Here is a 72,089-nt window from a genome sequence, read left to right on the forward strand (position 1 = left end):
TGCTTTAAACTATCTAAAGCAGACTATAATGTTTATTTGCTATCAAACTTGTTGATTAGGTTACATAAATCTATATGACGGGAAAACACAAATATCAGCTTAATCCAAAACTCATGTGACCCCGGTAAGTTTTTAATAGTAAGAGTTCAATCCGCACTGTTTTCTTTTGTGTGATCCACATAAGATTTGGATCTACCTCATTTTAAGGTACAAAGTGGATGGACCACATGTATAAAGCACATGCATTATGGTGGGGCCCACAAAGCTTTGACACTAGCTAGCTAGCTGGTGTTGAGGCCACAAGCCAAACTGCATCCCTGACAAGGCCCTAGCCACAGTTCAACTCTCTCTAAAAACTAACGAGGATTACTCTTTTAAAATCAACAAAGATTACAAGATAAGACGACCAAGGTTGCCACTTAAAAATGAGACCATCTCATTATAGTTAACCTAATTTGGGTCCTAGATATAATATTTTATATAAATTGTTGGTTATATTTGTAACATTGACCATACTTTTTTTAAAAAAAAACACCTATAAAATATCATTACAATTAAATAAAATGAGATGAACAAATTTTTAAGCGGCAACCAAACATGCCAGAGAAATCACTAAAATCCAAATATCTGTTCAGGCGCATCTGGCTGCAATAAATATTAATTAAATTAACTATTCATAAATATCTATGATAATTGATGCAACCATAGGTGCTACTGGTGGCACGGCATTTTTGTGCCTCCAGATCATGTATCACACGCAGCACATGTTTCCAAATTTTCTTTCATCATACTATTTTAATCATTTAAAATAAGTTTTTTCTCTCTTCTTTCATCATACTATTTTAATCATTTAAAATAAGTTTTTTCTCTCTTCTTTTATATATATATATATATATATATATATATATATATATATATATATATATATATATATATATATATATATGTATCAGATGGAAATATCCCTTTGTGCTTCCAACAATGGTTAGGCAATGTTCTTTTTAGTGAGTCCTAATCCTTTTAGTAATATATATATATTACTAAAAGGATTAGGACTCACTAAAAAGAACATTGCCTGACCATTGTTGGAAGCACAAAGGGATATTTCCATCTGATACATGGATGCTACGGTTTTAGTAGAGCACACTTTGATGTATGTGATGTACATCTATCTATACATCCACGTGGCCAGCTCTTTTTAAGGTATTGAAGCAAAAACTGAAGTAGATCGAAATCTCAGTGGACCACACCACAGGTAAAACGGTGGTAATTGAAAAGTTACAGATCAAGCTGAGTTTTCCCTTCATTCATATGGAAAATAAACATTAAGGTCTACACGGGGAAGTTTTTAACTGTGGACGTTCAATCACCATTGTTTCCTATGATGCGGTCCATCTGACATTTAGATCTGCTTCATTTTTTGTTCAGAAACTAAAATTAGCTGGAAAAACGGATTAACGGCACAGATATAAAACAAATGCATCAAGATGGCCCCGAATGGTCCTGGCCCGACCGAACGGAGGGGTAACGCTACCCTGACGTGACCGAATCCTATTGACATAGTCTGCATCTTATTTTGATCTGACCTGGACTTAACCTGAATATCGACGAGACGGGTCTACGGTTGAAATTCAGGCATATCCCATACTGGTTCCAGAGACGGACGATCCTGTATCCTGTGGTGTGGTCCACCTGAGATTCGGACCTGGCCTCGTTTTTGGGTTCAAGACTAAAATAAGATGGTAAAATGTATGGACGGCGTGGATAAAACACATACATCATGGGCCTATATAGCTTTGACACCAGCTAACTAACTGGTGCTCGGGTCACTAGCCAACCGCCTCGAAATCGGATTGCGTACTGAGTTACTCAGTACGCTCTTATCGTACTGAGTAAACTCATTTGGGCCCACATTAAATGTATGTGGTCTATCCATGCCGTCCATCCGTTTTTCCATCTAATTTAAGGGGTTGAACCCAAAATTTAAGCATATCCAAAGATCAAGTGGATCATTCCACTAGAAACAGTGGAGATAATGATTTCCACCGTTAAACATTTCTAGGCCTCGCAGTGATGTTTATTTGTCATCCAACATGTTCATAAGATCATACAGACATGGATGAAGGGAAAACACAAATATAATCTTGATCCAAAACTTCCGTGGCCCCTAGGAAGTTTTCAACGGTAGAAGTTCAATTAAACTGTTTCCTGTGGTGTGGTCCATATGAACATTATTTATGCGTAATTTTTCGGCTCAAATATTAAAATTATCTGCTAAAATGGATGGACGGAGAGGATAAAAATACATAAATCATAGTGGACCTCACAGAGTTTACTCAGTACACTAAGCGTAGTGAGTTACTCACTACGCAATCCGCTTCCAACCGCCTCCAGACAAGAACCCACGGTTCTTTGATCGAAACCGTTGATCTTGTCGGACCTGCTCTGCACAGTGGATGCTCCGAGAGCTTACCAGATCAGGATATTCTAACATTTTGATGACTGGACTGTTTTGCAGATCATCTCAACGGTTTGGATGAAGGAACCGCTGCCACATGTACGGAATCCCGAGTAGCACCAGAAGATTCTTACGGAAGAGTCCCAAACGCAGTATCTTCAATTCTCCGTACACCGCAGGACTACTGTTCGTCCGTTCCTCCCATCGCGAATATAGGAAAAATTCCTCAACCAGTCAAAATAAAGCGCCAACACGCGTGTACAAGACAGTTCAGGTACAGCTCACCGTATACGCTCGGGAAACGGATTGGCTACTCCCCCTGCCACCAGCCCCGTGGCTGATGGTCGGTGCTCCGTGGGGCCCACAATGATGTATGTACTTCATCCATTCCGTTCATCCATTTTTAAAGATCATTTTATGGATTGATTACAAATATTAGAGGGATATATTTCTCAAGTGGACCACACCACAGGAAAACAATAAAGATTAGATATCTACCATTCAAATCCTCCTAAGGCCCACTGTACTGTTTATTTGACATCCAATCTGTTGATTAGGTCATACAGACCTATATGAAGGGAAAAAAAAAGATCAGCTTGATCCAAAACTTTTATGGCCCCCAAAATTTTGTAATGGTCAACTCTCATTCAACACTGTTTCCTGTAATGTGGTCCAATTGAGATTGGGATATATCTAATTTTTGGTTCCATACCCTAAAATGATCTATAAAAATAGATGGACGGCATGGATGAAACACATATATCATGGTGGGGCCCACATAGCACCGACCATCAGCGATTGGCTGGTGGCAGGGGGAGTAGCCAATCCGTTTCCATACGCTCGCATGTTATCATTGTCCCTGGATCAGATCAGTCCACTTGCAAAGTGGGCCATGTTTCTGGCATCGTAGTCCGCCTTATCATCGAACCGGCCTGATTTTGAAGCGAAAAAGTCCACGAGATCGGATTCGCCTGACGGACGGCTTGGATGTTGTACTCGTTTGCCACGCTAACCCATGCGGATTGCGTACTACCCTCGCCCGTCCCTAGCTCCGAACGGGCAGGTCTGTGGGCGGGCCCACCGTGATGTATCTGTACATCTAAACCGTCTATCCCTTTTCTCATATTATTTTAAGGCATCAAAACAAAAATGAGGCAGATCCAATGATCAAATGGACCACATAAAAGATGACTCTTGCATTTAATGCAACTGACATTTAATGCTTCGTGCATTTTAATGCAACCAAGCTTATCATTTGGTGTGGTCCGCCTCAATTTTGTTTTGATGCCTTAAAATAATACGAGAGAAGGGATTTACAATTTGGATGTACAGATACATCACGGTGGGCCCGCCCCAGATCTGCCCGTTCGGAGCTCGGGACGGGCGGGGGTAGTACGCAATCCGCGTCCCCAACAAATCTCCGAATAAGTAGGACCAGAATCCTCTAAAATGCCTGTTGTACGCAGTGGGTAAAACACTCAAGGTCAGTGGGGCCGAACATGTGATGCATGTGACATCCGCTCCGTTCATTAGGTGAAACTTCTCTTGTTAACCGTAAATCCCAAAAAATTGGCTCTCTGAAGAGTTTATGTGGATCATATCACTGGGAAGAACTTAATATAATTCCTAAAACCACTAAGATCACACATTCCCTAGTGTTTATCAGAATACTTTTGGAAAGCAACTGAAACGGACCTGATGAATGGTCCAGATTGAATATAAAACCATGGTAGGCGCCATACATAAACCTCTGGTTGGCGTAAACTCTCCATTTTTCCATGTGGCGTGGCCCACCTGAGCTGTGGATCACTCTAAATTTTGGATCGAGAGGCTAACGTCGAAGGATGCACCTGATGCATGGAGTGAATTTCACAAAAACAACAGGGTGTGTCCACAGAGCTTGGCTGCTGTTTGTCTGCTTGAAACACGTGTGTATAGGATCCTGGAACGTAAAAAATACATCCTCCGAAGCGGGAGCGGATTCGGTGCAGCTTTTACATTGGCGCAATGTTGACGTATGTATTCTATATCCCCGCTGTCCATCGATTGAACGTCCACCGTTACAACTTTCTAGAACCTACTAATATTTTCGTACCGTTTATTTGCCATCCAACCTGTTGATAAGGTCGCACAAATCTGAAAAGTCAGATGGACGGCGTTGAATATATAATACATACATCAAGGTGGGCCCCACGGTAAGGGCCGCACGGTCTTGTGTGAAGCCCACAGGCGTCCTATCTGTCACCAGATAAGCCTTAACTAATCCGACGGTCAAGGACGGCCGGGCAACTCGTGGATCACACCCCACCTAATCGCTGTGACCCTATTTCTATGGCAAAGGTAAATTTAAGCAAATCACTACGAGGAGCGAAGATTCGTTTAAGTATCCACGTGACTACCGAAATAATAATTGTTTTTTTTTTTTTTTCTGGGAAAATGACCACTGTAGACAAAACCTTTTATCCAGCGGTTTTTATGAAAGAATACAATCTTGTTACCAACTTAGACTAGCACGTGCGGACAATAAATTTGAGGACGAAACTACCCCTCCTTTTCACTTTCTGCGTCGTTTCCTATCCCTCCCTACCCTTGCTCTATTTTCGGAAAAAAAAAAAAAAAAAAAGGACAAAAACTCCACCGCTACATCTGTTGCTTAGATCGCACTACGCTCTAGCTAGATCCCACCTTCTCTATTTGTTAGCATTACGGTGTTTTTCTAAAAATGATCCCTCCATGGAAGAAAGTATGCACTACAGGCATAATGTAGTACATTTACCTAAATGGTGTAAATTTTTTGTAGGCCATTGAAATGCTGGATGAAGCTCGCATTTTGGTTTTCAGTTCATCCATGCAAAAATTATCCTATGGACATGATGGATTACAAGTAAAACAGCATTGTGGGGGGCATAATAAGGTTTCTACAGTGGAACTACTATTTCCTGTGGTGTGATCCGCTTGATATTTCGATATGCCACCATTTTGGGCTGAAACCCTTACTTTAGATACCAAGACCCCAAGTGTTGACGCGAGGTATTACCACTCAGTCTGCGAATTGAGCTATGGATCAAGGTGTGCCCAACACAGTTAAATCAGCACTATAAGTGTGTACTGAGCAAACTATAAATTCAAATTGCGAGAGATATTGGTCCATTTGACCTACTTCTCAGTTCATGATTGGTGAAATTTCCTAAGTAATTCATAAATTTGACAGAGATATCATAAAAATATAATGGGGAACTTCTACGGATTCATGTAATGTAACAGAAAAATTTATCAACTGCTCAGTCAATTTCATTAATTACTCGGTCAAATTCACCGAAGAGAATTTCATGTAAATCTCGGTCAATTTCATTAACTGCTCGGTCAGATTCACCAAAGAGCAAATTGTTAGGATAGGTCAATTACATTTAAAGTTCATTCCAATTCATGTTAGCCTTACCCAATTTCAAGCTTGCCTCGCTCAAATTCATGTTTCCCTTGCTCAACTTCTCGGTTGCCTTGTTGAATTTTTACGTTGCCTTGCTCAATTCCTAGGTTCCCTCACTCAATTTCTAGCTTCCATCGCTCAATTGATAGGTTGTCTCACTTGATTTCTAGGTTCCCTCGCTCAATTTATAAGTTTCTTCGCTTAATATCTAGATTCCCTCGCTCAATTTCTAAGTTGCCTCTCTCAATTTCTAGCTTCCCTTGCTCAAATCTTAGGTTGCCTCACTCAATTGCTAGCTTCCCTCGCTCAAATTCTAGGTTGTCTCGCTCAATTTCTAGATTGTCTCGTTCAAATCTTAAGTTGCCTTGCTCAATTTCTAGGTTCCCTCGCATAATTTGTAGCTTCCCTCACCTCGCTCAAATCCTAGGTTGCCTCACTGAATTTCTAGGTTCCCTCGCTCAATTTCTAACTTCCTTCGCTCAATTCTTAGGATTCTTCGTTGAATTTCTACGTTGCCTTGCTCAATTTCTAGCTTCCCTCGCTCAATCCGTATGTTATCTCTCTCAATTTCTAGGTTGCCTCGCTCAAATTCTAAGTTCTCTCGCTCAATTTTTAGTTTCCCTCCCTTAATTCCTAAGATTTCTTGCTAAATTTCTACGTTGCCTTGCTTAATTCATAGGTTCCCTCGCTCAATCCTTATGTTGCCTCGCTCAATTTCTAGGTTGCCTCGTTTAAATCATAGGTTGGCTTGCTGAATTTCTAGGTTCTCTCGCTCAATTCTAGGTGCCCTTGCTCAATTTCTAGCTTTCTTCGCTAAAATCCTAGGTCACCTCGATGAATTCCTACATTGCCCCCCTCAATTCCTAGGTTGCTTCACTTAATCTATAGGTTCTCTCGCTCAATTTCTAACTTTCCTCGCTAAAATCCTAGGTTGCCTCGCTTAATTTCTACCTTCCTTTGCTCAATTCCTAGGTTGCCTCGCTCAATTCCTACGTTGCCTCGCTCAATTTCTAGCTTTCCTCACTCAAATCCTAGGTTGCCTCGCTCAATTTATACCTACCCTCGCTTAATTCCTAGGTTGCCTCGCTCAATTCCTAGGTTGCCTTGCTCAATTTCTAGGTTCTCTCGCTCAATTTATAGCTTTCTTCGTTCAAATCCTAGGTTGCCTCGCTCAATTTCTACCTTGCTTCGCTTAAATCCTATGTTCCTTTGCTCAATTTCTAACTTCTCTTACTCAATTTTTAAGTTGTCTTGCTCAATTTATAGGTTACCCCGCTCAATTCTTAGTTCCCTTGCTCAATTTTTAGCTTGCTTCCTTGAATTTCTAGCTTCCCTTGCTCAATTTTTAAATTGCCTCGCTCATATTTTTTTTTTCTACCTTCTTCATCCAGCCTTTGTGACCTTATGAATAGATTGAATGGAAAATAAATGTTATGGTGGGCTCTACAAAATTTTTAACGGTGAAAATTGGTTTTCCCGCTACTCTCTGTGGAGTGGTTCAGTTAATCTTTGAATATGATTTTTTTTTTTTTGGATAATGCTCTGAAATGATCTCGAAATATGGATGAACGTTGTGGATATAATAAATACATAGCTGTGGGGCATGTAACTTTGATCTCTCATGAGCCGTTAGTACAACTCTCGGTTAGAGGAGCGTCAGCGCCCGTCTTCGAAAGGAAGGGAGGGGTATTTTCGCCCTCCGCGCGTGCTAGTCTAAGTCTAAGTTGGTAACTTAAGTTTGTATTCTTTCATAAAAACCGCTGGATAAAAGGTTCTGTCTACAGTGGTCATTTTCTCACCCCGCATTCTGTAACCGGAACCGTTCATCTAGTGCACTATCTTGGCGAACCAATATGATGTTACAGAACTGAACAAAGCATCCCAACCACTCATAAATCGAATTTCTCTAAAGAAAATTTGGATGGAAGAAATTTCATTTGCGACAAAAGATCTACTTACCAAAGAATCCTTTCAGGGGTAATTTCTCCTACCCAAGTTTGAATGGTGACCGTCGTGGAATGAACGGTCCCGTCAAGGAAATAAGGTCTGTACACAGTCGAGGATGCCGAGGACTATAGAATAAAATTGTTACGCGGAATTGTTTTACAGTGGGTTAGCGACGAATGGAATTACACGATCCCCGACCCGATATGATTTTCTCTGTACACTCGAGTCCTCTTTTCTGATAGTGGGGCAAATGTTTCAGCAATCGAGACCACTGATCACCTGGGCCAGTTCGTTAACAGCCTATATCCTAAAATTCTACTCGACGTAACAAATCCCATTCTTTCGATTTAAGAAGTTAAAATAAACAACCGTCCACATTCAACTGAAATAACGCCCATTTTTTTGTCATGGGATCTAGCGCTTCATGAGAATATTCCATCAAATATCGTAAAGTAGCCCGTGATCACCTAAAACTGGGCCCTACTTCTCAGGACTAAAAAACCGAGTACAGAATCCAAGTCCTCGGTCGAGGGCCGTATAAATTCATCGGGAAGGAAAGGCTGCTGGTTTAGAAGTCAAGAAAAGTTGAAATCAGCAGCGGCTCCGCGGGTCTATATATTTACCAGTTCCGTCGCTTACCAAAAGCCTTTGAAAAAAGAAAAATAAAAAAACGGATTTCATGCCGTTTCCTTCAGATCTCGAATTTCCGCAATTCATATAATATAAAAAAACGCAGGAAAATTTTCCTCCTTTCGAGCCCTAGAAATCGCAGAGAAGGGAAAAGGGAAGAGCTGTCGGAGCAATGACGGAGAAGAAATTCATCATCGAGATGGAGAAGGCGAAGGACGCGACGGAAGGGAGGCCGTCCGTCGGGCCGGTTTACCGAAGCGTCTTCGCTAAGGACGGATTTCCTCCGCATGTGGAAGGAATGGAGAGCTGCTGGGACGTTTTCCGGTCAGTTCTTCTCTTTTTGGAATTTTGTTCCTCGCGTCTGTTGGGTCGTATTTGTCGATTCTGTACTGGTTTCCATGCATGCATGCGATAGTATCTGTTTTTTTTTTTCCTTCGCTTTTCGGATGGATTTTGGAAGAGAATGTATTGGTGGATTCTAACTTGCGCGTTGGTGCGTAGTGAGCGCTGCATGCCTGCTTTTTGTTTTTCTTTTCAGAACATGCTTTTCGAACGCTTTATCGACTGCGTAGAAGCAGCTGGATTGGGTAGCTTACTACGCATCATGCGTATTTTAGGCCGACTCCAGCAGAATTATAGGGTGCTGTTGCTTTCTACTCGGTACGTGTGGGTTCCATGTCTCGATTTTCCAGAGTGTTGATCTGATGGGCCCTACTGTTGATGGGGGACGATCTTAAAGATCTTCCGGATTGCAAGATCCTAGCCTTCCTGACATTCTATCTAGGTTAGTGCTGTGTCTTTGTATTAAGCACCTTGAAGGTCAACGGCCAGGATCTTCCAACTAACACGAGCCCCATCAGGCATCAGACCAACTGTCTGGATCAGTGAATGATACGGATACAGTTCCTGAACTGAAGGAGCGTCAGCAGACTATGTGTCTGAGGGTCCGCTCATCAGATCAACGGTCTGGATCATCAAAGAGTTGCTCCCATGTGCACTGAGCTGTGGAAACATAGGCCCCGTCAGCAGACTGCATGTTTCCAAAGCTTGGTCCATCAGATCAATGGCCTAGATCACCAAACAACAGTCACCACATGTGCTGACTATTCGGAGCATCAGCAAACTGTATATTTCTGCAGTTTGACCCATCAAATCAAAAGTCTGGATGACTGAAAAATAGGCCCCTCTATACTAAAACCGTTTTGCCATCATCAAACTCTCTGTTTCCCAAAAGACTTGGCCCATCGGATCAGCTGATGTGGTGAACTGTGGGAGCATCAGCAAACTTTATGTTTCCAAGGAGAGGCATATCAGATCAAAGGTCTGGATCACCAAATTCTAGGCCTTTCAGGTACAGAACTGTGGGAGCGCATCAGCAAACTGTTGACTTGGCCCATCAGATCATCGGTCTGGATTACCAAACAAGAGGCCTGACATGTAATGAACTGTGGTAACATATCTGAACTGTGTGCTTATGACTCAGTACCTTCACCAATCACATCAAACCTCCCCAAGGCTTCGTCCATCAAATTGATGTTCTGTGTCATCACACAATGGGCCACATGTACCAAATTAGGAAGAATCAGGAACTTTTTGTTTCTGAGTCTCAAGATCAAATAATTCCTTCCAATTACAATCAGATGTTGACAAAAATTCCATACACGATGATGATCCATCCTGTGATGGTTAAAGCCGTGCTGAGGCCCACAATCTGCTCCATTGACAAAATGACAAACAGAATGGAAGCATGTATGTGTTGTGCTAGCTGACATGTTACATGCATAAGTCAAGGTAATTGGCATGTTGAACCATACACAACTAATCTGTCTGGCTTTTTTCTTGTTCTGTTGTTTTCTTTCCAGGATTTAATTGTAGCATTGTGGTTAGTTAAAGAGTTGTTTCCTATTTAGGTTAGACACAGGGTTTTAAGCATCTATATGTGGTTGGTGTGTTTGGTGTATCTTCAATTTGGGGTGTCTGCAAAGTTGGTGAACCATAGAAACTCATCTCTTTTGGATTTTTGATCCAATTCCCCAACAAGATGATTTAAGGTCGGATTTGTTTCTGTATCATCTGTGAATTCAACTCATCTCTTTTGGATTTGTCCAATTTGACAATGAGATGATTTAAGGTCAGATTTGTTTCTGTATTGCCTGTGAATTCAGAGCTGCGAATGGTAAAAGTGTCCAAGCATGGCCTCTACCCTGAAGCAAGAATATGCTATGGTCTTTTTCCAAAATTTCTGGATGCTCAAGGTCAAGGCTGGTCTCTTGACTATTCTCATTACTTTCAAATTTAAAGGTGCAGGGGCTGTACTTAACAGTATATAAGCTTTGATGGAGTTGGAGAATGTGGTGCAGCTGGCTGATAGGAAAGATCTGCCCAAATGTAGGCACCTTTAAGTTAAGCTCAACATAAGAATTACAACTAAAATACAGAATAAAATCCAGAATTCCTTTTTTTTTTTTTTTTATAATAATTTGGAAGTGCCTTGAGAATACTCATGTGAGACCCTTAAATAGACTTTGTAGACGTACAACGAGGGAAAGTTTTAAAAGTTTTTCTATTTTTGGCATGGGATTTTCTTCCTTTCATGTCATTGACAACTAAGGATTTATTCCAAAAATAGAAGGCCTAATAAGAAAAAGATGCTAAATAGATAAAAAGATCAATGGGATTTTATTACATCATTGGTCGATTGGATTATGACTCCCAATTAGGAGGCTGGGGCCTACTTGCTGATTGGCCAACTGTGGAGCCTAGGCTTGGGCTTAATGGATTCAGGCCTAGTCTTGGGCCCAGTTGATGTAGTTCAGCTAGCATTAATTCTCCCTGGCTTGAAAGGACTCGACTCCAGCGAGTTAATGGCCTAATATTACTCATAAATGTTAGAATTCAAACATTGGAAGTTTGGCATCGGAGAAAGGTTGTCTTTGCCAATGGACAACAAACTTTTGGTAGCCATCTTGGTGCACGAAAATGATTTGGTCGTTAAGAACGTAAAAAATTGTGTTTGTAGGTGGCAAAATTAGTTGGAAGCATGATAGCTTGCTCCTCGATACTATCATCAGTATAGTGCCCATGATAGATGGAAAGATCTTCCACATTGAAAGCAGAATTAATAGGTAAATCTGGTGGGAGATCTAGAAAATAAGCATTCGCATTAATCTTCTTTATGATTTTGAACAGTATGCACTTGTTGCAAATGGCAGATGAAATCTTTAGCTTTTGTGCTTGGTCTTGACTCTATGAGCAGAGGAACCAAATCGACTAGAAGAGTCACTACTTCAAAAGATAACATTACTGTGGACCTGTTTACTGAGTTATTATAGGCAAATTCAGCCTTGGGTATTACAAAGTCCCACATAGCTATACGATCCTGGAAAAGACACCGTAATAAGTTGCCAAGTTGTGTTTGACTTCTTCCATTTGACCATCGGTCTAAGGGTGGTAGGCATTGGGGAATTGAAACTTGGTCCTCATTGCTTTTCAAAGAGTCTTTAAAACAGAGCTCATGAATTTGCTATCATGATCCAACACAATTGTCTTTAGAAGCCCAAGAAGACGAATAATCTCTCCAAATAATTGAGCAATCTTAAAATGAGCCATCTTTGAAAATCGATCAACTTCTACAAATATTGAGTCAACTTTCTAGTTAGTCTTTGGCAAACCTAGAATGAAGTCCTGTCCATGTTGAGGTATTCCAACGTAGTATGTAAGATTGGTAGTAGCTGATACAATCTATTGTTTTTCTTTTGACCCTTAACGAGTTGGCAAACCCTACATAACTCATAGATCTTTTCAAAATCTGATTTTAGACAAGGCCAAATGCATATATCTGTAATGAGGGCAATGGTCTTATCACAACCTAAGTGACCACTACATCCACTGATATGTAATTCTCTTACAACATGCTCACGGATGGATGTGATTGGTAGGCAAAGTTGTATCACTCAGAACAAGTAGCCATCATGAATGCTGAAATGTGGATGTTTCACATGCTTTCGACTAAGAATGTATGTATAAAAATGCTCGAAATCCTTGTCTTCCGCATACTCACGTCATATCTTTTCAAATTTCAGAACAATGATAGACATTGATTACAGTAAATGTGAATGATGGCTTAAGACATCAACAATATAATTGTCCTTGCCAGTCTTGTAATGGATGACAAAAGAGAGCTCTTGTAGGTAAGCTCTCCACTTGACACAACAAGCACTCATCTTCTACTGAGAGTTTAGATAATTGAGTGCTTCATGCTTATAGTACAAGACAAACTCCTTGCCAACCAAATAGTTACGCCAGTGCCATAGAGTCTGAACAATGGCATAGAACTTCTAAGTCATAGGTGGAGTATCGTTGCTTCACATCGGAGAGCTTCTCGCTAAAGAATGCTATCAAATGACCCTTCTAATTGAGAATCCCATTAATGGCGATATTGGAAGTGTCACAGCTCACCTCAAACACCTTCTCGAAGTCTGAGGGTGCAAAACTGGAGCTTTCGTCGTTTTCTATTCGATCCTATCGAAAGCTCTTGTTGCTGCATTTGACCATTGAAACTCTCTTTATTTTATGCAATTAGCGACCAGAGCCATGATACTGCTGAAGTTTCGCATAAAGCATTCACAAAATGTGACGAGGCCATGGAAACTACAAACTTTAGAGATAGTTGTTGGTGTCAGCCAATCAACGATAGCTTTTACCTTGGTAGGGTCCACTTCTACACCTTGTGATGAGACAACGTAATCTGAGAAGATCACGGATGTACTCATGAAGGTGCAACTTTTTAAGATTGATGTAGAATTGCTCGCGATGGACTCTAAAGACAACTTATTACAAAAGTAAAAGTTACATAACAAGTCCACACAACTCACTACAAAAGTACAAGTTACAATACAACCCCAAATTACTTTGAAGTCTAAAATCTAAATGATGATCATCAAATGGACTGCACGAGAGGGAAGGATGGGACGTCCACCATTAAAAACTTTCAGATTGCATCTGGGGCCCACTGCAATGGGTGGAGGACATCCAATCCGTCTAGTACGTGCATGCTTTGATCCTCTCCTAGGGCCCCAAAAATCAAGTCGTTTTTATGTGATTTGCATATTTTGTTGGGATTTACTGCCCCAAGCTCTATGTGGTGTGAATACCTACTTTATACATTGTAAACACTTTACAAGTTAGCCAAACACATAATATGTTTACCTGTAAATGAATTACCACTTAAAAGACTAGCAAAATAGCTTGTAAACAGTTTACACCTGAAACTCTTTTTAGGTGTAAAGTGTTTACAACTTTAAACAGGCATCCAAACGACCCCTAAGGAAAACTAATCATCCTTCCTATACTAGGACTCAAGATAAACCATGGTACTGTAGTGTCATTGTTGCACATTACTATAGCATCACCATAACGAGTGTAAGGAATCTTTCTTTACGAGATTTAGTTATATGTTGGCCGATGGAAAAGGAAAGGAAGAGAAGAAAGAAGAAAGAGAAGTGAGAATAGAGGAATAGAGAAAGAAAGGAAAATGTATGGGACCTAATTCGAAGAAAGAAGAAAGAGAAGTGAGAATAGAGGAATAGAGAAAGAAAGGAAAATGTAAGGGACCTAATTCGACTCTAATTCCATGTCAAGGGTTTTCATAGAGAGAGAGAGAGAGAGAGAGAGAGAGAGAGAGAGAGAGAGAGGGAGGGAGGGAGGGAGGGAGGGAGGGAGAGAGAGAGAGAGAGAGAGAGAGAGAGAGCCACACCACTGAAATACACCCACGCACGCGCATGCACGCACGCACACTTATTCACTAGTTTCTCTGCAAAACTATTTGGATTTCTTTGCACATACATGAACTATGTTTAAGCATGCTTATTTAAGAAGCCCCCATGTGTTCACACCTTTCAGCCTTTCTGTTGAGAAGTATCCGAGAAACAAGATGCTTGGCCACCGTCAGATTGTGAATGGGAAGGTGAATCTTCATTGCAAATTGCTAATTCCTTCTTATTTGATGATTTTCTACACTTTAGTAACTCTTAAAGAGTCATTTATTCTTATGCTCCTCACTGCATTCTTTTCAGCCAGGTGAATATGTGTGGCTAACTTACAAAGAAGTGTATGACATAGTAATAAAAGTTGGACATTCTATCCGTAGTTGTGGTGTTGAGCCGGTAATCTTTTTCTCCAATTTAATTAATTAAAATTACATTATAATTTGATGGTCACATGTGAGGACCAAGAGCTTGTGAATCTTTATCAACTGTTTGATCATAGCCAATATATGAATGTGCAAATTTTAATATATGGGTGCTCTGTTTTACTCATAAATTGATCTTTTGAAATTTTTATTTCCAGGGAGGCCGGTGTGGTATCTATGGTGCCAATTGTCCTGAATGGGTTATGAGTATGGAGGTACTGGTTTTCTTCTGAATGAAGTTGATTACTATTACTGAGAAACAATAGCTAGTATCCTTTGCTTTATTTCTGTCAGTTTGTTATTCTGTTTCTCTTCATTTCTAGTATCTGCACCTCTTTTTGGGCTTGTTACTGTTTCTTATTGATGTTGCAAAACTTCCCCAGGCTTGCAATGCTCATGGCATTTATTGTGTCCCTTTATATGATACACTCGGTATGTGTTTCACGACTTTCTGTGAATTTGAGCTTGTATGCAGTGATTTCTAATAATCATAATGAAGATAATTCTACAAATGCAGGAATGGTAATGGATTTATTGCTTTCTTTCTTTATAAATAGTGAAATATGCTCAATACTTGAAACCATGTCCATTATCATGATTCTGCTCATAAACATGGTGTCCACAAAATTTCCTATTTTCTTTCTCTCCCACTTATTTTACTATTTGATTGATAAGATTGCTTCTTTGTTATGATCACAGGTGCTGGTGCAGTGGAATTTATTATATGCCATGCGGAGGTTTCAATTGTTTTTGTGGAAGAAAAAAAGATCACTGAGGTATACAATATTTTGTGTTTGTGTTTGGAGGGAATATTTCTTGCTCTGGTGAATCAGGTTGAGAAATTTACAATGACGTCTCTAAACTTGGAATAGGACTCCAGAACATTTGAGTTATGGAGACAGGAAATTAGAACAAAGATGAAAATCATTTGGTCCAGATGCAAAATGCCTTAAAATGTTCTTTCTTTTACCTTTAGAAATTGACGAATGTACTGCAAAATAACAAGCCCGATGCCATCGTTGCATTTATTTTATATTTGATCTCCATTGTATTGATCTGTAACACGAGTACACACTTTTCGAAAAAAGAAAAAAAATAAAATCTGAAACACTAGTACACAATCTAAATGTGGATTTCCATTGTTGAGTTTTATTCAGAAGTTGTTTCTAGATTTTAGATGTTAAATCTGTATGAAGGAAAGCATCATACAGCTTGCAGACAGTAGTTCAATGTGTTTATACCACCAATCGTTGATACCCAGATACTTGAAAAAATAGGCATTTCATACCCAGATACTTAAAATAGGCAATGTGTCTCGAGCATACCTGTGTCCAAAATGTCAGTATTAAGTGTAGGCCATTTCTGTGGCGTATTCATGCAGATCTGGGTATAATATCCAGAAATCATACAAACAAAGGCTCATATTGCTTCTTATTAGTTACTTCAACAGGAATTACACAGGAAGTTGGTAGGTCTCAATTGTTTATCCATAAATTGCCCACATGTCTAGCACAGGAATTTGGTAGGTCCTATCTATAGGTTCAAATTACTACCATCATTATCACCATAGCCCTGTCCCAGCTATTAGTGGTCAGTTATATGAAACAAAGTCACCTGTGGAAATTGATTTCCATTTCCACGGGTTTCCTTGAAAAAAGGCGGTTAAAAAAAAAAAGGAAATGGAGATTTCCATGTTTTTCAAGATACTGTTCTCACTTTATGATGATTGGCTTGTCCACATTTCCATGGAAATCACATGTGCTAAGACAAAGCAGTTTAGTTGGATTCTTTTCCACAAATTTCCTCGGTATGTAAAGTTTTCGTTTTCAAATCTACCATTTGGATTCCGCTAATCCAAACAGGCCCACTTTCTTAAGCATCTTATGGAATCAAGAGCTTGCATGGACAGCTAATCACTGTGTATTTCCTGGTTTGTTCCTTTCCATAACAGTGGCATATATTAATTGGTCTGTGAGATGAATGACTAAAGTATGAGTCCGCTGAGAACATTGTGTATAGTCTGTGGATACGATTGAGATTCTGTTCTTAATTTTCATAAGCCTCCCAAATATTGAATCTACGACCTTTGACTTGATCTCGGATCCAGCTGATTCTCCAAACTACAACAAGACATTGAACCCACATCCAAATTTTCAATGTAGCAAGTGCAAGTAGAATGATGAGCAATTTATGGAGAGTTACATGGCTCTGGCCCATTTTTCACCATGTTATGTATGCATAAATTCTGCACGTAAGCAACACCTCATAAGACCAAAAAGAGGAAAGTTGGTATCAGGTCACTGCCCAAGTTATCTTGATAGCCAACTCCAAATAGCTGGGACAAGGTTATGATGAAGGTGACATATACATGTATGTATTTATTAATTATAAGCCATGTCTTCTTGGGCCTAGTTGGGTGTTGCAATTCTAATGAACGAGAGTTTAGGGATCTTTGGATTGGAGAGAGCTTATGCACATCCATTTGGGGGCGGAATCATTTAGGGAGATTCATCCAATGTGATCCGCTGGGCCTGCATCCATGGTGGATTTCCTCGGAGATCAGTGAATTGGGTAGAAGAAACTTGACAGCTTTACCAAGGTCAATCCTTCATCGTTTACCATTCAGGGAAGGAATTGTGAGGCTGATTCCTCAGCTCAGGAGGAAGTTCTTAGGCTGGCTTCAAAGTGGGGTGATGAATTTCCCTCTCATGCAAATGTCTCTTTTTACTTGATACAGCTGAAGAAATGCAGATTAGTCACTGTTAATATTTTCTTTGGTGAAAGCAATTTATTTATTTTTTTAGTTTGAGGTCCTGGATGATTTTAGGTGGTTCATAAAAGGACGGTCAATGGGCAAATCATAAGTACGATGCCTTGGTCCAATAACTTTGTAATATTTGCAGACCATTTTTTAAAAAAACTTTGTCAACTTCTGATGTAGGAGGAGGAGCAAGCACGTGCCCATCACAAATGGACCGGAAGAAGTCTAGAAAGAAATCAACAAAGTTTCAGTATAGTTCGATCGATCGAAGTCAATCGATTGATCGATCGAAATTCATATTTAAATGAAAAGCTTGCTGGACAATTTTTTGCTAGTTCTTCGATCAATCGACCGATTGGGTCAATCAATTGCCACAAATTCAATTTTATGGGTTTTAGTCTCTGAACGTTTTGCGCCATTCCAATCAATCGACAGAATGTGGAAATTTGCGCGTTTTTCAGTTTTTGTTTCCTTATTTGTTTAATTTTTTTCTAATTTTGTCTTAGGGTTTTAAGCATGCAAACTCGTTTATTTGGATAGCTTTTAATAATTTTTCTTAAATTTTCTCTTATTTCTCTCGTGGATTCGGAAAACTTCTCTTGTGGATTCAAGAGAGCCTTGTGGATTCAAGGTGTTTATCCTTCGAGGAAGATAGTGATCATCCTCATCACACCCTTCCCTACGTCAGTTTGATATCAGAGCGAGGCTTTTCCTAGGGACGATGGCATTTAATGAAGGTGTGAGCAACAATCCCATGAGCGGTGCTCCAGGGAATGATCTTGTAACAACGACATCGTTTGAGGCTTTTCGGCGGGAGAATATGCAAGCCATGCAAGGGCTGAAGGCGGCAATCGACTATTTGATGGAAGTCTTAGGACATGTCCATGTTTGTAATAATAAACAATATGAGATCGGCTATGAAGCTTGCGGTTATCATGTTCGTGGTGCGACAGTGGTAATAAATCTTAGGCCCCCACCCGATAATGGTGAATCGCAGGCCACCACATTGATCGTGAGGAAGCCGTTGTATATACCAAAGGTAGAGATAGATTTATAGCGGTACAAAATCTTTCGAACGAGGTGTATTATAAACCAAAAAGTCTATAATGTGATCATCGATGTCAAGAGCAGCGAGAATCTCGTGTTGAAAACAATTGTGGAAAAGCTGCAACTGAAAACAAAAAAGCACCTCTTCGTACAAAATTGGATGGATCAATGAGATCAACAAAACAAATGTAGCTAAACGATGTAATATATCCTAGGATGCAGTAATGTGTAACGTATTTGACATGGAAGCTTGTCACATGTTTACTTGGTCGACCATGGTAATATAATGTTGATACTACGCATAGAGGCCGGAATAACATATTTATATTTATTAAAGCTGGTAGAAAGTTATCCTCGCCCTTATGGGAATGGAAAACTAACCCAAAACTTCTAAAGTGGAAGGACGGTCTCTCGTAACTGAACAGGATTTCGTCAAACAATTTTAGGAAACGGGAGATGTAGAAACATTAGTTGAAAAAGAAAAAGATATAGAGCCCGTGAACATCGTAGAGGATTTGAAACCAATGTTATAAGAGTTCAAGGCAATTGTGCTCGATGAACTTCCTAAGAAGTTACCTCTTATGCGAGATATACAAAACGACATTGATCTTATCCCAGGAACAAGTCTACCCAAAATATCACAAAGAGCGTGAGATCTTGCAAGCACAAGCAAAGGAACTAATCCATATGGGTCAAGTCAAGGGAGAGCATGAGTACATGTTTTGTGTCAGCTCGAGAGCCTATTGCAAAGTATAAGGAAATGGCTGATAAACATCGATGCTAGAAATTGTTTGAGTATCATGATCCAAGTCCCTTGAGTAACTCGATGACGAGTTTTTTCCAAGTGGAGGGGTTTGATGTAGGACGTGGCACAGATACATTCCTAGCATGGTTGGACCAAAAGAAGGTGAAGTGTAAATTGGCCATAACTTTTGATCCGGGTATCGTTATGGGGTGCACAAGCTATCAATCTTTACGGTAACGGGCCATCCAGGGTGAACAGACCCACAAGGTGGGTCGCATCTGTTTGTTTTGCCACAACGCGTGCTTTTAGTTCAGAAACGAAATTTTAGGAAAGATACTATTTTTAGTAATTCTGATTTTTGTTAGTATTTCCTTATTTTTTAGAGTTTTAGATTTTTTTCTTTTTTAGAAATAACTTGTAATCGTGCCAGGACTTTTCTAACAAAAGTTTATTTGGAATTTTTATTTTTCGAAATTAGGCTTGAGAAGAGTTTTGTTAGAATTAGGACTTTGATTAGGGTTGGAATTTTGCTATTTTTGGTAATTACGAATTTTAGTTTATTTTTTCTTTATTAATGGTGTAATTGAGACATACACATTGAGGAAGACGATGATTTTTCTCATTATCCCTTCACGCTCTTCCTTGCGTCAATTGGTATCAATGTGGGCGACAACATTACGGTTCACCTGCGCAAGGAGAGATTTTCGACCGGGACGTATAACAAGCCGAAGAATAAGAAGATCGGACCAGTGCCTATACTCCGTAAGATCAATGACAACGCCTACATTATTGATCTTCCTGAAGACATGGAGATCTCAACTACGTTCAATGTGGTGGACCTGTACGAGTATCATGAACCAGAGTCGGAGGATTACTCGAAGACGAGATTTTTCCAAGTAGAGGGGATCTGATGTAGGACATGAAGCAAGCAATTGCCCATCACAAATGGAACAGAAGAAGTCTAGAAAGAAATCAACAAAGTTTTAGCATAGTTCGATCGATCGAGGTCGATGAGCAGACTGATCAAGTCAATCGATCGATCGTTGATTGACTGATCGAAATTTAGATTTAGATGAAAAGCTTGTTGGATAATTTTTACTCAATTCGATCAATCGATCAATCGGGTCAATCGATTTAAACAAATGCAATTTTATGGGTTTTAGTTTGGACGTTTTGCGCCATTCCGATCGATCAATCGATGGAATGTGGAAATTTGCATGTTTTTCAGTTTTTGTTTCTTTATTTGTTATTTTTTTTTCTAATTGCATCTTAGGGTTTGTTTAAGGGTATTTAAGCATGCAAACTCATTTATTTGGATAGCTTTTAATAAAATTTCTCAAAACTTACCTTATTTCTCTCGTGGATTTGAGAAATTTCTCGTGGATCCAAGAAAGCCTTGTGGATTCAAGGTGTTTATCGTTCGAGGAAGACGGTGATCGCCCCCATCATGCCCTTCCCTGTGTCAATTTCTGTCTAATAAATTTGTTTTCTTTCTTTGTTCTATTAATGAAGTTATTGCTTACAAGAAAGATACCTATTGATCTGCTGTGGATTTTCTTTCTTTTCAGGTGTTTAAAACATTTCATAATACAACCAAATTCTTGAAAAGTAAGGGGCATTTTTCTTTTTCTTTATTCACTTGGTTATGGCTAATGTGATAATTGAAGTCTTTATTTTGTTGCAGCAATTGTGAGTTTTGGCAAGGTTACAACTGAACAAAGAGAACAAACTGAAAAGTTTGGTTTGACAATATATTCTTGGGATGAATTTTTGCTACTGGTAAGCCATCTGCTTCAAATCTTCTCATGTGTTACTTCTGGATGATTGTGATTAGTTTAGATGGGAAGGATACTTTGCTCTTTATACTAGGAATTTTCACTCTGGAAATCACCAAACAGAGAAAATCATGTCGGTGTTTACTAAATTTCACTGGTTATTATATTTGCATCCATTTTTGGCTGGTGGGGCTGGTGGGTTGTCTGCTAGTCCCTCTCATTCAAAGCATAATCTTATGCGTACTGTTCGATGGGCAAAGGGATGGAGAAATGAAGAGGTTGATGTCTCTTCCTGTATCTGATTTTAAACAGCAGTTTAAACTTTGAAAGTATCCCATATTTCGATTCAGAAGTGTCACAATGGGTATTCACTCAATTGCATTGCATGGAATAAGGCTGCTTTCCTTACAGGAACTAAAAATATGCTAAGCATTCATTTTACAACATAAGAGTACTTGTCATATACTATATTTGTGTTATAAACTCCGACAAAATAAATTGGTGAACCTGTCTAACAGGTTTGAGGACCTAGGCTTTGCCCAATTTTCATTAAACTATCCTTGTTAAATCATTGAGTTAATGAAACTTGCAATAAAATATGGAAAAATATGTTCTCTTGCTTCATTGAGAGGAGAAAAAGGTGTGCATACAAGGTACAATTATCATAATGTCTAAAGTGCCTTTAAATACAACAATTGACTAAACTACCCTTAACACACAAATAACTAACTACCCTTATAGACAACAGTAACAATTCAAAAGTCAAACTTGCCACGGTAGATAAGTGCGGATTTTTGTATGGTTTGACCAGTAGATGTTTCACCTGCCATGAACCCATCCATTATTCAATGAAGAATGAGTCAGCCAAGTCATGGTCTGGTCAAGGAGGTAATGAATTTGCTTGTGGATCCTCCTTACATGGGACAGTAGAAACAGTATATGCTTAGTGAGATTTTCTCACCTGTTCATTTGTTGTCTTCGTAAGAAACACGAAGATGTAATCACTGAAAATTTATGAAATTTGTAGGCTTAATCAGCTGCATGAGGGTCAACTTTTCTGGGAGCTTCTAAAAGTATAATGTCTTTACCTAGGCCGTGTTTGTTAACGCTGAAGTTTTGCACTTAACGCGGAATGGGGAAAATTTTCCGTGTTTAGTAGTGTTTGTTAATGCGTTGTTAACGCGGAAGACGGAAAGCGCTAAGTGGTTTTTCACTGAATTCTTTCCGTGATAGGAGTCTGGCTTAATGCTGAACGCAGAATGCGCTCCGTGATTTTTCATTAAACAAATATTTTTTGCTTCCAAAAGTACCCCTTTTCAAGTTACTATGGAAATTTTTTTGTTTGCGCAATACAAAATCAACCTTTAACCTGTGAAACTTCTTTATGCCCCCACCATGATTTATGTGTTTGATTCACACCGTCCATCAACTTTTTCAGATAATTTAAGGTGTGATCCAATAAAAGAAGTAGGTCCAATGATTAATTGGACCATAAGGTGGGGATTGAACGTCCACCTAAATACTTCCTGAGAGCTGGAGAAGTTTCAGATCAAGCTGATATTTGTGTTTTCACTTCATCCACGTCTACATGACCTAATGAATGTGTTGGATGGTAAAAAAACATCACAATGGCCCATGTAACTTTGATCTCTTTGAACCGTTTGTACAACGGACGCAGATTGTGTGCTACCCCCTCCCGTCCCTAGCTCCAAACGGGCAGTTCTGTGGGTGGGCCCACCGTGATGTATCTGTACATCTAAACCCTCTATCCCTTTTCTCATATTATTTTAAGGCATCAAAACAAAAATGAGGCAGATCCAACGATCAAATGGACCACATCACAGATGACTCTTGCATTTAATGCAACTGGTGCATTTTAATGCAACCAAGATTATTATTTGGTGTGGTCCACTTGAGCATTGGATCTGCTCATTTTTGTGTTCATATCTTAAAATAATCTGAGAAAAGGGATTGACGGTTTGGATGTACATATACATTACGGTGGGCCCGCCTACAGAACTGCCCGTTTGGTGCCCCCAGATTAGGTGCGACCTCGGCCTCACCTAGGAAACGGATTGGCTACTCCCACTGCCACCGGCCAGTGGCTGGTGGTCGGTGCTCTGTGGGCCCTACCATGATGTATGTGTTTCATCCATGCCATCCATCTATTTTTTAAGATCATTTCATGTTATAGGAAAAAAATTAGGTATATCAAATTCTCAATTGGGCCACATTACAGGAAACAATGTTGAATGAGCGTCGACCATTAAAAACCTTTTGGGGGCCATAAAAGTTTTGAATCAATTGATCTTTGTTTTTTCCCTTCATCTGGGCCTGCCTGTATGACCTAATAAAAAGATTGGATGTCAAATAAACAGTATAGTGGGCCTTAGTAGGATTTTAATGATGCATATCCAATCATTATTGTTTTCCTATGGTGTGGTCCACTTGAGATTTATATCCCTCTAATTTTTGGGTTGAAGCACTAGAATGATCTGTAAAAATGGATGAACGGAATGGATGAAACACATACATCTTGGAGGGGCTAGCAGAGCACCGACCACGGTGGCTAGGGGGAGTAGTCAATCCGTTTCCGTCTTGGACTGGATGCGGATCCCTGCAAAAGCCTTTCGCGGGAAGTTCTTGTGCTGGGAACGCAGGTGGGGCCACTGGGATGTTTGTGAGAAATCCTCACCGTCCATCCGTTTTGTGAGTTCATTTTAGGACATGAGGCTAAAGATGAACCGTATCCAATGCACAGGTGGGCCGAAAACGTGATAACTAAACGTCCACAGTTGAAATATTCGTGGGGCCGCTGAAGTTTTGAATCATGCTAATATTTGTGTTTTAGTTCATTCCAGTAGGAATGACGTTATGAACTGTATGGATAGCATGTGAACATCACTGTCGAATCAGGGAGGTTTCAATGGTAAGAATTTCCCTAAATACCTTTTCCTTTAATAAAGCCCACTTGAGTCTAGGATCCTCTTCAATTTTGGTCTAATCTCCTAAAATTAGCTCACAAAACGGATGAACGGAGTGGATTCCTGACAAACATTACGGTGGGTCCCACCTAAGTTCCCTGCGAAAGGCTTTAGCAGGAAATCCGCGTCCACTCCTCTTCGCATGAAGTTCTTACGTTGGAAAGCCTATATGGGGCTCATCGAGCTCAAGTTGTACGAACGGTTTTAAGGAGATCAAAGTTGGTGGGAAATCTATTAAGTACTTTATAGTTTATTTGAATTAAATACAATTATTTTATTTTCATTTAATAAAAAATAATTTCTTTATAATGTAAAGCATTTCCAAATAGGAGATAGATAGGGGCAAATGTGTCAAATTAGCATATTTCAGACATTTCAGATATTTGTTAACAAACAGATTGTTTCAAATTCAGTACTTAATTTTCAGACTTCAGCCATAGTTACCAAACAAGTTTTTTGACTTCAGATTTCAGATTCAGGCTTTAGATTTCAGATTCAGCTACAGATTTCAGATCCAGGCTTTAGACTTTAGATTTAACAAATGGGGCCCTAGTGAAGGAAAATATCTAAATTCACAGGTTTTCAGTATGTTTACTAGGATTTCTTGAACTTTAGTGTTAAGCGGTGGTAGCATCATTACTGGATCTTACACAATAATCCATTGGAATCACTATAATTTTGAATGAGATTGAGAGGTGAAATGGAGCATTCTTTTGTCATGTAAGGTGAATTTGTTTATCGTGCCGATGAATTTCTAGGTTACATTTGATTTCTTCCTCTTATATCTTTCTCTAGCATGTTTTCTGCAGTAAGTGTAAAAATCTTTTTTACCTCATCACATGCTAATCTGGTAGTGTGCATCTCTTTTGCCTTGTATGGACAATGACATGGTCTTAATTCTTCTACTTGTTTTATCTTGCAGGGGGATAATCAGCACTTTGATCTTCCAGTAACAACTAAGACCGAGATCTGTACAATAATGTATACTAGTGGAACAACAGGTGACCCTAAGGGAGTTCTGATTTCCAATGATAGCATTATTACTCTAATTGCCGGCGTGAAGCGGCTGCTTCAGTCCGCGAATGAACAGGTGATTCATAGTCATATTAAGTTACTCTCATGTCTTTTGAATGGATGCATACATTCATACACACACACACACACATGTATGTATGTATGAATGTATGTATAAAGGCCTTTTGACGCTCAATTTTACATTTATGAGTGACAATCCGCCAGCGTAAAGATATATGTGTGGCTTATTCACTATTTTGGTCTTGATTGTGTTTCTTATATTTTTGTTCTTGGAATGTGTTACAGTTGAACGAGGAGGATGTTTATTTATCTTATCTCCCTCTGGCACATATCTTTGATCGGGTGATTGAGGAGTTGTTTATTTCTCATGGTGCCTCAATAGGATTTTGGCGTGGGGTGAGTTATTTCGTCCACGTGATATCCTTTTTCCAAATAAGAGTCCAATTTATAATTTCCATTAAGCAAGTGTCAAGAGAAATGAATTCCTTGGCCATCTTAGCTAAGGATTCACTAGGCCTTTGCTTTTTGTTGGGATCCATATCCATTGCCTTAATGGATATTTTGTATTCATATCTTTTTTCAATTAATTGATTCGTTGCAATAAAAAAATAAATAAATCTATATTTCATGTTCAGGATGCAAAACTATTAATTGAAGACATTGGGGAGCTAAAACCAACTATTTTCTGTGCTGTTCCACGTGTGCTGGATCGGATCTATACAGGTAATGTTCAACAAGTCATTGTCACCAAGAGATGCTATGCCTAGCATGCTAACACATGTCAATGTCTGCATCCTTTGGTACAAATATGTAATATATGCATGCGAATAAATCTATACATGCATGTACACTGTACATGCATTGTTTCAATACATGTCTTTTTGTTGCATATGGAAGTACCGAAGCATTATATTCTGTCATTTTTAATCTTTCAATACATGAACACAAAAATACATGTGTTGTGTGTGTGCGTGGGCCATCACTATATTCAATTTTAGCCTTCCTCCCAGCTATTTGGGCTCAGATTTTAAATGTTAAATTGGCAAGGGTTTTATTATTGGCTGCTCACTGGACATTAACCTTCTTTAACCTGGGCTCCAGAACCAGCCATGGTAGAGATTCACCTTGACAACACGCTGATGCCAGCACGGTCTCACCCAATACTAACCCCCAGCCCGACTAAAACACGCACAACCCAAGGGCAAGCAAGCATTCAGAACACTGAGATTGTTTGATTTGTATTTTCAAAGCACAAATCAATAGGAACTGTGATCTCAGATTAGAAGTGCTGATCTGTTCACGGCTCCAAGAGCTGGGTTGACTCTGTTACTTTTACTTTTGAAGTGTCCCATCATTGAGGAAGATTTGTAAGCTACTGTCTCTCTTGCATGCTTCAAGTTTGTTAATCTCTATGGTCTATACTCTATCTTGCACTAGTTGTTTACGATAAAAAGAGAAGAATGGAACTTTTGATCTTACTTCTTCCTATGGATGTGTTCTTAAGCCATTGTTATTCTTTTTCCAGGTCTGACAGAGAAGATTTCTTCAGGAGGTTTCTTGAAGCGTACATTGTTTAACATTGCATACGAGTAGTAAGTTCTGCAACTTGTATTCCTAATAGAAAGAACATGATTGATTTGTTCCTCAAAGAATATCTTGATAGGAAGCGTAGTCCCACATTCCTATTTGGAATAATCTGCCTAGGGTCCTCGACATCACTCTATTCATTTTTCTTTATCTTTTTTTTTTTTCTTTCCATACCTTTTTGTTGTCTGCTCATTGCATTGTGCCCTCCTTTTCCTTTCTGTTACTATTCTGTTTCTTGATTTCACCCAACTCCGAGTTGTTTTCATCTATAATTTGGAAATGCTTCAGCAAACAACATAACATGCGGAAGGGATCTAAACATGTAGAGGCAGCACCACTTTTTGACAAAGTAGTTTTCAGCAAGGTAGCCATTGTCCATCAGCAGATAATTTTGTTATTGCTCATAATAGCGGCTCTGAATAAAAACCATTGTCTGCTTCCCTAACCGTTATTTCCATGCTTTCTTTAGGTAAAGCAAGGATTAGGCGGAAAAGTACGACTTATTTTATCTGGAGCTGCTCCACTTGCAACACATGTGGAAGCTTTTCTACGGGTGGTGGCATGTGCTCATGTTCTACAAGGCTATGGTTTGCATCCTTTTAGACTGTATTACGTGTTTTAATTCATTCCTATGTCTCTACCGAGTAAAGGTCTGATGCAATTTAGGTCGATTAGATGAAAGATATTTCACATCTTCTGAGAACAACTTAATCTAATGAGGTTTAATGAATCAGGAATCTTAGATAACTGATGGCATGCTGATGTTCAATGCAGGTCTGACGGAAACTTGTGCGGGGACATTTGTCTCACTACCAAATGAACTATCAATGCTTGGTACAGTGGGCCCTCCTGTGCCAAATGTAGATGTGTGCCTGGAGTCTGTTCCTGAAATGGGATATGATGCCAATTCAAGCACACCACGTGGAGAGATTTGTGTAAGGGGAAATACCCTGTTCTCAGGATACTTTAAACGAGAAGACCTCACGAAAGAAGTCATGGTTGATGGATGGTTCCACACAGGTAAGTCCGTCTCAGCATCTATCTGCCTCTGGGCAATTAGATCCCCATATGCTGTCCAACCATCATTTGCATGTGGTTTAGATTTTTCATACTTGCATTCTCTGTAACTATGCTTACAATGGTTGCTTGACACAGGGGATATCGGCGAGTGGCAGTCAAATGGGAGTATGAAAATCATTGACAGGAAAAAGAACATTTTCAAGCTTTCACAAGGAGAATATGTTGCGGTTGAAAATCTGGAGAACATCTATGGTGAAGTTTCTGAAATTGACTCGGTATGTCTTAACTTGACAACTTTTGAAGTGATTGGGTGTGTTTACTTTTCTCAAGTTTTCCTCTAAGATATTTATTGTAGTTTTCTCTAATGTATTTGTTTACTTTTTGAAGAATTGGTGTTGTCATCTTTTTCTACCCTCCCAAATTTTTGTGAATGCCATATGGTCTCTTAGTCTTGTTTTCCAACTAACCTTGGACCATCAGTGCGCATTGTGGCTGCCTCCCACTACTTGTATGAGGCCCCCAAGCATTAAAAATTTAAGTATTTCCCATTTTGTACTTTTCAATGTATTGTCAAACTGCCAAGCTTCTTGTCTTATGAACGAAGGCATACACCATAAAGAACCACATAGATGTGTTTTTCTTGTGTTGAATTTGTTCTTTCTTTCATTTCTCCTTTGCCACTGGGATTTTCAACAGACTTTTAGAAAATACTATTGTCTTGAGTTGACGTTATGGAATTTTCACATGGGGGTTATTCTGTACTAGTGTACTTGCTTCACCCTTGGCAGTGCTCTTCTTAGGCAAAAGTTATGTTCAAAAACTCGGTGCTCACATGCATAGTTCTGCCAAAAACTGATTACCAGGTTTGTTGGAATGTGTCTTTGAACAAAGATTACAGCATATAATGAATCAGTGGAAATGTCATAATTTAGGAATCAGCAAGACGGATTCTAAGGAGCAAACAGAAGATCCATCGTTCATTTTTATGTGGGCTAAAGGTTTTTTGAGTTTCTTTATCAAACTGTCAGTCTACAATCTTTTTCTTTCTTTCTTTCTTCTTCTTGTTTTTTTTTTTTTAATCTTTACTTTGTTATAAAAGTTACTTTGTTCTGTTATTGTTTATTATTTTACCTTTTCTTTATTTTTTCTTGTTCTTTGAATAATTTGGAAAAAAAATAAAAAATAAAATTTAACTCACTGATTTTCTGGATCTATCAGCGTGGTCTAAGTCTTTTGCCCTGCTGCACATATTCCAAAGTCATGGCAAAGCTATTGAACTTTATGCAAAAGGCATTGCTTCCTTTCATATGCAGTCTTTAACTAGCAAATATGATAGTAAGAGTCTCCAATTGTAGAATCACAAGTTTATTCCCATATATGGAAGTCACTTCCTAGAGAGATCCTAGCAATTGATTTTTTGTGCATACTACGAATTCTTCCCACATTGAATGTTGTAAGTTGAGGTAGATGTGTTTTTCTTTGAGGCATAAAAAGAAAAGAAGAAGAACAACAACAACAAGAAGAAAAAAGAAAGAAAGAAAGAAAGAAGGTGAATCCTCCTTGGATCTGAACCATAAAGTGTAACTTATGGTGAATGGCTTTGTATTTTATTAGAACTTCCTCTGTAGTAGTTGGGTTTCTCAATTTGCATTTATATTAACTGATTCATTGCTTATATGTTTTGGAACTTTGGTTCTTTAAACTTGAAATTCATCTTCAATATATCAACACTTTTCTTTCTTTCTTTTTGGATTTGTATAACCCCACTTTTATTTGAATTTATTAGATCTAGTTCACATGACATTTACTTTTTATAATCATATCTTTTTCTACTACTTGAAAATATTTTCTTTAAATGGCTCACTTCTGCTGAAGTTATCAATCTTCATTTCCCTTTGGATCAGTTGGTCTCATTTGTGTTCTTTTTTATTTTTTAAATTTGCTCTCTGAAGATTTTCTTCTGAATTTGGTATCCTTATGCAATGTATTTCCTTCTTTTCCTAGATATGGATATATGGAAACAGCTTCGAGTCTTTCCTCATCGCCATTGTCAATCCCAACAAGCAAGCACTTGACTTGTGGGCTGAGGAGAATGGCCAAAGTGGGGATTTTGCTGCTCTCTGTGAGAATCCCAAGGCAAAAGAATACATTCTTGGGGAACTTACAAAGCATGCCAAAGCAAAGAAGGTAATTAGTAGCTAAACAGTCTGAAGGGATATTTGCTCATTCTCAGGTTTTCAATACCATTTGTCACGTTTTTACTTGTTTGGAAGCTGAAAGGTTTTTTAACTATCCTGAAGTCCGCTCAAAGTTGAATCATAACTTATTCATGCTTGGCAGTTAAAAGGTTTTGAAATCCCGAAAGCTGTCCATCTTGACCCAGTACCATTTGACATGGAGCGAGACCTTCTCACCCCAACCTACAAGAAAAAGCGGCAACAGTTGCTCAAATATTACCAGGTTAGCCCCTTCTTCACCCTTCCTGGGAGGTACCTTTGAGCAACAGCTAGGATCTCTTCACGCAGTAGCATTACATGCTCTACTTGAAGTATCAATTGACGATAGCTTTAAAATAATTTGCTGAAAATCATGCATTATTTCCTGCAAGCATTTGTGGACATAAAAGGAGTGTTGTAGTTTAAAGTATAGAAAAGGGAGAGTGCCAATATCTAGAAAATGGTCTGGTTTAGGTTTCGGAAGAAATCTCCACTGTCCATTCTGGTGTGGTGGTGATTGGAACTTTTCAAGCGTTGGGTGGGCACACCGGATGGGCCATGGGCCAAAGACTGCACTGAAAGATCCCGTCTGATTGAATGATTAGGACGGCCAGTGTGTTTTTCTTTACCTGTAACCAGCCCATCAACAGCAGGGGCACACCTCCTGAACAGTCAAATGACTGCAAGCTAGCCAGCATTCAGTGGACTAAGAGACCAAATTTAAGTGCCTGCAATATTTAGACATTTTCCAAAGCAATGAGATTATTTTCCGCTGGAACAAATCATAAAAAGCCATCTGTTTTTGTTTCATTTTGTTGTAATTCCAGTTTGTAGCTTCGAAAGAGGTTTCTTTTACATCTTTTACTTAAAAAACTGTTGTTACTTTATCTAATGGCATAAGAACTAGTTCTTTTATTTCAACCAGAACAAATCATAAAAAAGCCATCTGTTTTCGTTTCATTTTGTTGTAATTCCAGGTGTAGCTTTGAAAGAGGTTTCTTTTACGTCTTTTTCTTTAAAAAATGTTGTTACTTTGGCTAATGGCATAAGAACTAATTCTTTTATTTCAGCCAGAACAAATCATAAAAAGCCATCTGTTTTTGTTTCATTTTGTTATAATTCCAGGTGTAGCTTCAAAAGAGGTCCTTTTCTTTTAAAAACTGTTGTCACTTTGCTTAATGGCATAAGAACTAATTCCGTGCATTTATTCTTGAAAAAGCCTGTGCACAGTTCAAGACTGAGCTGTCTGATTTGTAGTTCCTTTCTCACCAGAAATATTATATTTTCACATATGCTTATTCCAAGTTTATAGCTATTAAATGACTTGACTGAAGAATCTCTACTTTTCAATTCTCAGAGCGTCATTGATGACATGTACAAGAATGCAGCCAAGTGAGCAAAATATCCCCAGTTGGAAGATGCGAATACTGGCCATGTACATGGGGAACCATATCCCATTTCATGTGATTTGAACATTTACTATGCCTTTTTATTTATTTCTATTATTTTGACTGTACATATTGATACGTTTCAATGCACTGCCATAGCTGCTGTGTAGAGTGAAAAATGTGTGTGCGTCCTAATGAGAATCAGTTAAAATGTCCAGGAAGAATAAAATCATATTTATGCTTACCCTTTGCCAAATTCTCAACCCAGATATTGGGTTAAGTCTGCTTTTGCCTTTTCTTGTGGGCAGGAATTTGAATATTCAATCAAAATCCAGCTACTGCTATTGCCCCCGTTTTGAATGTGGGGGGCCAGATTTTAAACTGAAATCATGTTTTTTTTACATCCAAGTATCAGCGGATGATGGGCATGGGTAGAAACAGGTGGTCCGCTAGGTTTGTTTGGCTAGGCATCAAAACAGGTGACCACCAGGAGATGTTAAGTGTGCGTTTGGATCTTAAGTTACTTGAGATAAACTCATCTTGGTTTGTACTTATTAAGTTGAAGTAATTACTTAAAATTGGATCTTAAACCAACCAATCATACTTATCTCAAACAAGTTAAAACTTATTTGGTGGTATCCAAATGGACCCTAAAAGAGCACCACCAACTTAATACTTTCCTAGTAGGGTTGAAGAAAGAATGGTTGCTGCTTGCGCACATTCATGCACCAAACCCCGGTATAGCCAAGTTGCAAAATACCCCAGAGACAAATGAGGCAAGCGCTTGCTGTTCAGTTAACCCCAAGACGTTGGTCTCTCGCTAGAAAAGTCAATGCATCGGGCTTGAGAAGCTTCTGGGCCAGTGGGCCCATCAAACTCACTGGTATAAGCAGTATTATTGAAGTTCATAGCTGAGAATCTCAGCAAGCAGCTGTAAACAGGCAGTTGGAGTGGTAAAGCAAGCCACGTCCAGGAATCGACATGCAGAGTAGCGAGGTCCTTTTAATTCGGCAAGTACGAGGGGATTCTTCTTTTTTTTCATAGATAGGGAAAAAAGAAAGAAAAACTTTTTGTGCTTGTTATGGCAAGGCAGTAGAAAATTAGATTCACATGGCAAATGGGGGCAGTCCAGATTCTTGGGCAAAGGCACATTCACCATGGTGATGAAAGTCCTAGAACCTGCACACGCTACAGCGGCATCATCAGGAGCCCTTGCATTTGACATATGCACAGTTGCGCCACAGCAAGCATTTCTTTTTTACGTGGTCAAACATTCCAATTAAATTCTTACTCATCCATTAAGGGGGTGTACTTGTGCCTCAAGTAACTTATCTTGGTTTCTACTTATTAAGTTGAAGTGATTGAGTAACTTTAGGTATACTAATAATTGATCATAAACCAAACTTACTTGCCTACTGCTGAAGGTCAAAAACGTAACTTATCTGGTGGTATCCAAACAGGCCCTTAATGAAAAAGGACCATTTGGGAAGTTCATCACACCCCAAAATTGATAGATTAGTCACCTCTGCTGGTTTAAGTGGCACATGCATGTTGATCAGATCATAGATTCTCACGTGTAGCAACAACAGTAGCCTGCAAATATACACTTTCAAGCCAGGTACTGTTGTTGACCCGGTAAGAAAAGAAAGAAATGGGCAAACCGTGCACATTCAACTGAAAGAGGGTCCACAATTTGGCCATCTGATCAGGATGCATTCTGGCGCACTAAGCCCACATGTATGGTGGAGAATGGCAGGCATCAAGGATATAATCACATCAGCAACTAAACGGGAGTAATCATCACACAGTCAAATATTCCCCCCATGGAGGAGTTTCCATTTATACCCATTACAATAAAATATCCAAACGATCGGATTAGCTACAAATTGGAGACAAGCCTTCCTACAACTGACGAAGAATTACTGATCATTCAATGCACTCAGCTCTCTCTTTGCAAAAGATGGCAAAGCAAAGGCAGCCGCATGGATCTGTCAAAACAAAAAAGCAAGGAGCATCCCTTCAATCAGTCAGTTTCACCCCCATAAACAATGGGGGAGGAGAGTTCCAAGTCATTAACTACAGGAAGCAATGAACCTTAGATATTGGAAGTGCACTTTTATGGTTCTCGCCTCTTGCTTAGCATGTTTACAAAACAAGTGAAACTCATCAGGTGAGACCCGCCATATAGACGCCCTGGATTAGAAATGGTGCCAGTCATCTGGTCTGGTTTGGCGACATGCATGTTGAAGGGTAACCTTTGTCAATTTCTGCTAATTGACCATTTCTTTTGGACACATGTTGCCCCCCACCTGATTAGGCAACTTGATTGTTTGGGCCAAAGGTACCAACAGAGTGGGGCCTGCATGACGAGCAGCTTGGATCTTATAAAGACAATACACTGCCATGTATGAGCAGCAAGTTTCAAAAAAAAAAAAAAAAACCTGAACTCGTGGGAGTGCACTTGGCAAGGCTCTACTAGCTAACGTGTCATGCTTTCTCATTATATAGTAGCCTAGAAGGCGCTCTTCACCTAATAAAACACCAGCAAATGCCATATCTTCTCCAGATGGTTGGTAGGTAAGTTGGGCAAGAATAAGAATGAAACCTCTAGAAGACTGTAAACCGTAGGAATCTCTTTGACCAGGGTAACCTTTACTATCGACACTAACTAGCAAACAAGCAGATAGTTTCACTCCCTTGCAGCTAAGCCTATGCATATGGAAGCATAGACCATCAGATAAACCAAACGAAGAAACTGAACTTAAATCGAATTGAATCCGTACATACCATAAAACAAGTGGAATTTCCTTTCAAGAACCATATGGAACATGCAAAGTCAGTTCATCATACTCAGTTGTCCTAAAACCTTCAAAGTAACCACATTCACTGGAATGAGCTGGGGGCTGAGTTACATGTATCTAAGACTGATGGGCTCACAGTGATGTAACTGCCTTAAATCCACACCATCTAACCATTTTCAAATTTCATTTTAGGGCATGATCCCAAAAATGAAGCATGCCCAAATCTTAGGTGGACCACACCAAAGGAAACAGTCGTGATTGAATCAACACCATAAAAAACTTCATGGAGTCCACTCAAATGTTTATTTGCCATCCAAACTGTTGATAAAGTCACAAATTTTTTTTTTTTTTTTTGAGAGATAAGGTCACAAAGAACTATAAGAAGAGACCACACAAATATCATCTTGATCCAAAGCTTTCGTGGCCCACAAGAAGTTTTTAATGGTCAATTACTGTTTCCTGTACTACGGTGCATCTGAGATTTGGATCCACTTCATTTTTTGGATCATGCCCTAAAATGAGTTTTCAACATAGATGGACGGCATGGACGTAGTCACATACATCAAGGTGGGCCCCACAGAAAGGGGTCCCAAACACCTCAGTGGATCCAGGGATCCACCGAAGCTGCGCCCCTAGTTAAGGAGTGTGGAACTTGATGCATTCAAGTCAGGACTAACAAAATGTGAGAGAAGAAGAAAACTTCTTCAATTAAAAAACCCATGAGAGAAGTTGCCAAATTTAAGTGGCAAATGATGCTTCCCAGATTCTTGTTCTTGTCCCACTTGCAGTTTTGAGGTGTAAAAAAATGGGGAAAACAGTTGTCCCATTTAGTGTGGTTTCCTCACTTGTGATGTGTCCCAAACAGAACCAGAACCAATTTGGTGGTGTTTCTAAATGGCCATAAACTTAAGCGACCAGTGCATCTGATGAGTGGCAAAAGACTCAAAACCCTAAGATTACCGTTATCATGACCTGAACAACAGAGAGTCCAACTAACAATATAAACCCGTGTGATCCAACATGAACTACGATCATTAAAAACCAGGAGGCTGTATGAAACAGAACACATCTCCTCGAAGTTATCAACAAGACCACAACAACATTAAACCAACCAACAAACAACACCAATCACAATCAAAGTCAGGAGAATGGTGCTCTCAACATCTCCTGGCTCAAACAAATGGCACTTGCATGCAACAAGAAAAGTAAAAGAGCACTGGACACTGATGTCAGTTTAATGCTAAAAGTAGTAGAGATGGTACCTCTGAATTGTAGAATCTGAGTTCCCTCTTGAATTTAAGTGCTCCGTCTAGCTTTTCAATAGGATTTATAGGATTCAAAAAATCAACAGGGGGCCCATCCGTCGAGCATACCAAAAAGCCAATGACACCACTGCATATACAACCAAAGGACCATCCTTTTATGAGGCAAGATTTGGCGGCATGATACATAATAGTCCAGAAATGAACCAAAAGGACCACATTATGGCCTGGGAAAATGGCTGAAACCAACCTTAAGATGAGAAATTAGCAGGTAAGTCTAAAATAAAGAAAATTCCTTAACAAACAAATCATAAAGGAAAAATGAACTTTAATGCAATTTTCCATTTCAGAGGCATTTATATCAATTTCTGAATATGGGATTTACGATCGAGTTGCCAGTAATGACTATATTATATTATATTGTATTTCTATTTCATTGCATATGCTGGCTTCATTTAACTTGGAAAGGAACCCCGTGCAACCTGAGTTATAATGGCAAAGCAAACCCTGACTCCTTCAATTAAGATTGATTTTGAAAATAAATTCCCTCAGCTGTTTAAGGGAATTTGTAGATCACCGTCACCATCACAGCCGTCAGCTATTTGAGGTGGAGTTACAAATCCTGTTTGCCCAATCACTCCTATATTGTACTTTTCATTGCATTGATGAACTCAAAACATCCAGAGGAACCAAGCAAACGAAAGAAGTGTATGTTATCTGGCACATTTAGTTCATCATAGTTACATCATTAAGATAAACACACTTAAAAAACAATATAAGATCATGAAATTTGTCAGTCCAATTTTTTATGAGTTGAATATGCTCTTTGTCAAATAGTATTCAAGTTGAATTGTGAACTTTTTCCTGTGATATTTAAATTGGCTCAGATGGATTCATGTTTTGTTTTCATTTTTTGATGTAACAAACTTTTGTTTCAACAGCAAAGCTCTGGCATCTATCTTAGTGGATATCAATTATTATTTACATGATTTAAACAACAGTGGCACCAATAAGACTTGCATCTATCTTAATGGCTGTATGTAGCTGAATTATGCCAAAGTAATGTATAATTTTGGTAAAAACACCAAGTTCACTTCACATATTAACACTTTATGGTTTCACAACAAGACACCAGTGCAATTTATCAGGAATTCACATCAGGTTAACTTGGTAGATTGAAATGCCATGAGGAATAATGTAATTCACAGGGAAAATCACCAGAACATTCCTCAACAAAGATTCATACCCAGCTTCCACTACAGTAATTATGGAATGCGGCGCTTTGTGTGAAAACAATTAGGCATGCTGTGGTTGTTTTAATCATATACACACCGGCATGCGCATGCACTAGTGCACATACATACATGGATACATAATACAACACACGTGTATCTTTTCTTTCTTTTTTCTCACACACGTGCGCACACGCACATGCAAACGCAAATAAATCCATATAAAGAACGCTGGAATCCTACATTACCTAACATCAGCACTTAAAGAACGCTGGAATCCTACATTACCTAACATCAGCACTAAAAATTCACTTTAGGTGGATCAAAATTCTTTTTTTTTTCTTTAAGAGAGAGAGAGAGAGAGAGAGAGAGAGAGAGAGCTGAATTTTATTAAAGAAAATGGCAAAAGGTGAGAAAAGAATACAACCCACGTGGACCAAAATTTATGTAAACACTTACAAGAATAAGACAAGAATAGTGAATATATATACACCATTACCTCGGATATGTAGGAACACTTGCCCAAGCATAGTGGACAGAGCCCTTGAATGTTTCACGGCAAATACAAAGCATATCTTGAATAAGATGTGTATGGAGCCACATACTTTCCGCCATACTGCAAAGAACACCACCTGGTCTTAATGCCCTTGCAGTTGTCTCAAAGAATGGCTTCTCAACCAGTTCTTGAGCTGGACCTGAATCACGAAATAAGTTTTAATTGAGAGAACTCTTTCTTTTAAAACTATCAGTTGAGGGTCAAATTATCAAGTGAATATTAAACTAATGAGGATTCAATTCACATGAATTCCATGGTAATTGTGATTTAGATTCCAAATCATACCAAATACACTGTCAAACGACCCCTAACATGTATGATGAGCATATTAATTTTCTTTATTAAAAAATAATAATAATAATAATAATAATAATAATAATAATTGAAAACAACCCTAAAAATGGAAGTAAGATTTGGTGAATTCTATGCCAATATTATGACAATGTATTGATTTAGCATCTAGTTGGTTTTGTATAACTGGATCTTAACAGCATGTTTTGTGTTCTACAATGTTAACTGCATTCTCATAAGAACAAAATCAAATGTAAAGAATCTGGAAAAGTTTTTTTTTTTTAAGGAAAAAGGAATGTAGCTTACCCACTGGATCAGATGAATCCACAATAATTGCATCATACATCCCCTCAGGTGCATTTCGTAGAAACTCAGCCGCTATGGAAGTCACCAATATGAGATCAAAAAGATTTAAAAATAAATAAACAAATAGTAACTAATCAAAAGATAGCGGGTGAAGGAATAACTTCAATCAATTTGTAATCAGCCTCAGTTCAAGAATCACTAGAAAATGTATACACAGATCGCATTTGCATGAGGAGCACTAGAGGAGAGGATGCTAATCAAGCTTACCATCACCAACATGAAGTCGCACGCGAGGATCCTCAAACCCAACATATAAATCTGGAAAATACTTCTTACTCACCTACAAAAAATAATATAATAAAGTTAATGCTTAATTGTTGCAACGAATGCAATAATGGGTAGCCATGTATCACGGTATATATAAAATCCACTTACATCTATGACCAATTTATCTATTTCACAGATATCAATGATCTCTACAGAGCTATGACGAGAGATTTCCCTAAGAACACCACCGTCACCGCCTCCTACAACAAGAACCTGCATTCAGCAGTTTCGTAAATTGAGCATAAAATTTACCCACAGAACCTTGACAAAGAGCTAAAGCCAAACAGGAATATATTACCAAAAAAACTTAAAAAGAAAAAAGTAAACATGAAGAATTAGATAATCCAAACTTGTTGTTGATCCCATTGCTCGAAATACTTAATAGTAAAAGAATATGAACTCAACATTGAGATAACTGATACTTTATAAGGAAGGCATTGGGTTCTCTAAATAGTCCAGCTTTATGGTGAAAATAAGCAATCAATGGCAAATAAAGTCATGGAAGATATGAATCTGAAATTGGGAAAATTACAGTTTTCGGGGATGGAATTGAACAGAGGGGAAGATGGGCAATCATCTCTTGGTAGGCACATTCATCTTTCTCAGTCAATTGAACAATCCCATCAAGCACAAGCACTTTCCCATATGTCGAAGACTGCACATATAAGTAGTCCATATTAGCCAACATAAAATGAAAGCTTGTAAAGGAGGATTATCTGATAAAAAGTAAAATAAGCTTCTGATTTGAATGATTTATGACAAACCTCAAAAACTAAAATCTCTTGGTACTCTGACTTTCCCTTGTATAAAATGTTCTCCACCTTCAGAGAATGCGCCTCTCCTGCATACGGCAACTCAAATGGCATAAGATATTTTCTTTTAAGGAAGATATTTCACACATAAAAGAAGTGACTGCAAATAGGATCTAGTTCAGAAGCAGGGTAAGACTGCAGCAATCAATTGTCACATTGTAGCTCTAACAATGATGCATCTCATTGTAGCTCATGAACTCTGGGACAGTGATCCATTCATTTCTTGATGTCTTGGCAAGTTGAAGGCATGCATTTCAATATATAATGGCACTAGCACCTCGTTAAGGTTTCATGAATTGCACATGATAGTTATGCACCCATCTCCCAACATACCAAGAGTACTGTACAGAGTTAAAAAGGAAATGGGATTTTGAATATAAGAATGATTAATGATGAAAACTTTGGATTGATAATCATAAAAAGAAACATATGATACATGCTTGAGAGTAAAATAAGGCACACAGCTCATTGTCCATCTACAATTCTACAATGGAAAAAAAATGTAGAATTAACTATATAAAAACAGACCATCCCAACAACTGAAACAGTGCCATTTCACTAACTGACAACTGGAGGTAATATTTAAAATGAAAGCATACAAGCCTATATCTACCAACACCTTGGGAAGAAAAACATACCAGGCCACATGGGGTTGTTGTAGTAAAGGACCTTGCGGGCTCCATCTGCAAAGCAAAAATGAGAAAAGGCCTGTGTCATCAGTCTAGCCACCTCTACACCAACCAGCACGTTTGAAAATCCAAAAACTTTACATAGCAACCAATCATCAAGAAAAGAATCCATTTATTGTACTAAAGAAACAAGATCCAAAGATGAAATATCATTAGATAATGACCAGAGCATGACTGAGGTTCTGAGAACCACCCAGAAACAACGGTCATGTGGCATTTCGCCTCAAGCTCAGGTGCAGAAGCCATTGCCTTCAGGCAACAGGGAGGAATAACCCTAGCTTCTGGGCCATTCTCACTATTCTCCGTCCCCATCGGAATCGTCTGACCATCCAAACATTTTCCTGCATCGTCTCCCGCCATAGATCCTTTTTACCTTTGCCACCTCCAGTCTCTAAAACAAACAAACAAACAAACAAGAAAAAAAAAAAAAAAAACTTTAAATCATTGTTTAAAGCATACGTATATACGGATATCAATTTGCAAGAAACAACTGCATATAAATGCTCTGCCTGGATAGGACAATTTTGCAGCAACATAATTAACTGGAAGAGAACAAAAGAGCTAATGCCTCCAGGACTCAAAAATGAAACCCACTTTGGCAAAAAAGAAATATACAACAAAATGTCTTACCACAAGCAAAAAAACGGGTTAAGAATATTCCATAAAGAACAAATTAACAGTAAATTTCACCAACATCAACAAGCTTTTAAGGTTTATTCTTTATAATATCCATCTTGATAATCTTGGGGAAAAAATCCAATGTGATCAACAATCAAACTAAAAATTCAAAAAAATAAAAAATAAAAAATAAAAAATCTCTAAAGATGTGAAAAACCATTAATTCAAATTTTAATAAAAGAAAGAAAAGAAAAGGGGAGGAAAAAGAGAGTAAAAGACATCCAAGTGCAGTTCCAAACACCAAAACAGAAGCCTGAAATGCGACCCCAATAATTCCCAATCTAAACCAAATCTTCAGTGGAAAGAAGGAAATTGCGTCTTATAACTGCAAATTTCAACAGACCCGTCCAGCGTTTTATCCTCAATATGAAGTCAAGGGAACAATCCAGTGGCGACAGAATTCTTTAACCCGGAAAGTGGGCCCCACCTGCAAATATCGTGGGCCGTTGGATGGGGCCCACCACGGAATGCACTAGGCCCAACGATCAGCTGATCAGACAATGAGAGCTGTCTGATCAAGGGCCTGCAAGATGGATGGTGAGACCAATTCCAACTCTCCTCCCAGAAGGTGGGGCCCACCCTCCACGAAACCTTTCAAACTGGATCATCCACCAACGAGGAGCACATACAATCCAGTGGCGACTAGCAACAGAGTTCGACAATCAGAGCTGCCCAATCAAGGGCCTGTGAAATGGACGGTGACACAGGTTCCAACTCTCCTCACAGAAGATGGGGCCCACTTTCCTGTAAGTCTTCATACTGGATCATTCCCCAACAAGAAGCACATTTTATAGAAAACAAACGAACGCGCGGACGCACAAATGAACTACGATAATGCCATTAACACCGTAAAGGTCTTTTTATGCGTACAAACCCCTTTTTTTTCTACTTCTGATGTTAGAACAGAGACAGAAAAGCAGTTTCGCTACCAAAAGCAGAAAAAAACAGGGTTGCGTGCATTAAAAAGAGGGGGTGAAATGTCTTCTCCATCGACCGGAGAAAGAAAAAGCGAGCAGAGAATGGCATTTGAAGAAGCGATGCTAAAAAAAGAAATCTTTCCTTCCAAATAGAAGAAGAAAAAATAAGATAAAATAGCATTTTCTACCGTAGAATCTCCTAACCTAGGGTTTTTATGGCGACTGATAAGCGTCGGATTCAAGGACTTCAACGGCTGTGATTCTTTCCTCTAAATAAAAAGGAGATAAAAATCATATCAGTTCAGAAAAATGGAGAAAGTAGAGAAAGAGAGTGAGAGATCTTACCTGGTTTTAATGGCGATCGAGGAAATTCCTTCGACGGTTTTTCTCCTACGCTTCTCTCTCTCCCTCTCCCTATCCCTCTCTCTGTGTGTTTTCGGACGGAGAAACGAGGGAGGGAGGAGGACTTTATAACATGGGGGTTAGATATGTTACTCGGGCGGCGTATGACGCGTGATACGCGGGCACTCAGAAATCTTACGCGTGGAATACACTAACTGAAATTAAACCGGCTAAATTGTGAATCCCACTGTTTCTAAGTCACAGTCTAGCAATCAGAGTATTTTAATGATTCTGACCTCTTATCTGTACACACTTGTTTGTCGAAATAGGACCATTGGATCATTCCAATTTCTAACCGTCCAATATATGCCCACCAATGTGATAGTCAGATAATCAGATAATGCTTGGTTGGTGATACAACCGAAATGAACAACATAAATTTGGACAGTTTAATTTTACCTATATATATGCCACGTATGCAGTTTCCAAGTAATTTTTAAGTGTTGGGGTACATCCGACGAGATCATTGAAGTTTTTCATTTTTTTATGACTGTCATATTCTTCTAGAGCATTTTTTTTTTATTTGATAGAAAAATAGTCCTTTGTCTCTCTCTCTATCTCTTTTTCAATATTCTCTCTCTTCTTTAATTTACTCTATTAAATAAATGAATCAATGCTTACTGCATAGATGGATATGAGTTATGGTACTCCTCGGTTGCATTGGAACACTTTGGAGCAGGCAAATGGATAGGGTCAACATGGCTAATCATTGGACCCCACCCCACAACAAACGGACCTAGGTCAAGATTTTAAACTCATTAGATTGGATCTAGTCGGCATGTTCGGCCAAATTGGACCCATTTGAAATGCATGATTAAATGGTATTGAATTTCATTAGATGGAATTAACATCAATATTATGCGATGATTGTGTGTTTATGTAATGGTTTTGGAAATTCATCAAAAATTTCACTGTATCCTTGTTGGGATGGATGATATGGTACATGGATTAAAATGTTTTCAAACTCATGATGATATTTATATTGGACCCAATGCAATCCCATGCCTACTAATCACACCTAATCCCTTATTCCAAACATGCCCCACATGGCTTCAGTCACGACCTCCAAAATCAACCTAACCAAAACCTTGCCAACTCATGTTTTAATGGGTTTGATTTCAATCATCGTAAAATGAACGCGATATAAATTCGACCCCAAGCTCAAACCTCACTTGAGCTCAGGAAGATAGGAAATAAGCACCAAGAAACTATCTTTAATATTTAAAAGTGATTATAATAATAACCAGGCATGACTTGCCAGTAACCTTAGGTACCTTATATGTAACCTCAGGCTCTGCGAGGCCACCATAATGTTTGTGTTACATCCACTTGGTTCATCCATTTTGCCGGCTCATTTTAAGACATGGGCCTAACACGTGAGGGAGATTCAAAACCCAAGTAGGCCATATCACAAGAAATTGTGGAGATGGAAACATCAATTATAGAAAATTTCATCAAGTTCAAAGTGATGATTATATGCCATCAAATATGTTCATAAGGTGATTCTCGCCTAGATGAAGGGAAAACACAAATATAAGTATTATCCAAAACTTTTTATAGCCCTGGGAAGGTTTTTGTGATGGCGCTATCAATCTCTAGTGTTTCTTGTGGTGTAGCCGATTGGAGTTATGGATCTCCCCATATTTGGGTTCATATCATAAAACGAGCTCAAAATAGATGAACGGAGTGGATATAACACAAATTTCACCATAGACGCCACAAAGCTTGAGGTTAGAAGGTACTCGTATATGCCATCTATTTTATCTGGCTTTCTCTCTACAGGGAATCTTTTTTACTTCATTTGTAGCCCGACCCGTAGTTGAACCTAACCCAACATGATGTAGGTACAAGTGTGACTAAATAGGTGTGGGTAAGTGTTTGAATGTTAATTTAAACCCAATTAATAATCGTGCCTAACTTGGGTATTAAAACTGTCCATGCTCGAGCTAGCTTAAACCTGATTATATCATATATTATATATTTATATAATACTCTAACTAGTTTTCAATAGGTGAGCATTGATTAGTAGTAATTGTTAACTTTGATGGAATCCAATGAGCAGTCATAATTCTTCTGCTAGGATTATGAAACACATACAATTTTATTATAGGAAACCACAAATTACAAGAAAGGTCAGCCACATACCTAGAACTGTGATGAAATTATGATCCGTGCACCTTTCTTCTTATTCAGTTTTGAAGATGAACAGATCCAATCATCACTCCATGCATCCCAAGTGTAGACGCCTATGCTCTCATCCTCAAATCTCTCTAGTGTGTGCTATGGATGATGAGTAACCTTGCCTGTTTTGAGTTAAAATGAAGAGAACCAAGAATCTCTCTTATTATAGGATTTGGTTCCCTTCTATAATATAAAAACTCTCCTCTTACATATGTTGGTACTTTTTATGTTTTCTTGTTTGGATAGGTTTTGATAGCCAAGAGCTGAAGCTTCATAAAAACCAAAGTTCATATGTACATGCATGCATGCAGACCTTATGTGTGAGGTGATAGTAATAATAATAATATTTTAATTAACAAAGGGGAAATTGATGTTGGTTTCTCTTACAAGGTTTTAAGATAAGCTTATTCTACAACACTTTAGCCCACCACGGCATTTGCAATATGAGTGCAACTTGGGTGCAAACCTGAAACTAGCGATGTGGGTGAGACCCTAATTGTAGGGCCCACCTCAATGTATTCATTATATAATCATGTTGTCCACTTGTTTTCTAGATTATTGTAGGATATGGTCCCAAAAATAAAATGATACAAATTTCAAGTGGACCACACCATAGGAAACAATGGTCATTGAATGCTCACCATTAAAAACTTCTTGGCATCCACCATAATGTTTATCAACCATCCAACCTATTGATAAGGTTACACAGACTTGGATAAAAGGAATATATATATATATATATATATATATATATATATATATATATATATATATATATATATATATATATATATATATATATATATTGTACCCTACAAAACATTTTTAATGGTCAATAACCACTATTTCCTAAGGTGTGGTCCACCTGAAATTTTTATCTACTTCATTTTATGAACTATGGCCTAAAATGAACTATAAAAATATATGAACAATGTGGATATACAATGCATACATTGAGGTGGGCCCCTATGGTTAGGGTCTCACCCACATCGTTGGTTCTAGGTGGCAACCGAGTCACACTAGTGCAATATGTACCTCATCTAACTTGTCCAACAGAGTCGCTGCACCATAAAAGTATGACTTCCAAAGCTTATCTCAATCTAATCATCATGTAGGGCACTTAGTGAATTTTGAATTGTTGCCTCTCTCTCTCTCTCTCTCTCTTTTTTTTTTTTTTTTTTTTTTCTATAGTGTGGCTCACATGATGATTGAATTTTAGGGGCATCATATCATCACCGTGGCGCTCGCTTGATGGCTGATATACAATTCTACTTCAAAATTGTAACGTCTCGAAAAAATCCGTACAAAGACCCGAGTACCACCTCAGGCAGAAATCGCTAAGAATCAAATTATGTAAAAATTAGACGAAAATTAATTAAGTACTAAACTGAATTAATTAGTAGATTAGCTTGAACTGCTTTCTATACAAACTGCAAGACCCAAAACTAGTAGAATCGCTAACTCTACATTACCTAAAAGCCTGGAAGAAATCTCAAAACCTAGTTGCTCTCGGGAGCACACTGAAACTCCGTATCGGACCTGGACCGCACGTCGAAAGTCCGATTACCGCGAAACTATACGATTATAACCGCCTTACTGGGCTTGACAATTATCTCGGGAATGAAGTCCAAATAGTATCCAGAAACGCACAACTTGAGCCTGGAGCGAAGTATGTGAGAAACGCGAATATCTTTAGAAAATAGAATCAAACTTAAGTGAATTGGGTCGTTCGCTTGCAGGCTAAATTTAATGTTTTAGACCATCAGATTTTGACCCAACTACACACCTGGATAAGGAAATTTTTCAACACATATCAGTGTACTTGTGTCCCTGATCGAGTGACGATGACCATTGAACTGATACTGGTCCTCCACAGTCGATCCACAAATCCAATCGGACCGAAATCTTAACCTGACATAGATCCATTGTAAGGAAACTTTCTCTGGACCGTTTGCAGAAAATGGACCTCCAGATGAGCTCCATTGGCCCGAAACAGACGACTTTTGGCTATAACCTAAGTATACCATGGCCCTGGGGCCATTGACATCAGTTCTGGGCCTATATAAGGGCCTTAACCCACCCCTCTCTCATTCCATACGAATTTCCTAAACCCTATAAGAGAGAAGAGAGAAAAGAGGAGGAAAGAGTGAGGAGAAGAGAGAGAGAGAGTGAGTGAGTGAGAGATAGTTGCTGGGATTCATTCCCACCTCTCCACGTGCTAAATCCTCTCTCCTGTGTTGCTACACTGTCGGATTCGAATCCATTTTTGGGTAAAAAATCCTAACCCTAATCTGTTTTAGGAATCTGAATAGGGGAAGCGGTGAAATAGCTAACCTATTTCATGATTTAGGTAGCCGTTGTGCCGTAGACAAAGGCGCAGTGTACGAACCGAGTTCGTAATCGGCGTATCAACGAAATGTGTAGACTATAAATGTTTAGGTTATGGTTTTCAAGGCTTTCAATGTCAGTTAATGATTTATGACTGACTTGATTACTGTCACATGTATTTAGATGCGATGGTTTCCACGTATTATATATATATATATATATATATATGGACTATGTTGAATATAATGCATTCCATGTGTTTGTTGAAATGTTTGAATGAATACAGAATTATGATTTGTGCTTGCCATGATTATTGATTGAGAATACATGATTGTTGTATATACAACAACTCCTTTGTAAAAGAGTTTGCTATAATATATGTTATAACTAATTTATTACATATATGTTGATATATATGATCTAAGTATTTGATAAAATGTTTGAATGAGAAAATGCTTGTTGAAACGTATTTAATGAGAGTGTTGAGATAGGATTCTCAATTACCTTATCTATAGATACAGTTTCCTTCATAAAGCATATCTTGTTACTATGTACTTTATGGATGAAATGCTTATGTATGACAACATGTGTACTATATGTTTGTTAAAATGCTCAAATAAGATTTATATCTGAATTGGTTGTCACATGCTGTTTGACTATTACATATAAATGCCCATTATGTTTGAGTATGGTTGAGATTAATACGTAGTCCAAGCAATCGGCAACGGTTTACGATCATGGCCTAACTAGTTTTGCCACAATGGATACGTTCGATGAATCCAAGTCGTACGTTGATTATCGACAGTGGTTAAGCCACGAGGAGTGCGTATGCGCTCCATGTCAATTAATGCAATGTGCACTCATACCAATCGAGCTTATCAAATAACCCGATTGGCCTAATGTATGTTCACCATGTATGGACGTCACTGCTTGAATCTAAGGTACCACTTACCAGTGAAAAGCCCGTTTAACCTTGGTATCATGATCTGCTAAGACCTAAGACTCATGAGCCGGACATGGTGGTATGGGACACCGTGGTCGAGCTGTCGGCCTACGCTGGGGTGACGAGCCTCCCCGTAGTGTCCATTGAGCAACCCAAACACGTGAGCCGAATACGGTGGTATGAGACACTGTATTCTAGCTATCGGCCTACGCTAAGGTGATGAGTCTTTCCGTAATGACCTCAAGTATAAACTAGGCCTACGCTGAGGTGACGAGCCTCTCCGTAGCGACCTGAACTTACCTATCCACTGCTTTCCAAATCAGGGGTGATGTTGCCCTATAACTTGCCTATCATATGTGATTGACTAAGATTGACGACCCTAGATGGATCATTGATTGGGTAAATGATATAAAGGGAGGTACCTTAGCTTCCTGAATCTACTGTATAAATAAGCCTAACTAAATATTAGCTAACATGATCATGCATCGCATTGCATGTGCTTTGGCGAGGAAGTGCATGTGTCTGGATTGGTGCATGCATGATCGTGAGATGATGTCGCTGAGGAAGTCTAGGCGAGGGTATGCATCATTATCGCATATCATTCTTGCATTAACAAGAGTACTTAGGATGTTATTGCTGTATTACTTTATCATTACTACTTGACTGAATTGATAACATGTTAACCTTTGCCTTATAGCTCTACTGAGTTGATCACTCACTCTCACTCTGGGATGATGTTTTGAAACACCAACCAGACTCTGCTGTAGCTACAGGTGATGGCGATGCTTACGAGGCGGAGCCTGACTTTTATGATGACGAGAAGGAGTTCTCCTACATGTAGCTCTTTGGCGGGTCTATATAAACCTTGAGTTGCGTTGCCGGGGCTACAGGGATACGGATTAGATGCCATTACATTATATCATTTTGTAAATTTTGGAACTATATATAATTATTTAACCTGGTAACATGTTCATACTCTGGGGACTTACAACACTTATATGCTTTATATTTATATATTTATCATAGTCTTCTGCTTGCATAATCTAATTGTCTCTAGAGTATGATATGTTGATTTAGTGTAATCTCACTCATTTTTAATGCACTAATATGGACAACATTTAATCATCATTATCTATGTTACATAAGTGATGCGTTGGAACTCAGGAGTTGAGCTTCTTCTTGACCCCCAATTTTTAGGACGTTTCAAGTTAGTATCAGAGCATGATTTGGATTAAACTGGACCTGGGTTATGGACACATGATACACACTTGCGTACTTTAACTTGGGAGGGGGCGATAAAATGTAGAAACAAACGTATGATTCCAAGTTTCGCCGAAAGGCGAAACATACCGTCAAAACATGACTCGTATGCATCTGTGATCATGTGAGATGATCTCAATTTTTTTCTAGACCTTCAATCGACGGGTTTAGACAATAATTCAGCGTATTCCACACTTAAATGATCAAAAAGCTTGAAAATACTCGAGATGGACGTTAAAAACACTTCAAACAGACTCGAGGGACCAAACAACACAAATCGGTGGGACCCAAGGTGGGCCCCGTAATTTCTAGCACCCCGGGATGGGGATGCCATCCCCCCTGAGGTGAGCCATCACCTAGAGGTCCAGTGGACCGCTATGGCATCGCCCCTACCGCGAGGCCTCGCGGTCCACATTCAGCGGGCCAGGTGGACCGATGGTTGTACACACACGTGGGGCCCACGAAATCATATTGGACCCTTTATATCTCTCATTTTTGCTTCATTTCACCCCCACCTAGCATGTAAACCCTTCCAACCCCTCTAAATTTTTTATTTTTCATCTCAAATTTCCCCCTCCAATCTCATCTTCTTCCTTTTCTTGCACCCACCTCTACCATTCTCTTAAACCTATCTTCTACAACCACCTATCTCCCTTAATCCCTCTCATTTGAGCACACCAAGCCATCTTTGCATCTCATACACCTCCAAATCCACCAACCCATTTCATCTTTCAAGCTCCCTTGACTTCATGGCTCTTTTTGAGCTTGTGGCTGCGATCTTCTCCATCTCCACACTTCTTTCCCTCATGGAAAAGAAGAGGGCTTCCATAGATGAAGCTGGGCCTAACCGCCCAACCCATCCAAGGAAGAAATTGGGCGCTGAAGCAAGCACAAGCACCGCACGAGAGTATAAGACGAAGCGGGATCTCGATCCCCAAATTTTGCTTGAAAGGGCCCTACCGCCCGGCATTACACATGGTAGGTTTCAAGGCCGCAGAGTTATCTTTGAGGCACACATGGACGAAAGACTATTTGGGCTTTACCCGGTGATGGACCTCCTGTTGGACGCCAGATGAGGTCTCATATTTGAGGGCAAGTCACGTGGGTGTGTGAGCACTGTTCGAGCCTTCTACACCCACATACGAGACCCATTGCTGGAGCTCTATAGTTCACTATTCCCGTGAGAAGGTGGGAAGCCACAGTTGATGTTGGTGTGATAGCTCGGATTATGGGGATGGAGAGTGGCGAGGTTCATGTTAGAGAGAAGAATCTCAGGAGTGTGCGTGAAAGGGATCACCGTACACGATTTCTTTGCGGCCGCTTGATCCATTGGAATCGAGGCAACTGCCTCCCAGTGACCAAGATGACTCATGACTTCCGCCTACTCCACCACATATTCACACACAATGTATATCCTAGGTGGAGCAATCGCTCCGAATACACGCGTTTGATGGTGAACTTCCCATACAGAGCTGAGCAAGGAGATAAGTTGTGCCCGCCTACATTTGTCTTATTATAGATAGTTCAGACCGCATGCTCTCCTAGGACTGACATCTTACTCCCATTTGGCCGACTCATATGCAAGCTTGCTCGAGAGTTCGGCTACCGACTTGACACGGAGCTTGTGCCGATCCATTTCATTAATGACGCTACGCTCAACAACATGGGATTTGGCCCTCGACAACGTCAAGCCCAACTCGATGAGAGTGAGGATGAGACGGAAAGCGAAGAGGAAGAAAGTGATGAAGAAGATGATGGAAATGAAATAGAGAAAGGAAGCGAGGAAGAGGGTGAGCAGGAAGAGGAAGAAGAGGAGGCACAAGACTCTGATGGGGGCTCTCCTCTTGCTACACATGAGCGCTACCATGATCGGGCTGCTTTAGAAGCTCGCTTGGCCTAGATTTAGGAGGGCCAAGTCGCCCTATGACAGGAGGTCAGGGAGACCCGGGTCGAACTTGAAGAGGCCTTTATGAAACAGAAATTTAAGAAGGTGCCTCACACCTTGAAGGCTCTCCTGTGCTGTTTGCAGGATAAGGGTGCTCCTCCACCATTTTCAGATTCGGACGACTAGTCACATGTTGTAGTCGTCTTTGAATTTTCTTTGTTTTCTTGCTTTCTATGTTATAGCCTTAATAGGCTTAGTAGTATGGTAGAATGGTTGGTATGTTGTAGTGTTTAAAAACTTTGTTTAGATGTAGCTTACATGCATTTTCTGTCATGATCTATGTAAAACTACATCCCATATATTATGACAATTTTGGTTTAATGAAATGCATGAAGCTCCTTTTATTATGAAATGTGTAGAATGCTTGAGAAATTGAGTGTTGTTATGTTGAATCTCACATACATTGCACCCTATTTTGTATATAGGGAATGCCCACTCGGAGTACGACACGTCTTACACTTGGCGAATCGAGTGACGGGGCACCTCCCCTAAGCGATAGCCATACGGACCCCAGTTTGGGCCCAAATCACGAGACTATGCCGGATTCTTAGCTGGCCACAGGCCCCACAAATGGGCCAACACCTTTTGCACCACCGGTTCTAGAGCAAAACCATGCGTCTACCTCGACACCACACATGTCTCAGGTGGCTCCTCCTCCTGATAGGCTGGAGCAAATAATGCTCCTTATGCAGCAGCAACAGTAGATTTGGACCACCATCGTTGGGGCCCTTGCCCAGAACATGAATGTGGTTCTGCCTGCACTACCTGTGCACCATGCTGGAAATCAGAATGCTAGCGGCTTATTCGAGCGATTCCAGCACTTCTGACTTCCCACTTTTGCGAGTACTTATAGACCCGAGGAGGCCGAATATTGGCTTGACCACATCTCTAAGATGCAAAAGCCGCTGCACTATACTGAGACAGAGCAGGTTGAATTGATCACGTATATGTTTGAGAAGGAAGCTAGTCTCTAGTGGGACAACCTCCTTCAGATCGTTCCCGAGGGGTATATGTGGACGTGGGATGCCTTTGAGATCCGCTTCCACGAGAAGTATTTTTCCCTCACCTATCTAATAAGAAGGAGAGTAACTTCCTTCGCCTCCGTCAGGGAGGAATGAATGTGGCCGAATATTAGAATATATTCATGTAGCTAGCAAAATATGCTCCCTTGATACTGGCGGACAAGCCGATGCGAATACGGTAATTTTCTGAGGGTTTGCGACTTGAGATACGTACAAAGATGTGTTGCGCTAGCATTCCCAACTATGCTGAGCTAGTGAATATGTCTCTGCGAGCTGAGTAGGACGAGGACAGACTATCTCATTCACGCGTACCCGTGAGTCCGAGGCCTCGACCAGATTTGCCTAGCAACCGTTCCTCGGCAAGAGGCCATGTGCAGATTCGCCTCTCAGACTTACGGATCCACTGACTCAATTGAGGCAAGCAGACTTGTGGTGCACCTACTGTAAGAGGTCGAGCCACACTGATACTTACTGCTTCACCAAGATGAGGGACAACAGCTTCACGCCTCCTTAGAAGATTAACCGTCAGTTACCTCAAACCATCTTAGCTCCACCTCTACGATCAGCACCACCTGCACCTCGATTTATGCCGCCTCAATGGCCTATGGCACCGCAGCCGAACCGTTCTCAACAGGCGCGAGTACATGCGCTTGCGGCTGAAGCATCTGAGTCAGCAGCTACAGTGCCTTTAACCTTCGAGGTCACTGCCTACATCCAAAGTACACCCGTATTTCTGTTAGTGGACACTGGGTCCACTATTTAAATGATATCATGTTCTACGGTCAAGCAGTTATGGCTGAATACGACCCTTATGGTTGGGGTGAGAGTTATCGCAGCAGCAGAAACTTTTACAGATGACACTAAGTCGTGTGAGGGTTGCTTGATAGATTTAGGGAGCAGAAAGATATGTATTGACCTGATTGTCACTACGATATACCATTACGACGTCATCCTCGGCATGGATTGACTTACTGAAATGAGGGCCTAAATCGACTGCGAGACCTGACTGGTCAGTTATCCCTTTTGGGTTCTTTGTTATTCTACCCTATTGAAAGATCGTAATAGTCCGACACTTGGAAATACCCCCGTGGTCCAGGACTTCTAGGAAGTGTTTAAGACGATACCTGGACTACCTCCTCGGCGCAAGATCGATTTTACCATCGACCTAGCGCCAGGTGCGACACCTATATCTCTACCGACGTATCGCATTCCTCCGTGTGAGATGGAGGAACTAAGGAGACAGATCGATAATCTGTTGAATGTAGGCTTCATATGACCGAGTGTATCTCCTTGGGGAGCACCCGTGCTATTTGTGAAGAAGAAAGATGGATCGCTGCGATTGTGTATTGATTATCACAGATTGAACCAAGTGATGGTGAAGAACAAGTATCCTTTGCTCAGGATAGATCACCTGTTCGATCAGTTGAAAGGGGCACAATATTTTTCAAAGATCGACTTACAGTCAAGGTATCATCAGTTGCACGTTAGGGATGAAAACGTGCAGAAGATAGCATTCAGAACCAACTTTGGGCACTACGAGTTCCTTATGATATCATTTGGACTCACGAATGCACCGACCGTATTCATGGACCTTATGAACCAGGTGTTTTGGTCGTATCTGTACCGATTCATCATCGTATTCATAGATGACATCCTGATATACTCCAAGAGTCGAAAGGATCACGAGGAGCACCTGCGAGCAGTCTTTAATATGCTCAGGAAGAATCAGTTGTTTGCCCAGTAAAAGAAGTGTGACTTTTGGAAAGAAGAAATCAAGTTCCTGGGACATATGGTGTCCAAGGAAGGAATATTTGTGGACCTTGCTAAAGTGACCGCAGTTCAGGACTGGGAGTAGCTCGGTTCGGTTACTGAAGTGAAGAGTTTCCTTGGCCTGGCAGGTTACTATCGTCGATTCATTAGGGACTTTTTCAAGATAGTAAGACCGTTGTCTCAGCTCACTCGGAAGGATCTCAAGTTTGCCTGGAATGAGAAGGCAGAATCAGCCTTTCAGGAACTGAAGGATAAGTTAATATCCACACTCGTACTAGTATTACCAGTGCAGGGGGTCAAATATATGATATACACTGACACGTCTTGTAACACCCTGAAAATCGAGGGTCGAGCATCACTCAGCTCCCGAGTTTCAAAACATCACTTATGCAACATATTTAATGATGGATGTATGTTGTCTGTATGAGTGCATAAAACATGGAATAGATTAAGCCAAACTGCAAACATAATCCAGGGATAAGTGAAAGACGCAAGCAGAAGACTTAAAGAAACATATGTGTACATGTGCAAGTCCCTGAAATACGTATACCTGCAAGGTCATAATTACAAGTGTTGATCTCAAAATACAAGTATCAAAATGACATCATCTATTACGATTACAAAGAAAACCCAAAATCCCCGCATATCAAGACATGGCTCACATGAACCTGCCTGAGAACTACATAAAAGAAAACGCGTCCTCATCATCCTTGTAATCCTACTTTGCCTCAGGGGTCGCGTCAACATCTGTATCTAAGATAGGGTCTGGTTGGTGTTGAAACACCGTCCCAGAATGTGGGAGTGGGTGATCAACTCAGTGGAACTATACAGTAAAAGTTAACATGTTATCAAATCAATCAAGCAGTAATGATAAGGTAATACAATCAAACACGTCCTAATTACTCTTGTTAATACAAGGATGTATGTAGGAATAATGCATGCCCTCGCCTGCACTCCCTCAGCATCTTCATCTTACGGTATGCATAACAACCTCACGCAGTGCCAATAACTCCTACGCACATACAATGCGGTGCATGAACATGATTACCAAGTTATTATTAGTCCTTTTCATACAGCAGGATTAGGAAGCTAAGGTACCTTCCTCATATCAATTTTCAAATAATGATCCATTCTAGGGTCGTCAGTCATAGACAATCTCATACGATCATATGGTTTTAGGTCGCTGCAAAGGGCTCGTCACCAATCAATGCATGCCTATCATACCTTAGTTACTACCCTAAGGCTCGTCGCCTCAATGTAGTAGCAAGGTATGCTCGAGGTCATTACAAAGTGCTCGTCACCAATCAATGTATGCCAACAGCACGAATATAGTGTCTCATACCACCATAATCGGCTCACGAGTCTGGTGTGCTCACTGGTCACTACGGGAAGGCTCATCACCCCAGCGTAGGCCGACAGCTCAACCACGGTGTCCCATGCCACCATGCTCATCTTATGAGTCTTAGCGGATTAAGGTACAATGGTTAACGGGATTACATCGGTAAGTTTGGTACCCTAGATTCAAACAATAACATCCATACATGGTGAACATACATCGGGACCATCGGGTTACTTGACGAACTCGACTAGCACGAGCGCACGTTGAGTTGAACGACATAGAGTGCGCAAACACTCCGTGTGGCCAAACCACTGCCGACAACCCTAATACGACTCGGTTTCGTCAAACACGTCCTACGTGGCGAAAATAACCTCGGCCACGAACTCAAGGATTGTTACCGATTTCCTGGACTATTCCATAGTCCCAAACACATTCAATGATAACAGATATTCATATCACAGAAATATTTCAGTAATGGAACAACAATTCTAATCATACAATATGGAAGCATGTGATGAATATCAACTTAGCATGAATTACACCTAAGTAGTGCTTGAAGTTCAACAACAAAGAATGTAAATTACATATAGGAAATCATACACACTACTAGGATAGTTGAGAATCTCTTCTCAACTCCCATAATAGGTTAATATATTACACACTTAACCATTCAGACATTTATACAAACACTTAGACTACATAGTCCAACATACATGATGTATATTGGTGATAACACACATTTGGATAATTCCTTTCACCAAGGAGTTGACACACATACAACTAGTACAAGTACATGACAATTAATCATGGCAAACACATGTTCATATTTTATACGTATACGATAATAGAATACACAAATCTCAATATAACACATACATATCAGAAACGCAAAATAAATATCACAGTTGGCAAGTGAAATTGCATCCATAACAATAATAAACCATTACCCAACATTGAAAGCCTTGAAAACCATAACCTATACGAATACAATTCGCACCTTAAACCAGAAAAGCACAATAGATCTGATTCAGACGATAAGTCTTCGTCAACGGCGACTAGAAAACCTAAGGCAAGAATAGAAATGAGCTACATCAACACTTAGACAAGTCTAAGCTCTAACACAGGCTAGGGTTTGATTTACTTACCCAAGAATGAACTTAGAATCGCCCGAATAACAATTCAAAAGTGATGGTTTAGGTATACTAAGTAACAAGAAAGAATCTCAAGATGATTCACCAGTTTCTCTCTCACTTTCTCTCTCACTTTCTCTCTCTTTTCCTCTCTCTTTCTTAGCTAGGGTTAAGAAATTCGTATGGAAAAGAGAGTGAGGGTTTTAAGGTCTTTATATAGGCCTAAAATAGATGAAAACAGCCCCAGGGCCAATGTATACTTAGGTTATAACCAAATCAGGCCTATTCCGATCCAACGGAACACTTCTGGTGGTCCTTTCTCCACGTGCGGTCGGACTTAAGCTCACTGACCATGGATCTAGGTCAGGCTGAGTTTTCGTACCGATCGGATTTACAGATCAGTCATGGCGGACCACTCTCAATTCAAAGGTCACCTAAACTCGATCAGGTCCACCGGCACTTGGACATGTCAGGGCCATCTTCCCTGATCCGATGGTGAAATTGGGTCAAAATCCAACGGTCAGAGTGATTAGAATCGGCGCGCAAGCAACACGACTCAGATTTCATAAATTATATTTAATTTCTCAGCTTTCTCACACTCTTTACTCCGGACTTAAGCAAATCGACCCAGGACATCATCTGAACTTGATTTTTGAGGTGATGGTCAAGCCCAACAAGATGACCAAAATTGTCTAAGATCGACGCTATCGGACTTTCGACACGCAGTCCAGGTCCGATGCAAAGTTTCCCAGTACTCCCGAGGGTAACTGGCTTTAGCGTTGAATCCTATATTTTAGGGTAACATAGCGTTAACGATACTACAGCTTTTGAGTCCTGCAGATCGAATTTAAAGTGATTGATGCAAATTTCACAAGCAATTGAGTTTAGCGCTAATTAACCCACATATAACTTCTAAGAAAAAATAAAGGTAGTACTCGGGTCTTGGCACAAAATTTTCTGAGTCATTACACGTCTTGTGTTGGTTTGGGTTGTGTTCTGATGTAGAAGGACATAGTGATTACTTATAGCTCGCTACAGTTGAGGAAGCACGAGGAAAACTACTCTATGCACGACCTAGAGTTAGCGTCGTCATTTTTGTATTAAAACTCTGGAGACATTACCTCTAAGGAGAGAAGTTCGAGCTCTTTTGCGACCACAAGAGCCGCAGGTATATATTCACGCAAAGAGACTTGAATATGAGGCAGCGACGGTGGATGGAAACCTTGAAGGACTTCAAGTTTGAGGTCTCCTACCATCCCGGTAAGGCCAACCTTGTGGCAGACGTGTTGAGCCGCAAGAAGACGATAACATTTGCAGCTCCGCTGATGATCGATGAATGGAACATGGTAGAGTTTGTGCGAGACTTTGAGCAGAAACTTACGGTAGATGAACCGTTCGAGAGCGTCACACATATTCATGTACATCCACTTATTAATGACTGAATCATTGTGGCTCAGAAGGAAGATGAAGGGTTGGTAAAGTTAAGAAAGCGAGCTAGTGTCGATGAAGACTCGGAATGAAGAGTTGGTTCAGATGAAGGTTTACGTTATTGAGACCACCTATGCCTCCAAAATCTTCATGACTTGAAAAGGGAAGTTCTCGAAACTGCTCATAATTCGAAGATGGCGATGCATCCTGGTAGTACGAAGATGTATCGAGATATGAAGCGTTCGTACTGGTGGGACAACATGAAGGCCCACATAACAGATTATGTACCCCGTTGTCTCACGTGCCAGCAGGTAAAGGCCGAACATCGTCGACCTCCTGGTTTACTTCAGCCCATGCCTATAGCTGAATGGAAATGAGATTTCAACTCTATGGATTTCATTTCAGGGTTACCGAAGACGAGGAAGGGACATGACTCCATTTGGGTGATTGTGGACCGGTTGACGAAATCGGCTCATTTTCTCTCCATTAGAGTCTCAAACTTAGTAGACGATTTGGCCAGACTATACATCAAGGAGATAGTACGTCTGCATGGAGTTCATATGGAGATCGTGTTGGACCGAGACATGCGATTCACATCTATCTTCTGGACTCATATCTAGGAAGCAATGGGTGTGAAACTGAAGTTCAGTACCGCGTTCCACCCACAGACTGACGGGCAGACGGAATGGGTAAATCAGGTGTTGGAAGACATGTTGCGGGTATGTGTGCTCGATTTCAAAGATAGTTGGGATAACTGTCTTCCCTATGCTAAGTTCGCTTATAACAACAGTTTTCAAGTGAGTATTGGCATGACTCCCTATGAGGCCTTGTATGGGCGCCCATGTCGAGCACTGCATTGCTGGGCAGAGGTTGGCGAGAAGAGTTTGATTGGCCCCGAGTTAGTGTAGGTGACCTCAGAGAAGATCAACATTATCAGGCGTCGACTTCTTGCAACATAAAGCAGACAGAAGAGTTACGCCGATACAAGACGACGACCACTAGAGTTTGATGTTGGAGACCATGTGTTTCTTAAGGTTTCCCCCATGAAGGGAGTCTTTCGATTTGGTAAGAAGGAAAAACTTAAGCCACAATTTATTGGTCCGTTCCAGATTCTAGACCGAGTGGGTATAGTAGCGTATCGCCTTGCTTTGCCCACACTACTTGCAAGCGTGCACAACGTATTTTATGTATCAATGCTGAAGAAGTACGTTCCTGACCCTTCCCACATTATCAAATGGGAGCAGGTACAGTTGAGTGAAGATGCTACTTATGCACTGCGACCGAAGCGTATCCTAAACAGGAAGGAACAAGTGTTGCGCAGTAAGGTTATCCCACTTGTGAAGGTACTGTGGACACATCACATTGAGGAAGAGGCTACTTGGGAAACAAAAGAAGAGGTACAGAAGAACTACCCTCAGATTCTCAAGGAATACGAAAAGGTACTAATTTTGAGAATGAAAATTTTCTTTTAAGGGGGGTAGATTGTAACGTCTCGAAAAAATTTGTATAAAGACCCGAGTACCACCTCAGGCAGAAATCACTAAGGATCAAATTATGTAGAAATTAGACGAAAATTAATTAAGTACTAAACTGAATTAATTAGTAGATTAGCTTGAACCACTTTTTATACGAATTGTAAGACCTAAAACTAGTAGAATCGTTAACTCTATATTACCTAAAAACCTAGGAGATCTCAAAACCCAATTGCTCTCGAGAGCACACTGAAACTCCATATCGGACCTGGACCGCGCGTTGAAAGTCCGATTACCAAGAAACTATACGATTATAACCGCCTTACTGGGCTTGACAACTATCTTGAGAATCTAGTCCAAATAGTATCTAAAAACGCACAACTTGAGCCTCAAGCGAAGTGTGTGAGAAACGCGAATATCTTTATAAAATAGACTCAAACTTAAGTAAATTGGGTCGTTTGCTTGCAGGCGAAATTTAAGGTTTCAGACCGTCAGATTCTAACCCAACTACACCTTTGGATCAGGAAAATTTCTCAACACATGTCAGTATACTTGTGGCCCTGATTGAGTGACGATGACCGTTGAATTGATATTGGTCCTCCACGGTCGATCCACAAATCTGATCGGACCGAAATCTTAACCTGACATAGATCCATTGTTAAGGAACTTTCTCTATATCGTATGCAGGAAATGGACCTCCAGATGAGCTCCGTTACCCCAAAACAGACGACTTTGGGCTATAACCTAAGTATACTATGGCCCTGAGGCCATTGACATCAGTTCTGGGCCTATATAAGTGCCTTAACCCACCCCTCTCTCATTCCATACGAATTTTCTAAATCCTAGGAGAGAGAAGAGAGAAAAGAAGAGGAAAGAGTGAGGAGAAGAGAGAGAGAGAGAGAGTGAGAGATAGTTGTTGGAATTCATTCCCACCTCTCCACGTGCCGAATCCTCTCTCCCGTATCGCTACACCGTAAGATCCGAATCCATTTTTGGGTAAAAAAATCCTAATCCTAATCTGTTTAGGAATCCAGATAGGGAAAGCGGTGAAATTACTAACCTATTTCATGATTTAGGTAGTCGTTGTGCCGTAGACAAAGGCGCAGTGTACGAACCGAGTTCGTAATCGGCGTATCAACGAAAGATGCGGACTATAAACGTTTAGGTTATGGTTTTCAAGGCTTTCAATGTTAGTTAATGATTTATGACTGACTTGATTACTGTCACGTGTATTTAGATGCGGTGGTTTCCGCGTATTACACATATATATGAACTATGTTGAATATAATGCATTCTATGTGTTTGTTGAAATGTTTGAATGAATACATGATTTGTGCTTGCATGATTATTGATTGAGAATACATGATTGTTGTATATGCGATAACTCCTTTGTGAAAGAGTTTACTATAATATATGTTATAACTAATTTATTACATGTATGTTGATATGTGTGGTCTAAGTGTTTGATAAAATGTCTGAATGAGAAAATGCTTGTTGAAACGTATTTAATGAGGGTGTTGAGATAAGATTCTTAATTATCTTATCTATAGCTACAGTTTCCTTCATGTAACCTATCTTGTTACTATGTACTTTATGGATGAAATGCTTATGTATGACAACATGTGCACTATGTGTTTGTTAAAATGCTCAAATGAGATTTATATCTGAATTGGTTGTCACATGCTGTTTGACTATTACATATGAATGCCCATTGTGTTTGAGTATGGTTGGGACTAATACGTAGTCCAGGCAATCGGCAATGGTTTACGATCAGTGGCCGAACTAGTTTTGCAACAATGGATACGTTTGATGAATCCGAGTTGTACGATGATTGTTGACAGTGGTTAGGCCATGAGGAGTGCGTATGTGCTCCATGTCGATTGATGCAACGTGCACTCATACTAGTCGAGCTTGTCAAATAACCCGATTGGCCTAATGTATGTCCACCATGTATGAACGTTACTACTTGAATCTAAGGTACCACTTACCAGTGAAAAGCCTGTTTAACCTTGGTACCACAATCCGCTAAGACTCATGAGTAGGATATGGTGGTATGAGACACTGTGTTCGAGCTGTTGGCCTACGCTGGGGTGACGAGCCTCGCCGTAGTGTCCATTGAGCAACCCAAACTCGTGAGCCAAATACGGTGGTATGGGACACTGTATTCGAGCTGTCGGCCTACGCTAAGGTGATGATGAGTCTTTCCGTAGTGACATCGAGTATAAACTAGGCCTACGCTGAGGTGACAAGCCTCTCCGTAACGACCTGAACTTGCCTATCTACTACTTTCCAAATCAGGGGTGATTTCGCTCTATAACTTGCCTATCGTATGTGATTGACTAGGATTGACGACCCTAGATGGATCATTGATTGGGTAAATGATATAAAGGGAGGTACCTTAGCTTCTCAAATCTGCTGTATGAATAAACCTAACTAAATATTGGCTAACATGATCATTCACCACATTGCATGTGCTTTAGCGAGGAAGTACACGTGTCCAGAGTGGTGCATGCGCGATCGTGAGATGATGTCGCTGAGGGAGTGCAGGCGAGGGCATACATCATTATCACATACCATTCTTGCATTAACAAGAGTACTTAAGACGTGATTGTTGTATTGATTTATCATTACTGCTTGACTGAATTGATAACATGTTAACCTTCGCCTTATAGCTCCACTGAGTTAATCACTCACTCCCACTCTGGGACGGTGTTTTAAAACACCAACCAGACTCTGTTGTAACTATAGGTGATGTCGATGCTTACGAGGCGGAGCCTGACTTTTATGATGACGATGGGGAGTTCTTGTAACGCCCTGAAATTTGGGGGTCGAGCATAACTTAGCTCCCGAGTTTCAAAACACCACTTATGCAACATATTTAATGATGGATGTATGTTGTCTGTATGAGTACATAAAACATGGAATAGATTAAGCCAAACTGCAAACATAATTCAGGGATAAGTGATAGACGCAAGCGAAAGACTTAAAGAAACATATGTGTACATGTGCAAGTCCCTGAAATACGTATACATGTCAGGTCATACTTACAAGTGTTGCTATCAGAAATACAAGCATCAAATGACATTCTCTATTCCAAAAGAAAACCTAGAATTCCCGCGCATTAGGACATGGCTCACAAGAACCCGCCTGAAAACTGTATAAAAGAAAATGCGGCCTCATCATCCTCGAACTTCTGCTCTGCCTCAGGGGTCGCATCAACATCTGCATCTAAGACAGAGTCTGGTTGGTGTTTAAACACCGCCCCAGAACGTGGGAGTGAGTGATCAACTCAGTGGAACAATAAAGCAAAGGTTAACATGTTATCAATTCAATCAAGCAGTAATGATAAAGCAGAACAATCAAACATATCCTAATTACTCTTGTTAATGCAAAGATGCATGCAGAATGATGCATGCCCTCACCTTACTCCCTCAGCGTCTTCATCTTACGTTACGCATGACATCCTCCCGCAGTGCCAACGACTTCCACGCACATGCAAATGCAGTGCATGAACATGATTACCAAGTTATTATTAGTCATTTTCATACAGCAGGATTGAGAAGCTAAGGTACCTTCCTCATATCAATTTCCACACAGTGATCCATTCTAGGGTCGTCAGTCCTAGGCAATCTCATACGATCTTATGGTTTTAGGTCGCTGCAAAGGGCTCGTCACCAATCAATGCACGCCTATCATACCTCCGTTACTACTCTAAGGCTCGTCGCCTTAATGCAGTATCAAGGTATGCTCGAGGTCACTACAAAGGGCTCGTCACCAATCAATGTAGGCCGACAGCACGAATATAGTGTCCCATACCACCATAATCGGCTCACGAGTTTAGTTGCTCACTGGTCACTACGGGGAGACTCGTCACCCCAGCGTAGGCCGACAGCTTGACCACGGTGTCCCATACCACCATGTCCAGCTCATGAGTCTTAGCGGATCAAGGTACAACGGTTAACGGGATTTCATCGGTAAGTTTGGTACCCTAGATTCAAACAATAGCGTCCATACATGGTGAACATACATCGGACAATCGGGTTACTTGACGAACTCGACTAGCACGAGTGTACGTTGGGTTGAACGACATAGAGTGCGTAAACACTCCGTGTGGCCAAACCACTGCCGACAACTCTAATACGACTCGGGTTCGTCAAATCACGTCCTTCGTGACGAAAGCAACCTCAGCCACGAACTCAAGGCCGATTACCGATTTCCTGGACTATTCCATAGTCCCAAATACATTCCATTATAACAGATATTCATATCAACAATTTAGAATAGTAATGGAACCACAATTCAAATCATACAGTATGTGAGCATTTAAAGAATATCAACTTAACATGGATTTACACATAAGTAATACTGGAAGTTAAACAACAAAGAATGTGACTTGCATGTAGTAAATCATACACACCAATAGGAGAATTGAGAATCTCTTCTCAATGCCCGCAAATAGGATAATATATTACACTTTAAACCATTCAGACATTTCTATAAACACTTAGACTACATAGTTTAACATACATGACGTATGTTAGAATACACGCATTTGGACAATTCCTTTTGCCAAGGAGTTGACACACATACAATTAGCACAAGTACACGATAAATAATCATGGCAAGTACATGTTCATATTTTATACGTATACGATACTTCCTACATATACATAAAATACACAAATCTCAATATAACACATACATATCAGGAACGCAAAATAAACATAGCATTTGGCATGTGAAATTACACCCACAACAAGAATAAATCATTAACTGACATTGAAAGCCTTGAAAACCATAACCTATACGAATATAGTCCGCACCTTAAACCAGAAAAAGCACACCGACCTGATTCAGACGATATGTCTTCGTCAACGGTGACTAGATAACCTAAGGCAAGAATAGAAATGAGCTACATCAACACATAGACTATTCTAAGCTCTAAACAGATTAGGGTTAGGTGAACTTACTCAAGAAGGAACTTAGAATCACCGGAATAACGATTCAAAAGTGATGGTTTAAGGATGTAGAGTAACAGGAAAGAATCTTAAGATGATTCACCAACTTTTCTCTCACTTTCTCTCTCTTTTCCCCTCTTTCTTAGTTAGGGTTAGGAAATTCGTATGGAAAATAGAGTGAGGGTTTTAAGGTCTTTATATAGGCCTAACATAGATGAAAATAGCCCCAGGGCCAAGGTATACTTAGGTTATAACCAAATCAGGCCTCTCTCAATCCAACGGAGCACTTCCGGTGGTCCTTTTTCCATGTGCGATCGGACTTAAGCTCACTGACCATGGATCTAGGTCAGGCTGAGTTTTCGTACCGATCGGATTTACAGATCAGCCATGGCGAACCACACTCAATTCAACGGTTACCGAAACTCGATCAGGTCCACAAGCATTATGACATGCCTGAGCCATCTTCCCTAATCCGAGGGTGAAATTGGGTCAGAATCCAACGGTCAGATTGCTTAAAATCGTCGCGGAAGCGACACGACTCAGATTTCAGAATATTTTCTCTCACCGTTCTCACACTCTTCACTCTGGACTCAATCAAATCGACCCAGGACATCAACTAGACTTGATTTTTGAGGTGATGGTCAAGTCCAACATGGTGACCATAAATGTCTAAGATCATCGCTATCGGACTTTCGACGCACGGTCCAGGTCCGATCTAAAGCTTCTAAAAATTTCCAAGAGCAACTGGATTTAGCGTTGAATCCCAGATTTCAGAGTAACATAGCGCTAACGATTCTACAGGTTTTGAGTCATGCAGATCAAATTTAAAGTGATTGATGCTAATTTCACAAGCAATCGAGTTTAACGCTAATTAACCCACAAATAACTACTAAGGAAAATAGAGGTAGTACTTGGGTCTTGGCACGAAATTTTTCGGGTCATTACAGTTCTCCTACATGCAACTCTTTGGCGGGTCTATATAGACCTAGAGTTGTGTCGCCGGGGCTACAGGGATACGAATTAGATGCCATTACATTGTATCATTTTGTAAATTTTGGAACTATACATGTAATTATTTAACCTGGTGAAATGTTTATACTCTGGGGACTTACAACCACTTATATGCTTTATGTATTTATCACAGTCTTCCGCTTGCGTAATCTAATTGTCTCTGGAGTATAATATGCTGATTTAGTATAATCTCACTCATATTTAATGCACTAATACGGACAATGTTTAATCATCATTATTTATGTTGCATAAGTGATGCGTTGGAACTCGGGAGTTGAGCTTCTGCTCGACCTCCGATTTTCGGGGTGTTACAAAAATAGCAGTGGTACAACTCAGTATGAGTATGGGCACCCAATGATAGGATATAAAACCCAATAATTAGGTAGGCCGATACTTGAAGAGAGTGTTTGGATCATAAGATATTGAAGATGAGGTATTTATGCCTTAAGTAGCTTATCTTGATTTCTACTTATTAAGCTAAAGTAATTAAGGGGCTTGTTTGGATACCACCAAAATAAGTTATTTATTCTACTTACGGCAGTAGATAAGTAACTTATCCGAGAAAAGTTTGGTTTATGATTAATTATAAGTAGTTTTTTTTATATATTTAAAATTACTTAATTACTTCAGTTTAATAAGTAGAAATTAAGATTAGTTACTTAAGGCATAAGTAACTTATCTTAAGTAACTTACAACCCAAATGTTCCCTAAATAACTTTAATTATTTTTTAAAAAAATGCTGTTTATAATCGATCATAAACCAAATTTATTTATCTCAAATTAGTTATTTACTGCTGCAAGCAAAATAAATAAATAAATAAATAACTTATTTGGTAGTATCCGCATGGGCCCTATGCAGCTGCGGGTACAGGTTTGAACGTCCATTTTACGACCCTTATTTGTTGTGGTTGTAAGCGGCAGGCATGAGTTTGGATACCCAACTCAAATATAATTCTCATATTTGAAGATTATTTGCCTGTTCAAGTTTAATAAAGACATGATCCTTTCGTGGTAGGTAGATTTTGTTTCAACGTCCACATAAAATTTAGAGCAATGTACTATATTGGGGCCATTGCTAACTACTTGCGGTTCTTATAAATAAGCACCCTATCCATGAGTTGGCAGATGGACGGCTATAAAGCAAAGATTGGATTACCTGGACAGTGTTATTTTGGCACAGTAGCTGACCAAACGTGCACCCATAATGGACCACCTAAATCAATCAATGCAATTGTCAGTACCCCAATGCAGATTAGATGCGGCCACAGCCTCACGCAACACAGTACAGCCCTGAGCGTAGGGCCGACATTGACGTATTATTATATATCCATGCCATTCATCCGTGTTTTTAGATTAATTTAGGTTATGAGCCCTAAAATGAAGCAGATCCAAATCTACTTTGCACCGCACCATTGGGAACAGTTGTAATTGAACCCATTAAAAACTTCCTAGAGCCCACCTTAATGCCCACCGTAATGTTTGTTTTCCATCCAACCTGTTTATAATGTAACATGGACCGGATGAAGGGCAAAAAATAAAAAATCAGCTTGGTCTATGTGTCCTACAAATGGTTTTTAATGGTCAATCACTACTATTTCCTATGGTGTAGTCCACTTGAAATTTGGATCTGATCCGTTTTTTTATTAATGCCCTAAAATGATCTGAAAAACCGGATGGATCGCATGGATATACAATACATGCATCAAGGTGGGCCACGCTCAGGGCCACACCTAATGCGCTCCTAATGCAGCCAGCAGCACTACTTTTAGGGACAGTTTGTTTTCCTATTTACCACCGTAAATGGTGGTAAATAGGTAATTATAACCTAGTCTCATTATTTGGAAGAGGGGAAATAGAGAGGGTAATTAGGATTCGGAATTTGTTTTTTGAAAAAAGAAAAGAAAAAAAAAAGGTGGAAACAAGTGAGTGAAATTTGTGGGTCCCACCATGATGTGTGTGATCAATCCACACCATCTATCTATTTTATCAAATCATTTTAGGGCTTGTGCCCAAAAAATTAGGCAGATTATAAACTCAAGTGGACCACACTGCATATCATTGACGTCCATTATTGAAATGTGAAGCCATTCGTGGGTCCACACTGATGTGTATTTATAATCCAACCTGACCATATGATCACACAGACACAAATGAAGGGAAAACACAAATATCAACTTGATGCGAAACTTCTATGGCCACGAGAAGTTTTGAATGGTGGGTGTTTAATCCCCTTGTTTTATTGTGTTGTGGTCCACTTGCACTATAGATTTGCCTCGATTTTAGGTTCATGCCCTAAAATAAGTTGCTAAAATGAATAGATGGCTTGGATCATACATATATATCATGGTGTGCCTCACAAAATTTTGAATTTTTTCCTGACTATTATTGTCAAGTCAAATTAAAAGCCACTGTTTATAGTCGGCCGCCATGTACTTCACGTGAAAAATAATGATTATTTATTTACTTCTAATTTCAATTTACTTCAAGTCGAATTAAAGAAGCGTTGGGCACGCGGTATTTAGATGGGATAGAATATTGCATTTGGTCTGTGCAACTCCATCATGCATTTAGAGAGGATGGGAAAGGTTGGGATGGAATTGTATTCCGTCTCGTGCAGGAATTTCATAGATCTTGAAATCTATTACACATGTGGGCCCTACATTGATGCATGCATTTATCCTTGTCGTTCATTTATATACGTCATTTACACGTGACATTTTGATTATAAATGCATACAAGTGAATTACGTGGTAACATTTTGATTATATATACGTACAAGTGGATTACATCTGTTGTGAATTTGATCCGTTGATTATTATTCCTTGGTCTACCAAATATGATTTTTCCTAATCCAATGTTTTTAAATGACAAAAATTGTATCTCAAACATGAGATTGGATGACTACGATACGGTGGTATTTCCTTACATGCACTTATGTGCAATAATGATGTTCATCCCATCTACTAAAATTCAATACCATTCAATTCCACGGACCAAAAGTTACGGTGTTATGGAGGCGTTGGGTGATGTTTAAATGAGGTCCGTCCATAAGCAGGACCCTAGGTTAGATGGTTAACATCTTAACAATCACACTTATTGGACAATTCTATCCATCCGTTCGTGGACATTAAAATGGCAGTTTGAAACAAAACATTTATTTTGCAAGCTCTGAGTTCACGACGCGGCTTTCTAATCTGGACGCTCTGGATTGCAAGGCATGCATTATCTAGTTTATGGTGGATAAGTCACTGCCTTTCAACAATTGATGAAAAACGCACAAGGTAATCTCTGCAGGTGGGCCGTTGAACGCGCGACTCTTTCTCGGTTGAAATGTCCCGTACACCGAATTACCCAAACGACGAAAATGCCTTGTATGCGTGTATCACGTGTTCACGTTGATTTGATGGGGAGCGGATTAGGTGCGCCCCGGCCTCCCCCAACACGGTGCGGCCCCGAATGTGGGGCCCACCTTGATGTACGTGTAGTGTATCTACGACGTCCATCCGTTTTTCCGGATCATTTTAGGGCATGATTCAAAAAATGAAGCAGATAAAATTTCCGATGGACCACACTACAGGAAACAGTGGTGATTTACTGGCCACCATTAGAAGCTTCGTGTGGCCCACTAAAATGTTTATTTTCCATCCAAACTGTTGATAAGGTTACGCAGACCTGGATGAAGGGGAAAACAAATATCATCTTAGTTAAAAACTTCTTTATCCCACGGAAGTTTTCAATGGTCAATTACCACTGTTTCCTGTAGTGTAGTCCACAGTAAATTTTAATCCGCCTCTTTTTTTCGGTTCATAACTTAAAAAAGATCCAAAAAATCAAATGGATGGACGGCGTGGATATACTACATATACATCAAAGTGGGCCTCACGGTCATAGTTGCACTATGTTGGGTGATGTTGGGGCCGCACCTAATCCGCTTCCTTTATGATGGGACGGAAGCTGTCTAGGTGTTTCCCTTGCCATAGGGTCCGCCCTGATGATGTTTTGTATATGCACGCCGCCCATATATTCGTTCTTCCAAATGACGTTAGGATGCGGAACAAGTAGATCTAAATATCAAGTGGACTACACGTCAGGAAACAGTGGCGATTGAATCCTCACCATTAAAAGCTTCTCACGGCCCACCGTAAACATATTTGTAATGTTTATTTACCATCCAACCTTTTGATAAGGTCAAAAGGACCTGGATGAAGAGAAAAAACACATAAGCTTCATCCAAAACTTCTCTGGCTTAAAAAAAAAAAGATTTTAATGGTCATTCACCACGTTTTCTAGTGGTGTGTTCCACTGTAGATTTGGATCTGCTTAAGTTTTGGGACATAGTTCTAAAATGAGATGGAAAAATGGATGGGCAGTATAGATATACAGCATATTCATCAAGGTAGGCCCCACATGGTAAGGATAACACCTAAACCGCTCCCTGATGGGACTGGCTTCTTTCCCCACTGTTGTAGATGAGAATTTTCGCACCACTAGCTGCAGTTGGGTCCTATGTGATGTTTGCATGGCATCCAGCCCACTCAACAAGAGCTGCCCTACCTTGAAAGCTGGTCACCTAAGAATAATCCATACATCAAGTGGGCCACATTATAGAAGAAAATGGACAAACAAAGAAAAACATCCACACTCAGGTTGAAAAATCCAAACATGAAGTGGGCCTCGTCATAGAAGAATATGGACAAATACATTTAATAAAAAAAAAAAACCCTCCAACTTTAGGTGGTGAACCACATGACGATTAAATGGGCTGGTAATCTGGACATTTCAATTTCATGGTGGGCCACATTTGGACAGGTTGGACGCGGGGAGCAGATTGTGTGGTTTGTCACACACTACCTAACTCCAGTGATGTGTTGATGTCACCAAGTTCTGTAAGCCCTATTGTGGTGTATGTGTTATATCCGTGCCATTCATCTATTTCATGAGATCATTAGAATTAGCTTTAAAATAAGGCAAATCTAAAGCTCACGTGGTTTACAAAAAACAGCAGGGACAATGACGCGCACTGCTGAAACCTTTCTAAAGCCCGCAATAATGTTTATTTGACATCCAACCTAATTGCTTGAACTAAGATGAACTGAGAATACAAATACCAACTTGATCCAAAACTTTCATGACCCCCAAGTAATTTTGAAGGTGTCGCTTCTCTCTCTCTCTCCACACGCAGTGCCATCGCCTAAAAGATAATAACATCAAGATCTTTACCCAAAAGTTTAAAAGAAGAATTCATTCAGTAATTAATGTCTTGTACTTTTCTCTTCTTTTCTTTCTTTTTTATATCTTTTACCGAATAAAGAGTTACTTGATACTATGAGAAAGTATGATAGTTGATAAGTAGGCGTTGAAAAATGGTATGTAATGTTTATAGCAAAAAGCAATGTGGGGTCACTATTGACATCATCTATCGTGTGCTAACCTATGTTAGGTTTGCTGAAATTTGGTGAAGTACACAACCAAGGAAATAAGAAATTCTGAGAAGAAATTACAGATTTATGTATTCAAATATTGACTTCATCAATAGTTAATATCTTAAAATATATTCACTAATATTCTTTTCTAGATATCTAACAATTGCTTATGAGGGGAGCTGGCAACCGTCTTCAGAGATGCAATGAATTCACAAATTCAAGTGAAGAAAAGTGAAGATAAGAGTACTAGACTAAGAATGACTTGATCTAAGGTTATTATGTCCTTAGACTGTTACATTGAGGATAATTAATGATGTAGGGGCATGGTATCTTTTTTGGAGCAGCAATCATATTCTAAGTTTTGAACATCCATACATCATTCATGTATAACAACTATGTTGTTATGCATTGACATGACTTCTTATGAAAAGTATTTCTCTGTCTTTTAAGTTTTAAAAAATAATTAAATAAATAAAGAGAAAAGAAAAAGGGAGAGCTAAACAACAGTACAAAGTGTTGTCATATGGCAAGATGAGTAACTGCCACCAAAATCCTAGCAAGCCCAATTGTTACCTGTGCTACATGTATATTCATGTGTCAAGTGCATCCAACCGGCACTCGGGTTAGAACCTTGCACACTAGTGGGTTGAACGTTTTTATTCTTATTATTATTATTATTATTTTTTAATGTTAGCTTGTTGGTATACACCCCACTATCAGTACACATTTCAGTGTTAGCCGCCCCCACTAGAGAATCGATACCAAGACCTACATGTTGAAACGAGGTATCTTCATTTGAGCTATGGATCAGGGTGTAGTGGGTCAAACGTTTGGCTAGGCCTTTATTTACTCCTTAATCACACTATGATTCATATTGATCTAAACTAAGCAATTGTACATGCCACTGTTAAAAACTCTCCTTACCACTAATGTACCTGAGTGTTTTTTTTAGAAAGTTTTCAGATACTATATTTACTTACTTTTTTAAATGAAATTATTTTTTAAAAAATTTTAAATTTTTTTTTTAAAAAACATGATAAGATAGTGAGCCCAAAAATCAAGCAAATCTAAATCTTGGGCGACCATGTAATAAAAAAAAATATAATAATAATAATAATAAAGTAGGGATGAGTATGCTCACCATTGAAATCTTTTAAGTCTTACCTTAATGTTTATATGCCATCCAACTCACTCATGAGGTAGTGGTTTCAATTGCAAGCATCCCCATCCCCACTTTTTCCCTTGATTAAGTAGCTCGTGTTTTTGTGAGCCTAATCGTAATATCTGTGCAACATTCACTCCATCCATTAATAGCACTGTTTATATTAAGGCATTAGCCAACAAATCAATGAGTTTTGAAAGTTAAATGGGCCACACCACTCAAAATAATGAAGATGGAGACTCTATCATTAAAACCTTCCTAGTACTCACTTTATATGCTACCCAACTTGTCGTAAGGTGAGTACAATCCACATACCATCTCATCTTTTTGAACATTTTCACCCTTCCAATTAGTTTCCATAAGTTCTACCTTATATAATTCAACAACATAGAAAGACGTTATTAATGGATGTAGGTGTATTTTGGGATTTTAAAAATATGATTGTTGTCGGTGGAATGATTCAAATTTCACATGGCAATGGGATATATTTTACCCATACGAAGTACAACCTATTTAATAGGGTGAGTGGCTTGCGCTCCTTTTTTTATATGTAACCCATTATGACAATAGTCTCATGCTAAGATGTCAGCTAAAAACAAGGTAGATATAAAATTCAAGTGGGCCACAACTCTCAAAAAATTGATGATGGGTCACCTACCGTTGAATAAGCTGCCCTCTCCTCCGTTAGGAAAACACAAATATAAGCATTATAAAATATATATATATATATATATATATATATATATATATATATATATATATATATATATATATATAAAATATATATATATATATGATGTAGGTTTCCTATGGATGCTGATTGGGTGCCCCTAGGGCTCTATAGGGCCCACCGTGATGTATATGTTTTATCCATACCATCCGTCTATTTTGAAAGATCATTTGCGCCCAAAAAGGAGGCAGATCTAAGGCTCAAGTGGACCGCATCGCAGTAAGCAATGGGGATTGAACTCCTACTGTTGACAACTTTCTAGGGTCCACCGTGATGCTGATTTTCCATCCAAACTGTTTATAAGGTCACATGGGCATGTATGAAGCGAAAAAATAATAAATATGAGCTTGATCCAAAACTTCCATGACCCTCAAGAAGTTTTCAACGGTGGGCTTTCAATCCCCTTTGCTTTATGTAGTGTGGTTGACTTGAACATCCAATCTGCCTCTTTTTTAGACTAATTATCTAAAATGATTTGTCAAAATAAATTGACGGCATGGATAA

At 39.6% G+C, this 72,089-nt stretch overlaps 2 protein-coding genes across 4 annotated transcripts; one reads left to right on the forward strand and one right to left on the reverse strand.

Annotated features, from left to right (window-relative positions):
- The first annotated feature begins 8,396 nt into the window (after positions 1–8,396).
- On the forward strand, positions 8,397–31,466 carry LOC131241235 (long chain acyl-CoA synthetase 4-like). 2 transcript variants are annotated; one of them, XM_058239974.1, is made up of 19 exons: positions 8,398–8,786; positions 14,364–14,427; positions 14,537–14,626; positions 14,811–14,867; positions 15,036–15,084; positions 15,352–15,428; positions 20,774–20,813; positions 20,890–20,984; positions 24,887–25,054; positions 25,285–25,395; positions 25,635–25,722; positions 26,525–26,591; positions 26,875–26,950; positions 27,056–27,173; positions 27,361–27,606; positions 27,742–27,881; positions 29,611–29,793; positions 29,947–30,066; positions 31,180–31,466. In XM_058239974.1, exons 1-19 carry the CDS (start codon positions 8,635–8,637, stop codon positions 31,216–31,218), a joined length of 1,980 nt encoding a protein of 659 aa, XP_058095957.1. In that variant the 5' UTR covers positions 8,398–8,634; the 3' UTR covers positions 31,219–31,466. The 2 variants fall into 2 exon arrangements, with proteins under 2 accessions (XP_058095958.1, XP_058095957.1); XM_058239975.1 differs by lacking the exon at positions 29,947–30,066 and having other exon boundaries at positions 8,397–8,786.
- A 1,506-nt stretch (positions 31,467–32,972) lies between these two features.
- Positions 32,973–41,597, reverse strand: LOC131241237 (spermine synthase). 2 transcript variants are annotated; one of them, XM_058239976.1, is made up of 12 exons: positions 41,427–41,536; positions 41,286–41,350; positions 39,651–39,877; positions 39,436–39,480; positions 38,750–38,826; positions 38,518–38,640; positions 38,094–38,198; positions 37,926–37,998; positions 37,659–37,730; positions 37,005–37,200; positions 35,274–35,403; positions 32,973–33,198 (listed from the first exon to the last, which is right to left on the reverse strand). In XM_058239976.1, exons 3-12 carry the CDS (start codon positions 39,844–39,846, stop codon positions 33,130–33,132), a joined length of 1,086 nt encoding a protein of 361 aa, XP_058095959.1. In that variant the 5' UTR covers positions 39,847–39,877; positions 41,286–41,350; positions 41,427–41,536; the 3' UTR covers positions 32,973–33,129. The 2 variants fall into 2 exon arrangements, with proteins under 2 accessions (XP_058095959.1, XP_058095960.1); XM_058239977.1 differs by lacking the exon at positions 41,286–41,350 and having other exon boundaries at positions 41,427–41,597.
- Positions 41,598–72,089: the final 30,492 nt, after the last annotated feature.

This window comes from Magnolia sinica, chromosome 3 (assembly GCF_029962835.1).
Source record: "Magnolia sinica isolate HGM2019 chromosome 3, MsV1, whole genome shotgun sequence".
NCBI lineage: Eukaryota > Viridiplantae > Streptophyta > Magnoliopsida > Magnoliales > Magnoliaceae > Magnolia > Magnolia sinica.

Coding starts and splice junctions, on each gene's coding strand:
- LOC131241237 (XM_058239977.1), bottom strand. CDS start 39,846: ATGGCGGGAGACGATGCAGGAAAATGTTTGGATGGTCAGACGATTCCG. Junction 35,404..37,004: donor AGTGTTCCTACATATCCGAG/GTAATGGTGTAT, acceptor TTGTATATGCAG/TGGTGTCATTGGCTTTTTGG. Junction 33,199..35,273: donor TCAGATTCTACAATTCAGAG/GTACCATCTCTA, acceptor TTGTTTTGACAG/ATCCATGCGGCTGCCTTTGC.
- LOC131241235 (XM_058239974.1), top strand. CDS start 8,635: ATGACGGAGAAGAAATTCATCATCGAGATGGAGAAGGCGAAGGACGCG. Junction 20,985..24,886: donor GGGATGAATTTTTGCTACTG/GTAAGCCATCTG, acceptor TTTATCTTGCAG/GGGGATAATCAGCACTTTGA. Junction 25,396..25,634: donor CAATAGGATTTTGGCGTGGG/GTGAGTTATTTC, acceptor TTTCATGTTCAG/GATGCAAAACTATTAATTGA.